This window comes from Copadichromis virginalis, linkage group LG7 (assembly GCF_057382275.1).
Source record: "Copadichromis virginalis isolate Kocher_CV1m ecotype Utaka linkage group LG7, C_Virginalis_male_GT1.1, whole genome shotgun sequence".
NCBI lineage: Eukaryota > Metazoa > Chordata > Actinopteri > Cichliformes > Cichlidae > Copadichromis > Copadichromis virginalis.
The window spans coordinates 17027696-17089559 of NC_140624.1; the positions used below are offsets into that span (position 1 = coordinate 17027696).

The 61864-nt window shown below is 39.7% G+C and overlaps 1 protein-coding gene across 1 annotated transcript; it reads right to left on the minus strand.

Annotated features, from left to right (window-relative positions):
• Positions 1-3241: 3241 nt before the first annotated feature.
• LOC146704813 (G protein-coupled receptor 22-like) lies at positions 3242-13663 on the minus strand. The gene is made up of 3 exons (XM_085462206.1): positions 13258-13663; positions 10980-12145; positions 3242-10164 (listed from the first exon to the last, which is right to left on the minus strand). Exon 3 carries the CDS (start codon positions 10158-10160, stop codon positions 8862-8864), a length of 1299 nt encoding a protein of 432 aa, XP_085318332.1. The 5' UTR covers positions 10161-10164; positions 10980-12145; positions 13258-13663; the 3' UTR covers positions 3242-8861.
• Positions 13664-61864: the final 48201 nt, after the last annotated feature.

The window sequence follows — 61864 nt, forward strand, 5'->3', positions numbered from 1 at the left end:
GGTTTGTAAACAAATGCTAGTTATAGTTAATAAGCAAGAAATTATAGCTCTGCAAGGATGGAGAACACTATAATTTGAGGATGGAAAGGTTTTGTACATCGTCTTTATTTTGCTAACTGAAAACGTTAAAAAATGACATAAGTTCTGAAAACAAAACCTTTTTTTAAATCGCAGAAGTAGTAACAGAGAATTATCAATCTATGTTGTTTCTACTGATGTACCATGATTGATTTAATATATAGATTGTATTGCAGCGTAGTTTGTGAAACAATAAAGTTCAGTGCTGTCTGCTGAACTGTGAATAGCAGACTGTAGCTGATAACTAGCTTTTGAAATACAACGCTGGAAACAGTGACATAACATATTGTATATATATACAAATGTTGAGGGGTATACGCATGTGCATGATCCGATATCGTCGTGTTGGTGCTGCTGCTGATCAATAAAACAGTTTGGTTTAGGTTCAACATTGTGAGTGACCAATCACATTGTAGTGATGTCATAGATTTGCAAAACACGTCACACGACACAGTAAACCACAACACTAACCCCATAACCGTAAACCTAACCCTGACTATAGCCCTGTAACCTTAACCCTAAACACAATCACATCCTAACCCCCCCAACCACAAATGCCCCTTTTTTGAATTTCATCTGCAGTTTTTTTTCCCCAAGTTGCAAAGCTATGACAATGTAATTGGCCAGATGCAATGTTGATCCTGGACAAACAGTATTATGTGTAACAACACAAACGTGATGATATCAGACAGACCATATGGATGTAGTCATTTATAACTTGAAGACAGCCCAAAAAATCCACTCTGTTGGGCTCTTCTGCCTCTCCATCTGGCAAGATGCATGATTAAAAACTGTCAACCAATCATTCGCCTACCTATGATACTGCTTGGTGCATATTTGTTTCAGAAACAGAGACCATTTTAGTTATGTTAACAATACACACAATACACATTTTTGTGATAAATATGGACTAAAAGTGTAAGAAAGCACTTTATTTAGGCAAAGAAAGATATTAGGTATTCCCAGCTCGACAAACACTACACCTGTGTGTAATATCCCACAACCACTGAAATTTTGCAACTCTGTTGCGACACCGGGACACTTGAAATCCAGCAGAATGTAAATTTAAAATTCAGTTGCCAATCATGTCTGCACCGAATGCAAACCGCATCGTGCCAAATTTAAGATGCTGGGCTCTGTTAGTGAGCTTTGTTATGGTGGTCCCATTGATATCATTCCACGAGGGGGGAGGAGACTGGTGTATAATCACCAGACAGCAGTCATCACTGTGAGGAGAACTGGAGGGCAGCAATTTTCTCTCTGCTGTCTACCTTCTCACACACAGTGGTTGACACTCTGTCATTGCCTGATAAACATTTGGACTGATATGTGGCTTTGTGCACACATTATATGGGCATAGCAGCACATGCTGGCATATACACTCATGAATTTAGGGTGCACACAATGCTGAATAGTGAATAGTGGACACACATGTGCACATGCAATTGGTTTCTGCACTGGCTGCACCAGGACAAAAAGAAGTCACAAGTTTTGCGCTGACATGGCTACATGCCCGGTCTGTGTGTGTCTAACAGGTGCAGTTAGACACACACAGACCGGGCATGTAGCCATGTCAGCGCAAAACTTGTGACTTCTTTTTGTCCTTCACAAGTTTGGTTCAGAATGATAAGAATGTTCAAGTCAGCCTTTTTTGTCTATTCAGACTGAAGGATGAGAAAGATTTCACAACATAATGGCAAATCCATGAGTCTTAATAACTATGCTTGATAAATAAGAGTTTCTGTAGTTTCTTACTTAGCATGTATCCAAGTTGCTTATCCATGTTTACCCCTCTGGATTTCTTTGTTCTCTGACATACAGTGGATTTTAGAGATGAGCACTTGTCTCATTAAGTGTCTGCTTTCTGCTGATAACAACAAGGGAATACTGATCTGCACAGCACTGTTTAAAAGGCAGGCAGTGTTTCATGTTTTTTCTGTATCAATGATGCCATTAGGGTCATGTCAGGTGGAGGTTATGTTCCATTGTATCTGTCTGCCTTTAATTCCTGCTTCTTCTTTTCTTTAATATCTCAGCCATAGATTTTCTTGTACAGAGATTATAGGTTTTTATCAGAGTCATATATCTTTCAACTCTATAAAGTGTCCTTCCATCTCACTAAATGTGGCTTGGTGAGAGTAACATTTGGAAAATGACCACAAGCAACGATTTGTCAAAGTGTGCTGGCTGGTGTGCTCAATACACTTTCTTCTTCTCTACAGTAGCAGAATTACAGTTGAGTGTTCGCTGACCTAATGCAATAGAGGCTCCATACGGACAGAGTAATGTGATTTCCCAGGCTTTTATTCTGTGTCTGCTGCTAGATAGAGAGGAGCCCCGAAGAGATGCCATCTGAATTGGGGATGGCTGTTGGAGAGAGGCGGCCATTGAACAAGGGATGGAAGGACATAATGCATGTGATGCAAGCTGCAGCCTGGATGTGGACCGCAGACGAGAAGGACAGAGGAAAAAGACAAGGACTCCCTGGGGTCAAGTGATTATTATAAGGCTCTCAGTGAAGCATCACTGACCCTTTGGTATTAACTGTGCTGCTAAATAAGAAAGTACGGAAATGCTTAAATATCGAGCCTGCGTAGCATTTCCAATGGGAGAAATGTTTCGTCACTCATCAATGCATTAATGCAATCACAGCATTGTAGCCATTCCCCAACTCTCTGTGAATGGCACTCATGGCCACTGATCAGTGGTCTTTGATCAATGATCGTGACAATTTCCTTATTAATGATCAAGGAACTGACCTCACAGTCCATTGCTCATTCAATGGGCTGGTTTCAGTTATTGTGCAAATATGTACTGTTTATACGATTGGGGAAACCTGCAGTCAGCTGAGACTGAAGAAGTCACTTGGATGAGTGATGAAATGTTTCTCCCGATGAAAACGTTACGTCCAGATGAACAGAATCAAACTTTTTGGGAAGCTTATCAGTCCCAAGCTAAATGGAGAATGACTGAGACTGTTTGTTTTTTCTTTGCTTGTTTTATGTTTGGTTTCTTCGATGGACAAAAGATGTTGATCAGATTTTAAAAGATTTTTTTAGGATGTAACTAAAGGCTCCGCACATTTTCAGTATATCTTAGAAACATATGGTCTGGGAAAAATATTCAAAAAGATTTGATTGTTATAGATGAGCCCAAGACAAAATATGTTCCACAATAGTTGTCTTTATTAAGACTGAACTCGTTTCCACTAACAAATGCCTGCAATACGTTAAAACCAAATGAAATTTCATTTTTGCAACAATTACAGAGATAAACACTACAAACTAGTGCACGTAAACAACAAAACAGTTAAAGGGAAAAGAAATTCACAGCCCTGTTAGTAAGCAATGTCCAAAGAAAGATATTCATCGTTTTAATGTTGCCGTTTTGATTTTGTGTTAGGTAAGAAAGGACCTCACAATAATATTTAACTACTTTAAACATAAATAAGACAAAAACAATCTTTTAAAATTGGTTTTGAAACAGTGGAATGTGTGATATATTCATGGTCTATGACAACTATGTTGAAAGCATTGTTTGAGTAGAGAGCGTATCGGTGTAATGTGGTGTTTTACTGCAAGTGTGAAGGGATTAAGATGTATCTGTAGTTTAAATGCTGCTGGTGAGCAACTGCATATAAAATATGGATGTATAGTACTGTGCAAAAGTCTTGAATCACCCCTAATTTCTTTATATTTTGCTCTCAAGGCTCCAGACTTTCTTTCTGTCATGTTAAGAAGTGGTCCTGAGCAATAGTTCTCTAGGCTTTCTGCAGATCAGGTTTTTCTTTGGACATTGCCTGTTTTTTTTTCATTATTTTTCAGTCCTGTCCTTGTACCTGACCATTTTTAAAGCAAATATTATTTTTGTTTGTTAAGCCACTTAACACTGACCTAAAAAAGAAATCCTTAACTCAAGTAACGAACCACTGTGTCCAAAAACACAACAGACAATTTAGCAAAAAACCAAAATATAATTTTAAATTGTAACTTTAGGCACTTTTTAGTAGCAGCCTGTTAAAAAAAACATAATTTGTTCCCATTACTTTAGCTTAATCTGAAAAAAATGACCAGAAATAACATTTTGACAGATATAAAATAGGATTTTTGCACCAACAAAGGGAATTCCAAAAGAACTATTATCTGAAACTTGGCATATCTTGGCATGGGGTGCAGTGTATGCTTAAAATATGTGAGGAAATTGGTCAAGTGAAGGAAAAAAACAAAGTAGCAAACCTAAACAAAACTACAGCAGATGAACAGTATCAGTGAGTCATGTCCTTAAGAAATAGGAAAGAATACAGGAAAGAACTGGCACAGGACCTGAAAAATACATCTGGCCCTTCAGTTTATCAATTTAATGCTTGCCTCAACAGAAATGGTCTCATTTTCAGGGTCACTGTCAAGGAGAGGTCAGAAAAGAGGTATAACAGTGAGTGTCCACAGCCATCAGTAAAACACAGTGAAGGCTCTGTCATGGTTTGGGACCGGCGGCCATATTTAAAACGTATGCTTGTATATGTTGCAATAAATGGTTCTACATATTTCCTATTTTGCTAGCAAAATGGGGAGAAATGAGGAGTGGCTTGAGACTTTTTGGACAGCAGAAGCTGACCTCTAATAAAAATAAATAAATAAAGTAAAACATAATGGGAAATAGAAGAATGTTTTCATTTCGTTCTCTAGTTTCAAGCGTTATTATGTATTTTCTGTAACCTATGACCCTCATTAGAGTCAAAGCGAAGTATGAAGCAGGATATGTTTTTGCGATTGACAAGTCATTATGGTACTAGCGAGCAGTGTGGCTCTTTTATCAGTCTGATCCTCCCCTTATGACAGCTGTCCTCCTGCTTAAGGCTTGACATGGTGTTTCACTAACCAATAGGTGATGCCAGAGTGGCTACATCCATCTTTAATTTTCAACCTATGGTCAGCACTCAAAGTGTTTTGCTATCCCAGTTTAGAAAACACATTTTTCTGAAGGCTTGTGCAATGTGTTTTGTTGCCACAGAGGAAATGAAGCATTAAAACAATTTTATAGCGCAGTATGTGTAATCCAGAAATGGATGAGGACACTGCGGCTCAAAAAGGTCAGTCTGAAAAATGCCAACTATATTGACAAGAGACCCAGGCTTGATTTTACACATTACTCTAGTTCATTTTTCAGTTGCACAGGAGAAGAGCCTTTGCAATGAAGAATATTTTCTCCTCTGTTATAGTCATGGTGTTTGTAACAACATCATATCAATAAAAAAGGTCTTAGTTGGGATAGTTTGGAGCATTTAATAATGCAATATTTTTTCAAAATAAGAGTGGAGATTGATTTGGTTTAATACTGTCATGGTCCTGGGTCGTTGACCCAGCGTTTTGTGTTTTGTGACTATTTCCCTCTGTTCTAGTTATTCTGTGTCCTCCCTCCTTGTGTCCGGTTCGGGTTCTAGATTTCCTGTTTTACTTTGTAGGTCTGTCTCGTTATGCCCATTAAGTTCCAGCTGTGTCCCCTCCTGTGTGCCATTTCCTCATTACCTGGTGTGTGTATTTATAGTTGGTGTCTGCCTGTGCTCCTCGTCGGGTCGTCTGCACTCATCCGTGTATTTCTGCGTATCTCTGCATTCATCTGCGTTCTATGGTGTTCCTGTCTCTGCGTCTCTCTGCCCCGCACCCCTTTTGTATGGTCTCAGGTTTGTCATTTAGTTCTCCCAGTTTAGGTTTCTTCAGTTGTTTTGTCATGCCTCACTGCCTGTTTCTGCCATTGTCACTTTGTAAATAAACACCACTCGTATCATCAGTCACTGCTGCATTTTGGGTCCCCCCTTTCCTCCACACCACACGGCTCACTCCGCCAGCCGTGACAAATACACTGCTAGCCTTTCCATTTTTTTCTATGAAATGGGCTACAGTGTGACAAAATAATAATTTTGTATTATTAGATATTAAGTAGATAGTCAAACTTCCAGACCAACAAAGCAGCTTTCATTTGTGGCGACAGCAAACAATACAGGCCATTAACACTAACCTGTAGTAGACTTTGTGAAGATTTTTGCCACTAGTCAAACTAATGTATAAATAAGATGTCAGCTGGTTAGTGTGGTAGAAAAAGTGTCTTTTTCATATGTCCTCTGCATAAATGTGGAGGTGTTATTCCTGCTTAGAGAAATTTTCAACGGTCTCTGTGAACTGATAAGGACCAAGGCTTGTGACCTGACTTTAAAATAGCTGGTAATGGGAACAAGAAGCTACAAAACACAACAGAAGTCTAACCAAGTAGGCCCTTTAAGGTCAGTATGTATAATAGAAATAATGCAAATAATGGTATTAGCATTGCCATTAAATGATGTACCCAGTACTCACACATTTCTGTGTGTGCAGGAAGTAACATCAAGGGAACTGTTACATTACCCAGCACATCAGGATATGTTGGTGTGTTCACGAGATCTTTTTTTGGCTTGTTTGTTTCTCTCCAGTGTGGCTGCACTTGTGGATCGAAAACAAATTGTGACCTCAGAGTCTAGTTAACATAAATTGTATTGGTCTTTGCGGGGTAATTTTAGGAGGGAATCAATAAAAAAGATTTTTTTTCCAGCAGCACTGATGAAGTTTAGAATAGTACCTGGCATTTGAGCACAGATCTAATTCACGTGTTTTCCAGGAAGATAATCCTGTTGGTTATTGTGTCTCACTGTTGTATGCCCGTATAAATGTATAGACTTATTTCTGATGCCTCACCTTGGAAGTCTGTCTTGTAAAATTCCGACTTGTATACATATTCATGTTAGGTTTATCCTCTGGCTAAATGTGCCATCTTGTAGGTCACTTTCTTTGCCCTGTCAGCTAATCTGTTGCTGGCAGTGTTCCCATCTCCACTCTCAATCACAAATGTGCCCTCAAGGCACCATGACATCCACACTGCTTGTTAACAGCGGGAGCCATAAAGAACCTCGCCTGCATCAATATTCCCATATCACTCCTTTCTGCTGTGCTACAAACCAGACGCCGACAGCTAGAGAGGCATCTGATCGAGGTTGTGTAATCACTCTGGTAGCCAACACAACTGTGCTCTCGGGATTTAAAGGGCTCTTCAGTTTTCTACCATACCTGATGCAGCAACGGCACGCATGTAAAAAGTTCATTACAGAAATGTACCATGGGAACAAATGGAAATGAATTTGTGTGTACCTTCATGTATGCATGGAAATGCCATGTGTGTATCCACATCACAGATAGAGTCTAATTGTTGACCCTGGGATTGAAATGAAGTAGACTGCCACAGTAGCTGAGGGGGGTTTTACATGCTGATGAATATTGTTACTCTGCATCCAGATTTGGTATTAAAGTGCACATCAAATGTATTAAGGTGACAGTATTTTTTTTTCCTGCAGATTTTTACTTCAGAAAGTCTTCTGCAGCTGAATGAATAAATTATTCTGAGTTATTTAGGGCAAATGTGTCAACTAGACAAGTTGAGCCAAAAATACAAAGCTGGCTGCATCATAATCTATCAGCTGAAAAATACAAACACATTTACCGTCCTTTCTCTTTGATAAACAATCAAAGGCATGCACTACTGGTAGTTACACGCAAGCATGGAAGAAGAACTTCATTGTTGTGTATTGTAAACAAAATCTTTTATTTTCCTTCATGATATTTGCAGTGATCCTTTATTACAGTCACGGATTTGCTCATTTGGAAAGCATTGTCGTTTGGCTGTTGTTGTTAAGCACAGACAATTCGATAATACAACAATTTCCCTTCGGTTAAGAAACTTGTGTATTGAAACGTTATCTGTGGATTATTGTGCCATCGAAAATAAACACAATGCTTGCTGATCATTCATTCAGCGTGTTCAGCATGTGCTCGTCACTGTCACAGTCTCCTGTTCTGCCACAACACAATACATCAAATGAAAATAAGGCAACTGTAGAATTTCCATTTGGCTCAAAGAGGTGACTGCTAATGCGAAACAGATTTTTCATAACATCTGTTTTTATGTCAGACGTGATGATGAGAACTGTGGCGTTCTGTTGCGTCTGAGAAATGTGATCTTGGTCTTTGTCGACTATAAAAGCGGTGTTTGTGAGCGGCAATCTCAAAGGTTTTTTTTTACACTTTTAGCTAAAGCAATAAAACATCCACAACTTCCAATACCTATGTTTCCACATTACATTTGACCTGTGTGTGTTTTGGTGTGGCTTCACGCTTATTGTCTCATTTAAGTGTGAGTGCTCTTTCTCGGCAATAAGGTCAGTGGTCACTGGTGATATCAGGGTCTGGTGTCAGAACGAGTTGCACAGTGATGAATGGGAGTAATCTCACAGCTGTTACACAGTCACAGACATTTTACTCGGGGGAGGGGAGAGTACGAGTGAACACAAAATTTATTATAAATATACATTTACATAACAATTTCTATGTCTTTGTCTCTCTCTCTATCTCTCTCTCTCTGTCTATATATATATATATATATATATATATATATATATATATATATATATATATACTTTGTTTACCCTATTCTGTACATGTATTTGTATGTACACAATGTTATTTATGTTGCGACTGATACAAAAAGCCATGCAATATCTACAGTACAGTAGACAGTATATCTATGAAACCTAGTTTTGTTCTCAATAAATAGTAATAAATAATCTAACTCATGTTGTTGTATGTTCTACTGCCCATAACATTTACATTACTGCTTTGGATTAACGTTTTCCCTTTTTCGTCATGACCTGATGTCAGTTTTAGCTGCTTTGACTGTATTTGCTGATAAGATGATAAGTTCCTTCACTCCACATTCTCTGAAGATAGACATTTCAGTTGGGCATCTTTGTCCTCAAACGTCACCTTTTTGTTCCTCTTTGGGTCAATCCAAGAGTTGTGAATAATAGCGTTATTGGGGGTAGGGTCCGCCTCAATTATTGACACCACTCGCTTCTTCATCTTGCTTTTCAAGACTTTCTGGAACTTCTGCCTTGTGAAGGCATAGAGTAGTGGGTGAAAGATAGTTGTCCCATAAGCCATTACCAGGAAGCCTAGTCGCAACTTGACCATCAGGTCACTGAGGCCCACGCTGAGGATTACTGTGTTTAGTACCGTGATGGGCGTCCAGCACAGCAAAAAAGTAGACACGATGAGGAGGGACATTCTGAAAACTCTCTTTTGGCGTTCTCGTCTTTCCCTGTGACGTTTAACTGCCCTGCGCAAGGCAATAATGACGGAGACGGAGGTTCGCATACCCAGCGTGGGATTACGGGTGCCACTGCTCTGCGAGCCGTCCGTGGTCTCTTGCTGTGTTGTCATGGTTGTCATGGACAGACGCTTTTTCCTGCGAGCTTTCTTCTTCTGTGAAGCATGGAAACGCGTACCAATGCGAATGTTGAGCGCTTGCAGGATCTTTGAGTAGGTGATTAGCATGACAATTGCAGTAAAGAAGAAAATAGGAATCTGAGCAAGCAAGTGGTAATAGAGGCCAAGTTCATTGTAGTACTGGTTAGTGGGGACCACGTTCTCCACCAGTGTCTGGTTCTGCTCTGTGTGGCCTTGAGCAAAGAAGCCCACCTCAATAAAGGGTACAAGGAAGCTAACAAAGGATAGCACCCAGATGGTGGCCAGCAGGGCCAGGGCACGACCCATGGTCAGGACTCTGTTGGCTGGTTTGACAGAGATGTCGTAACGATCAAGGGTGATGGCCAGTACATTAGCAGCAGTGGCAACACTAGCGAAGGAAACACAGGCTTCATGGAAGCAACAGACGAGGGCTGTGTCTCCTTCCAGGGAGAGTAGGACCACCACAATGGTGAGAGGGATGCAGCACACGCAAACCAGTACATCCAGCACATGGAGGTTCATAGTGACGATGTTACTGACGGAGCTAATGAGGTTTGACTTCATGCAGTAAAGGGCAAGCACAGTGAGGTTGGAGCTCAGGCCAAGCAGGATTTCTAGCATGAGGAAGCCTGTCAGGGAGACCTGAAAACTAACAGGATATAGGCTGGGGGTCGCCGGACTCATGGTGCCGCTGATGGGCTCAGTGTTGTCGGTGACCGTGACGTTGCTCATGGTGGCTTCTTTTTCAGGGCACATTATCCTGTGTGTAGGGAGTGAAAAAAAAATAAAAAATTTATGAAGTGGAAAAGGAAATGACGGGTTTTTGTTTGTGCATCTCTGGGAAGTTCCATTTAACACTTATGTGATAACTCTTATCAGATGAAGTTATCCAGTAAGAAGGAAGTGTCAGCATTTAAATGAGAAATACCAAGAGCACACACTTAAATAGAGCAATGATTTTCTTTCCTGTTATGCCCTGAAGATTAGATTGTCTCACTACGTGATTGGCATGACTCCTTGGTAACTATACTGTCTCAGTGATCCTATTTCAGGCTGTTGCGTCTACACCGGAGTCATATCACAGACTGAATTCCAATGTTTTCATTTTCAAGATTGCTTGGTATATTGTTGTTTTGTCAAAACCTACTTGTGGCACAGTGTAGTTCTGAGCATCTACTGAATAACACTTTATAACACATTATATGTTCCTTAGTAACTAAACTAATCATTTTTCACAGCATTTTCTCCACTGCAAAATTATGAATTATAGTTTATAACAAGATGACTCTGCCAAACAGGGATGTTTACATTGTCAGACTTCCAGCTATTAGAGATGCACATTAAAATACTGAGTGTCCATTCAGGCTAATCAATGGATCAAAGAAAAAAAGCTGCTGGCATTTGGAAATGTCATAAAATTGTTGTTAGGATGAAGAAAAATTATATCTTACTCTAGGATAAATCATAACAGCTTATTAGTGCATGCATTATTAAACTCATCTAGCCAACCCCAGTCAAATCTGAATATGGTTATTAGATGACATGGAGAACAACAAATGTTTCTGTAATATTTACCCTTGCCTCCAGCACTATCTGAACACCAGAGCGGTGTAATCAGGCCATAGAGTCCATGTTAGATCCACAGAGACGAGCATCGCATCCAAACATCGCTTGTAGAAAAGTGCTTCCGTTCAACTAGAGCCCCCAGCGAGGCTTTTCCTTTTATTGCTAGTCCCTCCCAGAGAGGCCGAAAAACCCCAACTGTCTCACCAAAGATGTCAATGAGTTGTCACTTTTCTCCTTTCTGACCTTGTTGGCAAGAAAGCTAAGCAATTAGCCACCTGTATCCAGTGGATGCTGGGGAACATAGGCTGATGTCTTCTAGGCTGATTTTTTTTTTCTTCTCTCAGATCTCTGGTTTGATTTGGTAATGCTGAGATAACTGATAGATGAGCAGAGCAGGGATCAGATGTCTGAGCCACCTCCTGTTTATAGTCGCATGATATTCCCAGGCAGGAGAGTCACAGCCAACCAAGAAAACAAAGAAACGCAGACTCTCTTTCTCCAGTGCAGTGCTAAAATGTACTGCTCATAACATGAGCCTTTTTGCTTCTTTTGTATACAGTGAGAAAATAGCAGTCAGATATTTGTGTATAAGAAAATAGTTACATCCATATCCATGTCTGGTACTCCAAGAAGCGCAGTTGTCTGTCTGCCATGCAGATATTTCCGGTGCACACCACAGTAATGTCCCACATGTATTTGGGAGAGGTCAGAGTGTCCGGCCAGCATACAGGCCCATGCTTCCCCTGGGAGTACTAATGGAACAGGCCTTCAATCTCTACCTTTCTCATTAGTCTCTGTTCTCTTGGCTCCAGCTGCCATTGACTGAGCACAGATCTCCAGTTTGTCCCACGACATGCTTAAACCTAAATCACCGGAGATGGCATGACTGTAGCGTATGTGTATCCAGTCGCAATGACATATGTGAACACTGTCATTTGTGATTACCAGTATTTAAAGGTACTCAGGAGGGCTGGGGTGGGGTAGGGTGGAGGCTTGAATCTGCAATTCAGGCAAAGGTCATTATCGTGAGGTAGTGGATGTCAGTTCACCAGAGAGAGAAATTGCCTTTTAGATTTGTAAAGAGATCCCAGACAATAATTAGTCTTTAGGAGGCCGGATGTGTAAACGGTAACATCTACATGTCCTTCAGTTCCACACCTTTCATTCACAGTGACCTAAAGAGACAGAGAGAAAAAGAGAGAGGACAGGAAAATGGATAATAACGAGAATAAGATAAGGACAGAGAGGGAGTAGAAGGAGAAGAAAAGGGAAGTGTGGGGGACGAATTAGTGAAAGTAGACATATCCTCAATAGAGAGGCGACAAAGAAATTCTCATTAACAAAGCAGCAAGCCTCTGATGTCTTATCGTGTTCCTGTGCAGAACCTGATGCACTTGGTGAACGAGACAGTAGCACTAATAAAGGGATGCACAAAAGCCACGGAGTATTTTACATCTCATCGTTCTGTTTTGAGATTCAAGATTAACTGCAGCGTTATCTTGTGATTCGTGTTATGCATGTACATATCAATAAAGGAAAATGCTTATTAGGATGCTACTTGTGCAGCAACAGTGTTGGTGACATTGCTGTTGTTGCATTCTCACCAACGGCACAGACTTGCTTAAAGCTTTGGTGGAGTGCGATCCGTTGGGAAACTTGCTACAGAGACATGGATGCCTCCTCGCATGCCCCGATATGTGATCCATATAATCTCTCTGGAAGAACACATCTGTCACTCTTCAAGGTTGCAAAAGTGAGATATGCCTTTACTTGTATACCAGAGTGCCATCATAAATGATCGTTCCTCTGTAGCACGTAAGACATACAGCACAATTTTAAGGTGAACAACCAAGATTTCATGTTTAGTTTCTTATATCACAGAGCATAGGGCATGTGCTTGTTTGTAAGTAGGTGTGTAGCAGTAAGACACAAGTGTGCCCACAGTGGAATACACGTACATTGCAGTGGATAAAATTGAAAAAAGAAGAAAAAGCCTTTTAGACAATTAGCTTCCTTGAATTGCCCATTAAAAACCAGAATTGGTTTTATTTAGCTACTAATTGTTTTAAGCAAAACCAAATGTTTCTCAATTAAAGTCCTCCAAAAACACATCATGACTGAAACTGTTCAGGAAATTATATTTGCGATTTCTAATCCTTCACAATTGTTCTAACAGAGATGTTTGGTCCTTCATTAATCTTTGCTGCCATATACTCTCTGCTCGGCTTAGCGCTGTAGATCAAAGCAATAAGTATAGAGTGCCCCATCACAGCACAGCAAAGCTCACCATGCAGAGTAAACACAGATGCTCCTGAGCTGGTCTGTTCACCACGCTGTCCCCTGTCCTTCCACCTCTGCAACAATTCGGTGCGACTGACAGAAGCTGATGTTTTTCTCTTGCACTTCTCCCAGCAGGAATCCAGGACTGAATAGTGATGAACATACAAGGATCACACAACTGACAGATGTTCTTTCCTTCCTGAGTACCAGACAGAAGAAGTCCAGAAAGATGAGTCTTGACATGGATGTTGGTGGGATTCCCCTTTTTTCCCTCTTTTACCCATTTTACTTTCATCCATCCATGCGCACTGTGAAAACTCCTTTAGCCACCCAACTCTCTGTTGTGATCGCTCCTTCTGTCAGGATAGGAGTGCAAACCATCACACTCCTGGTATCTCTCTGCTCTGCTCCCCTCTTTCTCCCTCACTCCCTCGATCCCTCCCTCTCTCTCTCTCTCTCTCTCTTACTGCGGAGGTTTGCAGTGCTCTCCCCGTCCTGATTGGTCTTCTGTAATAGGCTTAACTCTTTCCTCTCTGGCAAGGGGAGGTATTTCCTTTTGTTCTGATGCTCTCCTCTTTCCCTGTCAGTGATTGTAGCATTCCATGTGAGCCTGTAGTGAACAGCGTGGGATTAAAAAAAAAAAACTACTACACTTATGCACAGGGACTTTAGATGTCACTGCGCTAATCACACATCCTGCTTCAAAAGCAACCGGGCAGACTTTCGAAGCAAAAACAGGGGTAATGCATCCAGGATGATGTATTAATTAGCTCTGTCACAATATAATGAACAAATAATGCGTTTGTAGACCGTGGAAGGAATGATGAGGATGGAGAGCCAGAAGAGAGAACCAATATTTCAGCATTAATTTTTGTGCACAGGTCTAATTTTGCATGTGCAAGTGAGCATGAGAGACAGCAAAGCTGATAGAGAAGAGGTCAATTCTAGGTGGGGGGGGAATGGATAATGCAGGAAAGGTAGAATTCAGAAACAGGAGATAGAGTATTGTGGGCTCTGATTGATAGTTTCAATTAAGTTACTTTGTCAGATCAGTGAGAGGTTGACCACCCTCTGTTTCTTTTTCAAGTCTCATTTGTCAGGTGCAGTTATTGTCAGAGGGCATCCTGGTACCTGACAGCCTGCAGTAAAGAAGATGATGCCAACTGTCATTCTGGCATAGTGACTTGAAAAGAGCAATTAGCCCACACTTAGATTCAAAATTAGACCTTTACAAATGCGTTCAGGAGAAGAAAATCTGGGAATGCGCAACATATCCAACCTTGAAGTCAATGAGTGATGGTGAAAAAAGAAATCTGTGGTGGTCAAAAGCTCACCAAAACTGGGCAGCTGAAGATGAAAAATACACCTAAAATTAATAAAGTGATTGTTTGCAAAAGCTTTAATTTGCAGTTTCAACCTGCCTTATATCAGCAGTCCATGTTTGTGGTTGTGTGCGATGGTGTGGGAAATGTTTTCTTCACTCACTTTAGGCCCCTAAAACCAGTCAATGAATATGTAAATGCTTATCTCGGTATCACTGCTGAATATGTGTCTTAATAGCCCCCTGTTTTCCATCTTCTAATGGCTACTCCTGTCATGTTATTACACTATATCACAATCCAAAAGTTGTGTTAATATAGTTTTGTCAATATAACATTGGAGACAGTAGCCTATTAGGCATGTGCTCTGAAGATCCAGATTCAGAATCTTGGATGTTGTAGAATTGAGACATTTTTAGGATGAATGTGTATCTAACACATCGGCAGAAGTGACATAATGCAATAATTTTAACATGGACTCAGGAACATTTCCAGCATCCAGCGTTGAGAGCTAAAGGAGAAAGAGGGGTTGGTAAGTGCTCAGTAAGTGTAGTAATTGCACGTTATCATCTGCCACCTACTTTGCAAGGCATTTAGAGTTTTTTGTATCAAAGGTCTAAATAAGACTATGAATTACAGCACCCAGTTTCAAATAAATCAGTCACTCTATCAAGTATACATCCATGCATCTTCTTCTCCTTTTATGTCAATATTTCACTAGCTTGAGCACTTCAAAAGTGAGGATTTTCTGATTGCTCAATTTCAAATTTACATTGTTGTTCATCGATTCGGTTTGAAAACCACAAGTGTGAAAAGGTAACTTGTGATGACAGTTTTTTTTTAAATATTTTATGACATTAGATTGGGTAAACTTTTATAGCCAACTATTTGTAAAGAATTATTTTTGCCAATGTAATGCGGTGCCTCTTTCATTTTTATTCTGTTCTTCTGCTAGAGCTGAAAAAGAGTTGTACACCGATGGAAATACGTAATCTGTAGAACTGGTAGTGCCACATAGACCTGGCGTTGTATGGTAACAAACCAGTTGAGATATGGGAAGTCTTTTCTGAGCTAATAAGCTTGCAGCTCAGGCAGTTATGTGTTTCTACTTTTTCTCTAACAGATTCACACGCTGATTAAACACGTTTAGTAGAATTTGTCATTCATTTGATCATTTACAGGATGCATGGCAATCTGTTAGCTTCCATTAGCAAGAAACAAAAATAAACTCTAGTGGATGATTCTGTATCTTCCTCTATGAGTGTTACAGTGCACACTTCTACCAAAATATATGCGGGGCTGACGGACACCGGTTGAAATTAGTTTTTCACATATTGCTGAACTCTAGTTGAAAGTGAGGTGGTGAGCTTTGCAGCGGGTTTAATGGAATCAACTGCTTGACACTGTACCAATGCCAGCTCCTTCAGTGTAAACCAAATTGGAAGTCAAGGGGAAAACAGTTTCACCATCACTATCACTGAATCATGTGTTTTCTCGCAAAACATCCATAGAGTGATAGCTGTGAAAAGGTAGCTGCAAATAAAAATGCATTCTCAAAGCTATCAATAGAAAGGATAAGGTTAGTATTTCATTTCCATGAATATTTCATTGAGCTTTTTCGCTCCATCTCATATACTCTACTGTCTGATATTCACTGCAGTTTTATTATTTAGTCTCTGCGTGCCTGTAGATGTCCACGGATATGCTGTATGCATGTTTTTGTACATATTCAAATGTGTGAATATCTTCGCCTATGCAAGATCCTCCTTGTCACAGAATGTGTGATGTGTCTGTGAATAGGACCCTCTCTGGCCTTAGCCCATCAGATGAAGCAGATGCAGATTTGCCAGACAGGGGCTGTCTTATAACAAGTGTACAATTTGCATGCCAAACATCAGCAGGCAATCATGCATTACAGGGAGGGAGCAATATGGGCCAGAGAAACCTACCGCATTCACTTTTATCTCTGTCTTGCAGCATGCATTGTGCAGGACACAATTTGGTGCCACTGTGATTTGTCCCAGAACGAAACTGCTCTCACCTGATCTATGGAAACTGCCCTTTTAACAAAGCCCGAGGAGCTCCTGCTTTAGCCTCATGCGAACATGTGCGGTCATTTGGAAAAGGAGAAAGGAAAATGATGTCTCCTAAGCTGCTCCTGTATTTGCTTTTCTTGTTGTAGGAAATTCTTCCCAGCTATGGCTTAAATCCCTCATTTGCCTATTCATCGCTAATCAGTCATTGCTTTCGAGAGAAATCAAATGCCAAACTCTTATTTTTACTCTTAGGATCAACGAGGGCTGAATGATGAGCTAGTCTAAATAACCACTGTGTTGTGCAATCAGCACTTAGAGTGAAAAATTAAACTGGCAAAATGAGAGTTGTTAGCTTCACGAAGGTCGATCTTTCATGGAATAATGAGGAGGATTAAATAACTTTGTGAACATAAAAAGCTTGAAAGAGTGGAGTGTCTTGCTGGAGTCATGAAAACCATATGTCCTAAAAATGAGAGATCATGAAGCTGTCAAAAGATTTGGAAGCAATTGAGAACACAGACAAATACTTTCTATGGTATTAAAAGAACAGCTGCAAAAAGCTCATCTTGAGCAGCAAAGTGGCATCAGCAGGAAACTCAAACCAGCATTTTGGGTACTTGTAACCAAAACCCAGACAGAGAAACATTTGCAGTGAATTGCCACTCAGCCCTAACAAGACTACAACATCAGAAAGGAGGTGGTGGACAGATGATCTTGCTGGAATATTGACCAGTGAAATGAAAATATCTCATTAGAATCTCTTCTATGGTGTGAAAAGAAGATATCTTCCAGAATAGTATTATCATCATGCAGGACAACACACCATCCCATGCTGCACAAAAAAGACTTCTTGGTTGCTATGGAAATAAAAAGAGAAAGAAATTCATGGTGTGGCATCATCCCCTGACCTAAACCCTGATGAAAACCTATCTATTTAAGAAGGATGAGGGAAGGTATAAGCATGCCTTGAAGCAGTAGTGGCAGAAACCATACATGGACTTAAAGTTGAAAGGATTAGAGAGCTCGTAAACTGATAACAAAAAAGGGCCTTTGTATGACTCTGTTCTGTTCATGACACAAACACAACACATATCTGTTTGGCATCTGTTACGACCTGCTGAATGGTTTTAAACTTTATTCTGCATTGTAATTTGGTCCAATGTATTTTGTTCTTTTCAAAAATGTGTTAGATTGTAAACAGTTGAGCACAATCTGATAGCGTTATGTTCTTGTTCTGTCACTGTCACTCAGAGAGGAATTTGAAAGATTATCAAACAAGACTTGAATACTCCAAATTTGTTCATGTTAAAAAAAAAATATTGTATTAGATTTTTTTTTTCATATGCTCTAACTTGATTTGTCCAGCCACCTATCCCACACAGTGATATAAGTTTTTGAAAGTTTCCACATGTACTTCTGAGCGTTTTCTCCAGTGAATTATCAGAAAACAGGTAAATTATCCAGGGTAAAAACTATATATTTTTTCTTTTACTCAACATACCGTATTTTTCAGGCTATAAGGTGCACTTAAAAGCCTTTAATTTCCTCAAAAATCGACAGCGCCATATAATCCGGTGCGCCTTATGTATGAATTCTGGTTGTGCTTACTGACCTCAAACCGATTTTATGTGGTACACGGTGCTCAAAAATCTGTCAAAAAATGTTTCAGTATGACTTTGGTAAACTATGAAGCCACACCGCTTGATGGATTGTTGTAGCATTACGGCTGCCGGAGTCAGGAGCCTCGCAGAGTAATCTGGGTCCAAAACTCTGTCTGTTTCAGGTCACAAAGTCAAACAAACACTGCAGCATCACTGAGAGTTAAAAACTGTCTAAATTCTTTAATCCTTAATAAAATGAGTGTGAGGGTGTAACAATTAAGTTTAACATCCAGGCATCCATGAAAACAGAATTTATTAAATTCAATTTAGAAGTTAGCAGGAAGTTAGCTCGCTAGTTTCCACCTAAGCATGATATAGCATGTTCTGACTGAGAGATTTCTGAAAAAATTAAAACGTACAGCTCTGCTATCACTTCCAACATAAACAAAGACAGAAAACTAAACAGCAGTGTCGTTTGTAGGGTTACCGAAGTTGGGCTAGCTGGTATATAATGATGTGCTACGTGATCGCTAGCGATACAGCTATGTTAGCATAACATAAACACAGTAAAGCTGGATGATAAATGCTAACTTTTTTCCACTCAATAAAAGTTAACGCGAGGGTCCCCAATGGTTAGAGACAAATGTAATCGCATGGCAGGGTGCTGTAAACGGACCACACTTCAGTCAGGAGAACAACTGAGATAATCCATCCACAATACAAGGTTAGTCATTAATATACTGCAAAAACATGGGAACAGAGCAACTGCAAGAGAATTCAACATTAATGAATCAATGGTACAGAAGTGGAGGAAGCAAGAAGACTGAGTTGAGTAAAGTTTGACTTATCAGACTGTTTATATGGTAAACGAGCAAAGATACCCAGTGTTGCTGTGGCCTTCAGAGTCTAATGATCTTTGTTGTCTGTGTGTTTCAAACAAGGATTTCCTTCTGTGGTGGGTCTCCGATGGCTAGTGAGCACAGAAATTTGGATTTGTATTAGTAGTTAGTCAGAAAGCCAAAGGCACCGACAACATTCGGGCACTGGCAGTGTCACTTAGTGTTATGTTTTCTAATGTTACTATGTTCTATGTAGAGCAAGCTGCTTAAAAATGTCCCTACAGGGATTAATAAAGTTGTTTGAATTCTTTTTTGTTGTTGTTGTTTTTTGTAATAATACTAACACAATAAAAACAGACACAAAGACGTGTGCAGACCGACTTCAAGCCTCTGGGGCTGAGATGTCCTTTGCACAAAGCATGCTTGAAAAATAATCAATTTGTCCTGATGTGTATTCAAAGCATGGACTATTCAAAAAAAATCCCCCAAACCAGTTACTAAATAGTCAATGACAACAAATTGGTTACTGAAGTCCTTTAACTGCTTGCTCATATAGAGTGGCTGTTTAAGAAAAAAGCCATATTTCCCAAGGGCAGCAGCTTGGCCTGATGAAACGCTGAGATGACAAGCACTGTGTTGCTCTGATGGCCGCCTGCCTGTAGGGAGTAGCCTGAACGTGTGCATCTGCGTGTTTATCTGCAGAATGTGTGTGGTTTGCCTGTACGTGCTTCCCCCAAGATTCAGGCTCTCACTGCACTCGTACCTCCCTGTGAGCGTGTGGGGGTCCCGCATGCATCGCCTTGCGTTCCCACGCCTTGGTCAACTCTCTTTGACATTGCTAACGTAAACAGATGTTATGCTGCAACAGGAAATGGACTTCTGAGGGGCTGATGGAAAAAAAGCTGTTATTCTCAGTGACAGAGAACAGTGACGAGGTCACAGTTCAGCAGAAAAAAAGCAAGGAATGTCTCCCAGGCGTCAGCATTTGCGGAGCCTATTGGGGATTGAAGAAACTCAATGGACAATCGCCAATTTCTTGCTCAAAGTTAAACAGTTGACCTCACCTAGTTACAACTTTATGGTTATAGCCCTACTGACCTGCTGCATCATCAGGACTGCAAATCACAGGCAGAGTACCAAGGTCATATCTAAGCACAGCAGGGAAGGACAGGTGATTGACTATGACAGAGAGAGACACAAAATGACAGAGTGAGAGAGAGAGGAAGACAAAGATTACATAATGGTGGCACCTGTATATTCAACTGTTGAGTAATAGCTGTAAAAAAAAAATTAAATAAAAAAGATTAAATCACAGCTTTTATTGAAGCTCTTCATTTAGCGCCACAGTATAACACAAGCCAGAAAAATAAAACTGTTCAATAACTGGGAAAAGACACGCTTTCACTACCCATAAGATTCAGACTCGTGTTCACCTGTTCGTCATCAATCTCAAGGAGGATGTGAGAACGATTTTCCTTTCACCTTTTCCAAAGGTACACTTGGACCGAGGCCAAAGAGGACTGCTCGGTGGTCAAGCCCCAAGCAAAAAACACCAAGGATGTTGGAATTTACTTTTATCCTTTTCTTCTCTTCTTCTCTCCTTCAACTCTGTCTCTTCAAAATTGTTTTCTCAATTACATTTACTGTAAGTGCCTCATAAATAAAATCTACTGCCTGCAGGGAAGGGTTCCAATATTACACCTTGTAGACACAGGCAGTATAGCACAAGCCTTTTTGCTGTGCTTCTCTCCCTTGAATTTTTTTTTGCTTCTGCCCTTTCTTGTGCCTTTGCATACTTTCCTCTTTCTCACTTTCCTTAGTAGGGCCTAACGATAATTAGACACTGCTAGCTTTTGCCTTGTGCCTAGTCACCGCTTGTCATTGAGGCCACTCTTGTCAGCGGTTCGCCACTAATGGCCTACTCCCTTGGCTCTGTCAGCCAGGATGTGCCCATCTTCTTCACCTGCTACCAATAAGGCCTGCCTCAAGCCACTGTTGCACAAAGACCAGAGCCTTTGTGTCTGCATATGCCACAGCATTTGGGGATCTTCACAGCATCTCGGCTTCATAATCCACATGCCAATTCGAACGCCTCAGCAGGGATGGTATCGTGGCTGCATGTCCGCTCGTCTGGTGAAAGCAAAGAAGCAAGTCAGTGAAGCTGGTGAAGGCTACTATCAATCATATAAAAGTAAGGAATTAAAATTGACCTAACCTCTAATCCATAAGACAAGATGTAAAGGGTCTCAATGTGTGCAAAAAAAAAAAAAGCATGAAGACAGCTCTCACTCCTACTTCTTGACTGTGTGAATGGGATGAAATAGATGTCAATTATATATAATTAGGGTAAAATTCAGCACTAGGCTGCTCATCTTCCGCTGCTTACTGCAAAGACGACGTTAGCTGTGAATTGAGTTCTTTATTTTATTTTGGGATGGATGGATCTCGACCTCTGACGGGTGTGGCGTGGACGATTTATCTTGCACAGAATTACTGCAGTGTCACTGCAGAGTATTTAACCTTTTCAGAGCATCAGTGACACCAGGTGCATTTCAGTCCAGTCTCCCATGTTTCACTGAGATGACTGCTGCTTAGGAGTGTGACAGTCTGCGTGGGTGGCAGCTGTAGGGTATGGGCCCTGTCTGTGTGCATACTGGGCTCCTGCCCTTGATTGTCTGGCACAGGGTCAAGGTAAGAGGGCTGGTCAGTACTGTCTGCACTTCTCACTGCACGTAGTTTAATAACACTCAGATGTGTGTGACTGAAGTGTTTTTGCTCGTAGGTGTCCGGTCTGTTCTTTTAAGGTGCTATTAATTTTGATGCTGTTTTTTTTTCTTCCTATGTTTTGCTATTAGTCATGTTAAAGTAGACTGCCAAAATATTTCTATATACTCAGTACATCATTACATGACATAGTGACTGACTCATCCGCTTGCACTCTAACATGCACATCCTGTTTCGTGCGCTTAATTGTAGTCTGTGATCAAACAGTTTCATCCGGTAGTGTCACAGGAAATTGTGCACTAGTTCATTCAAAAAGTAGGAAGAACCTAGAATATTATTCACACATCTCTGTGGGGTTTATTATTTAGCTATCATTTTCCATTAAGAGATTTTTGCCTCCACTATGAATAAATCTTGCTGTCTGCATGGAGGAAGCTTACTCATCTCAGCAGAATGCAAATTGATCGTACTTTATCCAGGCAGAAATCCAGGGAGGGTGACTTGGGAATTTAATTGAGTGGGTGATGGTGTAAAATAGCGGTGGGTGAAATTACTGTCACTTTAAAAAAACAAAAAAATACAAGAAAACAAAGAATCTATCTATCTATCTATCTATCTATCTATCTATCTATCTATCTATCTATCTATCTATCTATCTATCTATCTATCTATCTATCTATCTATCTATCTATCTATCTATCTATCTCTCTATCTATCTATCTATCTATCTATCTATCTATCTATCTATCTATCTATCTTAGTGATTCTAGGTAAATGGCACTCCAGCAGGGGTCCTTCTTACAGTCACTGTATCTATTGCCCTAGTAATATTATTTTTTGCTCTTTTTATAAACTAGCAAGGTAGGCTGAGCCTGAATATGCAGGTCATATTATTTTAATGGAAAGAAAAAGTAAGTGACATCACTTGCATATAAATACTAGGGTTTATTGTCTTATTACCCTCTCCATTTACAGTTTTTCTCAGTCGCTTTGGTGCGTTCCTCAGAACACCATTAACATTTGCACAGCAGTTAGTGCATTTCCCAAAACAATTAGTGCAAACTGCAAAACCTAGTGGATAGCCTGCAAAAGCACGTCACATGCACAGAATTGATTATCCATACCTCAAAAGCAAGTATCCATGTCAACGAAACAGTCAGTGCCATCAAAATGAAAAGTCTTGACACCATCTTTATGAACAAGATAGTCAAATGGCATTGTCATGTTTCCACTATGACAGTTTATAATTTCAGTGTTTCCCATTGCAAAAACAATTGGTGACACCTGAAAATGCTGACAACAGCACTATGGCCTACCTGTACAGCCATCTGAAATGTGCAGTAAAGTCACTGTAGATGTTATGGGAGTCTTGGGAGTAACTAAGACACTGAATACGTACGTTTCACATTTCCATTGTGTAGAAGTGTTTGTAATCCTACAGAATTGTGCAAAAGAAAAATATGCTACAGTCACTTGTTCACTGTAGAATACATGTAAACATAAAATCACCCATTTGGTAGAGCCTCCTCATGAGTGACAGCTGTAATTCACCTGAGATCAATTGTTCAATTTCGGAGACATTTCCAGGAACAATGATACAGAAAGGTATAGGATTTGCTTGACAGATGGCCAATATTTGGCATGTGATAACTAGTTCAACAATTTTGTGTGTGATGACTTAAGCAATGGATGTATGACTATTAGTTTTATTGGGAATGACTATTCAGCATCCATAGGTATGATTACTTTTGACTGACATGACATAAGCAAATGGAAATGTCAGAAAGCAGCAGGGAAATGTATGGAAGCAACTGATTCATGTCCAAAATCATTTGCAGTTTGTTCAGAGAGAGGAGAAATTGCTACTATGATGTGCACAAATGACTGAGTGTTGTGGAGGTTGAACTAATAGTTATGAGAATTTCAATTCTGATCTGAGAAACGCACCAAAGCGACTGAGAAAAACTGTAAAATGATTTCAGATAGCATTTGAAACAAAATCCAGTTATTGTGGAATGTGTGAGTAACACACACTTACATGTTTCAGATCCATCAAACACATTTTAATAATAGACAATGGTAACCTAAATAAATACGAAATGTAGTGTTTAAATCATGTTTTCATGTATTAAAGGGAAAAAGCTACTATGACCTACCACCCCTGTGTGAAAAATTCATTGTTCACTAAAGCTAGTAACTGGTTGTCTCACACTTGGCATCGAGAACTGCAATCAAGCATTTGCAATAACTGGCAATGAGTCTTTCACATCACTGTGGAGAAATTTTGGCCCACTCTCCTTTGCAGAATTGTTGTAACTCAGTGATAATGGGGGGTTTGAGCATGTTTATTGTCATGCCAAAGCAGCTTAATTGGATTTAAATCCATACTTCATTTTATTTATTTATGTATTTATTTGAGCCATTCAAAAGTGGACTTGCTGGTATGTTTCAGATCATTGTCCTGCTGTATAACCCGAGTCTGGTTGACCTTCAAAGCAAAAACTGATTCCTTCAGTGTTTTTTTTTAGAGAGCAGAATTCATGGTTCCATCATTTACACTGAGCATCCAGGTCCTGAAGCAGCAAAGCAGCCCCAGACCATCACACTACTGCTACCATGTTTGACTGTTGCTATGATGTTCTTTTTATGAAGTGCTGTGTTACTTTTATGCTAGATGTAACCGAAATCAAACTGTCCAAAAGTTCAGATTTTGTTCCAACAGTCCACAGAACATTTATCCAAATGTTTTGGGGATCATTTGATGTGTTTTGGGAAATGTGAGACAAGAAGTGGTTTTGACCTCAGAGCTCTCCCTTTTTGCACAGTTTCTTTCTTATTGTTGAATCATGAACACGACATCAACTGAGCCTAGTGGGGGCTGCAGTTCTTTCGATGTTTTTCTGAGATCTTCTGTGACCTACTGGGTGTTATAATCATGCAGCACCTTCTTAGCGCCCCTAACAGCAACCACCAAACTCCTAGAACCACTCAGGGAATCTACATTTTACCCCTGTGACCAGTGATTGTGTCACTTTTAAATGTGGCAGACAACTCTCAAGCAATGTGCACATGTTGTCACACAAAAAACCCTTAAGCTAACAGTACGGTGATGATAGCTCTAAAACTGATTCTCCGACTGTGTGGATCTAGAGCGAGGTTCTTGGCGGCATCTAAAGTTTGGATGTGATAAGCCAAGAAGGCGCAGGGCTTGCAAACAGGCTGTTTAGTGGGCCCTGTAAAAAGAGCTTCGTATCATTAAACAGACAGATTAGATTTTCGTTCCACTTGACAAATTGATTGAAATTTCTTTTGCTGTTTGGATGAGACTGGATTCTGCTTGGCTCCAGACAAATTTACCAGAAACATTAGCAAAAACAAACATCTAACAACTGATTCGAAGTGTCTTTTTACATTACCTTGTGCCCAGATCGATTTACTCTAGACTTAAGAATATGTACGACAATGAATAAGAAGCTGAACTGATTCAAAAAGAAACGATAAGCTGTCTTTATGGAAGGAGTGGCAGAGTGAGTAATCGATGGTGCCCCGCAACAGGAAAGATCTCAAAAAGGAAATACATGCCACAGTGCCAAACGTGGCAAACAGATGGCAAGCAACAGGGCCCTGTCAGTCCAGTGCAAGGTTGGGCATGTGGAAGAAAATGCAAGGAAAAAATGGTCAGGATGGATGATGTCAGGCCATCTGTCTACATTAAAACAAGGTGTCATTTTTTAAGAGGGTGGATACATTCGCTCCCACTCTTTCCTCAGATCTAGTCTTTAAAGCACAGCACTCAAACAACTGTGCTTCTGCCTCCTCTGTCTTTGACTTTTTATGCAATCAAATCCCACAGTGTCAGTTGCATAATCGTATTTGTTTTAACGTTTCTAAATTCACGAATACTGTATTGTAGCACTGATGTTTTCTCACACTCTTTTTCAATGCATCCTTTCTGTGCCCTCCCTTAGATCTGTCTGTCTATCTCTGTCTGTCTCCGCTTCACTTTTGTGCTGCATCTGTACTGCACTGTGGTCAATGATGCGGTGTTGATTAGGGATGTAACAGTTCCTACAATTTTCTCTTCAGTGTGTTTTAAGCAGTGAGAGTTACATATTATTGCATTTTAGAAACCTATCATTTAAAAGGAGTAATAATTTTTTAAAGACATGATCATCTGGTTTTATTAAAAACTGATGACGCTTAAGTAGAGGTCTTTTTTTAATATGCAAAACATCACATACCACACATAAAACATTACATGTCATTTATCTTATGCATAATCATAGTCATCTGCACACTATCCAGCCAGCGTCTTGCACTGAATTATTAAATAAATAAATTACATTGTATGGTATTATGCAATGAGTACTTTGAGTACTCAGATTACCTTTTTGTTGTAATGAGTAACGCAGCACTTTGTAGTTTAACAATTTGGTAATTAGGTAAGTTTTAAAATAAGTTGCTTTTCCCTGTTCGCTTTTATTGCGATCACTGATGCATTTGCAACATTCCTTGTCACGTGGCTGCCTGCCAGATTTTCTCTTCACTGTTGTTGTGGTCAGAAAATTCTCAATAACTTCATTGTTGTGATATAAATAGAAAACATGTTTAGAAAATGTAGCAATGACCCAGTTATTTACAGTAATATGCATACATATCTGCATTATTGGCACAATATTAATATATACGTTTTTAATATCAGGGTAAATAAATATCAACAAATACACGGTTTGATGATCTATATAATTAGAATTGCTTAAACTGAAATTTGGAATATTCTTCTTGGGTACAGCGTTCACTATTCAGTGTTTACTATTTCCTTTTCATTTGATACATGTAATGATATAGTTCCATTACAGGTGATTAAACTTGTGTACTGGAGCCTGTACTGACTGGCATGGAAATATGAAAACATACGGACACCACACTGCACATTTAAGACAATAATCTACACCAATACTCCACAAGAACTTAGAGTATGTGTCTAAATGTATCTAAATTTTATAAATTTGCATTCACAGCCTGACTTTTAGCTCTGTCAGACACATCTTTCATCAGTTAACTACAAAAAAAATATTATCCAATCACCTTATTGCTGGTGTCCTGCCAAACAGCAGGTAAAACATTACTCTAATGGCAGAGATCATTTCGAAAACAATGCCCAAAACTAAGCTGAGTTACAAAGTGCTAATAATATAACTACTACTAGCTTGTTTTAGCCTGCTAGCTATGCAAGGTGACTGTCACGTGGTAGCTAGCAGAGAGAGACACACCAGGCTGCTCTGCTGGATAATTTAACTAAATGTTAAATTTCAAAGAAAACAAAGGAAATAGTGTGAAGCTAGTAGCATTTATGTTACAGATAAGCAGTATTTAGTTATTAACACTAAAGTTAATAGGGTGACCATATTTTGATTTCCAAAAAAGAGGACACTTGGCCCAGTCATGAAGAATTTTAATAATACTGTTTGTTTAAAGAAAATGTTAACATATTTAAAAGATGCCTTCTCTGTGCGGTTAGTAAATGGTGAAATAAAAAATGTCATATAGGCTTTTACAAATATACAAGTGCAAAAAAAATAACTTAAAAACCTCTGGAATTAAAAAATGTAGCAGAAATAATGCCTCATCTGTATAAGAAAAATTACCAGTGAGGTATTGTGCAATGGTTTCTGCTGTTTCATTTGTACAAAATTAACCTCTATTAATTTTGTTTGCACGCCACCATTCTTACAGTCAAAGTATGATTGGGAATATTTTTTCTGTCCCATGGTTACTTAAGTCTGAGAAATGCCCCAGTACTGGATTTCATTAGCTTCAAGAGTGAAAATAACTTCAGTCTTGGTGCGGGCACTGCTGAACTTTTTAGCTGTGTTAAAGTCTGGAAATGCTTTTTTTTTTGCAACACACTAGTGCAATCCTTGGATCTGTTGCTATTGTGATGCTTCATAGTATGAAATGCCAGTGCACCTTCTGCTGCAGATACAATAGCATCCTCGTTTTTCCAAGGTGTAACAAAGAACTGTCAACTTACTAGATGAATTTTCGCCTCGCGCAGCCTTTTTATGTTTTACTGTGTCCATGTAAGCAACAAGATCTCTGGCACCTTTGTTAGACAAACAAACGTATGTGCCAGCTCCGCACACAGTGCACTACGCCTCCCATTTATTCCGACCGGGATGGTACGAGGGAAATTTCTTTTGCAGTTTGTCTGAAAAGATGCACTTTGGCATCTTTTCAGCCTGCCGCTCCGCGCTCTGTCCCGTCTGTGAGCGGGGAACAACCACTTACAACACAGCAGTTGATGACGTTGCACATATGGGTCCTCTGTAGGCCTATAGGAAAACCCGGATATTTTCATCCATCTTGAAAATCCCCCGGGACGCCCTGGACAGAACGTCAAAAGGGTACATGTCCGGGGAAAAGAGGACGGTTGGTCACCCTAGTTCCCTTTTTTCTCCATCTTTTTTACCCCACAAATGAAAAGTCCTCCAAACTGGCATCAGTCATAGGGTTTCAAATCATTAACACCACTGGCAATGGGAATGAGTTAAGAGGATCTCCCCTAGGAAGGTTACTGCAAACTTTGCACATTGCCACAGTTGGTAGGTTAAAGTCTATTAGCCCTCTTGGCCCCTCACAGGCCTGGGGAGCCAAGTAGATGCCCACCTTGCCTGCTGGGAAATGACACCTGTTACAGTAAGTCTTTATTGCTAACGAGATTTGGTTCAGGTATCAAAGAAATACATGTGAGGCCAGTTCAGCACGGCAACAGTTGTAGTGAGGCTGCTGCCCACAGCTCAGAAACAACAGTGGTTGCCTTTTAGTTTGGCTAACTGTCCAGGGAACATTAACAGGCTTGTTGTGGTGGAGCACACAGCTCAGCTTACTATGTATTGAGATGGAATTACAATCACAGATAAACTTACAATATGCTGTACATGCTGCAGAACATAAGGAGGGGGGGTTCAATATAGCATAGCATCACAATATTTTGTATAATGACAAATATTTACATTATATAAATTGCAAATTCAGTTTTATTTATGTTGCACCAGGAGGTCATCTGCACCTGGTCTGTTTTTAGTGAGTTCACAGAGGTGATTTCAGCATGTTAGACAAAGTTTGTAAAAAGATCAGATCAAACATACAAATTTTCTTTTTTTATGGAAATGACACATGGGGTTTTCAAGGAGTTTCGGAAAAAAGTAAAATACTTTTAAGGACACGCAAAATGCAACGGATGTTTAATTTTTGTAATCCAAGAGTGCTTTAACAAGTTACTTTACTCAAAAGATAATGCTGTAATGTAATGATTACTCTTTACTGGCATAAATCTTGTAGAAGAAACACTTTGAAGCACAAAAGCCAAAAGTTCGCTGTTACAGTAAGATAGTGGTTGTGCTATTCAGTCCGTTTCGCTTGCTGGCACTCAGCTTCCACTATTTAAAACCATATTTTTTTCATCACTGTGAGCTCCACATTATGGCCTGACAATTGACCCATACAATGTGAGATGAGAAATCTGCAGGTTCTGCCCAGGCAGGAAGGCACATTAAAGTGTGCGGTGAGAGTTAAAGCACAAGAATAATAAAAATCCCATTTCCCCAGTTTTATAATACAAACCCTATTAGCACGAGAGGGCTGGTGACAGTTTTCTAAGATTAGCATTTTGGAGGCAAGTGTGTTTTACATAAATAGACTACTCTGACAGTCCTCTAAATTCTGAGGGATACTGAACCTAGGAAGTCGAACATGTTGTACCAAACAGTTTGGAACAAATACACAAAGCCTTAGACACGTAATGCTCATGTATTCTAATGACATTCATAGATAAGAGGCTTTGTGCAGAAGGAAGTACTGAAATTCACACACGAAGGGGGACATTCTTGCAGTTACCAAGTGGAAAGGAGTTTGTCCGCCTACACACTCAGAAGACCAGGAGATGTGTGTTTGGGCCTGGTTTAGAGGCTGCTGGCTTGCTTTACTGTAGCAGGTGGTGAAGATTTTTCATTTACAAGAAAACACTAAGTGTAGGCAGCAAAGAGGAGGTGCTGTCATCTATGCCTGCATCGAACAAAGCTGTTATAAACTACTTTGTGGCAGCATGAATGATCACTTTGCATGGATGCCACTTATTCTGGCCTCTGTAATATTTCAAAGTTTACTCAGAATAAATCAGAATATTGATTAACCTCAGTTAAGTCTTTCAGACTGTCCTTTTTAGTTAGTATCTAGTGTCAAAACTAGCATATTTAACCGATACAGCAAGCACTTTCTGCATGAACACAGCTGAGTTTCAGAGAGTAGCGCTGCTACCATTCAGGAACAGCAGCGCTCTGGCGACACGTGCTTTCAGCAAAATGAATGCAGAAGTGATGTGCTATATCAATGCCCCACAAAGTTTGAGTCTTTTTCCTGAACATCTGTTCTAGCTCAGAGTTTTCAGCAGGGATCAGTGGATATGGGAGCTTTTCAGTTTCTAATGAAGTTGTTATTTGGTGTTATTTTTAATTACATTAATTTGGTCTCTCTTTAATTTGTTCCTCAATTTCATGATGAAGACTAGAATTCTAGTTTTGTGGTTAGAAAGGTTCTGGTATGCTATGGAAAAATGCTGCTGCGCTTTTCAGTGATTTTTAACTATTATATATAATAGTTGACGTGGATGACTGGGGATGCAATTGCATTGCATTCCTGCCAGAGACTAACAAAATCCAGCAATCGTAAATGAGTCACCCAGCCAGCAGTAACTGAAACAGTTCATTCCAGTCAATTTTCATCAAGCAAAGAATATAATTTAGCCTACGATAATAACGTAACAACACAAAACTTACTCCATGATACACAGAACACTTTCTATTTTACCAAAAAACATGTAACCACACTTCAATAGAAGGCTTCAACATGCTTCCAAATAATGCCTGGTAGCCTTTTTAATTAAAGAAAAAGAAAATCAAGAAAACACTTAGCTGGCAGCCGACAATGTTTGATGAACTACTCAAGTAAGACTCTAAAATTAGTTCCCTTTTTCTGTTTAATGAATAGAGGATCGATTTTGAGTTTACCAACGGATAGAGGAATTGAACAGTATAACAAGAGTTGTAATTGGATTGAGCTTCCCAAATATTTCCAGCCCTACAATCAAGAACATGCTTTGTCCAGGGATGAATATGTCCTCGTTAATCTAAGTATTCTTGCTTAGGAACAATTTGACCTATTTTTTTTTTGTTTTTTTTATCACCCCGAGGCTAGTTTATCACTGTTCAATAATGTCTGTCTGTATGAGAGAGATATGTGGATCAGTGTTATTTGGGCCAGTATAAGGTCATCTATTTAGGACTTTTGATTTGATCTCTTTGATGGCAGACAGAGAATACCATGCACGTGTGCCAAAAAAAAAAAAAAAAAGAGGGACTGACAGACACTGAAAGCCATATTGTCATGCAAGACATGAAATGTAGATAAAAATATATAGACTCAGTTTTGGCTCTTGTCATCGTGACCCAGAAAAGTCATGGAGAGCTCAGGGGGGCATTGCCCTGATTTACGTGTCTTTCACATGCAGGACTGATGGAAGGATGAAGTGTGACTAAAAATCAAGGACAGATTATCCCTGCCTTTGTCAGGCAACTGCAGGATCCCACACTAAAGGAGTTCAGCAAATAATAGAGATTATGCAGTGAAGCACTGGTTACCATGATTGGGATTAAGGTGGAGCTTCTAGGGATTCGTAGTTGTTGAGGTGTCCTTCACTGGGTCCCTGACAGACTGCATGGTAGATGTTGTGTAGGTATCTTAAAGTTTGTTTGTTTTTTTACTGTTCCATATAATTCAGCAGCATTACCATGTACATATATAAATACATTGATCCTTGCAAATGTGTTTCATGCAAATAAGGCGGCACTAAAAAAAGATGACACAGACTTCTTTTATGTGCAGCAATGGTTTGTATATACACTGAACTGAACATTGATGCTGAGTAATGTTTGATGATGGCCCAAGCTTGTTCAGTTCCCCGAATGTGATGCGCCTCGGTGGCTCTGGTCATTATACTCAGAACGAGCATCCTTTAGAAGCACTTTTAATGACAGGCGTGCTGCAATAAACTGCTGCGGTTAGACATTAAATGATGAAATTATGTTCACGTGGAGTTGTTATCACCATTGCTTTTCTTACTAAATAATATTATTTACTTGCTAATATGAGTTCTGCATAGCCTTGTTGATAGACAGAGACATACTGATTACATTACCGTCTCACTGTTGTTGTAGCGCCACACTTGTTCGGGGATGAAGAATGAGGAATCTATTCACACGTGGCTGAACGCTGGAACCTCGTTTCCCTCATTCACCTTCTTGTTTACACTGTGAAAAAGATAAACTATACATTGATATACATTTAAACCTAAAATACTTTCACATTTTTCTTGAAGCACTCTTATAAGATAACACATGATTTCTTGCTATTTCTGGAGCCTCTACATCCTACTCCAGGCAGTCATTCACCTCACACATTGCAAACAATGACAGATCCTTGCGTTTTGCAGGTCTCTCCCCCTCTCACGCTACAACCCCCGCCCCCTCCCAACATCTTATACCCCCACTCCCACCACTTCCCCTTGGGCAATAAGAGCCGAGATGGAAGGAAAGATGGATGATGTTATTTTGAACTGTGACATGTCTCCATGCAAGTCATTCCATTATTATTCATAAATAATTGGCCAGCACCGTCTGTAGAAGCTATTTATAGAGCTGATTGCTGTTTTGATAAGGAGTGCAAACTCTTAGAGCGTGCTCTTGTTTATACAGCAGAAGGTTCAGTTTTCATAAAACTCTTGACTTCTTGCTGATTTTCGTTTGCCCACAAACACCGGTCAGATATTACAGCCGGAGTAAATGTGTAAGGTATTGATTCTAACTCTGTCAACTCACCTCTTCATGCTGAAGTCTTGCGAACAGTTTTAGACGCTTAGAGGCATTTAATTCTCTTTTACCGGCAGCTAGAGATATTAACTCCATCCCTCTTCTAAAGATCTATCTTCCACTTAAATTGAAAATCAATAGAGACTGATGATGCCGGTCAGTTATGCTGTATTAAATAGTGCCACAAATCTTGCTCAGACAAATAGCTTGCACACACATGAACCGCTACTCATTTGTTCACTCGGACTGCAAGATTACAAAATTAGTTGCATCAGTGGACGTACGCATATCTGGAGGTACTGGTATAACTAGACATGCGTGTGCCCTTGAATGATGATCTTAACAAAGAAAACCAAGAAGAGAAGATCTACATGTAAGCAGTGAGGAAAAAATGAGAAACTAATCTGTTTGGGAACAAAGGAGTGGATTATTTAACCTTCATTAGGATAAGCCCAGAGCCTTATGATGGATATTACACTTGAGCATTAGGATAGATGAAAAAGCCTTGCCCAGACAAGTTATGCACACATGATAAGTGCAGACTTAATAAATGTCTGTTTAAAAAGATGGATTCTAAAACAGTAATTGCAAATGAAAAAGAGCCGTGATTTTTTTTTCTTTGTTTTTTGGCATTTTTTGAGAAAGCACTTGGAGTTAATGCTCCTTCCACATGTGTGCGGAATTAAGAAGAATCAAGTGCAGCTAGCGATGGAAGGATTTCACATTCATCAACTATCCCATTTTAGAAAATCAGGATTTTCAGGGATAACACGTTAAACTAAAAAACCAAATACAACAACATTACGTGTTTGGCTTGAGCTTATCTACCTGAGAATAAGGAATTTGATTTGAAACACAAGTCGGAGCATTGCACGTGCTGTAGCAAAGCAGACCCCGATGCAGCGCCTCATAAAGCGCTCCATCTGCACCGCAGCGTGACAGCATGAGAACATGGCTGGAATGCAGGATGACAAGGCTGTGTGGTAGAAACAGTTGACTGTCATTAGTATGCAGCACAGACCCATCTTGTCTAGCTGGACCTTTGCAGAAACTCTCTCCCCCTGAACAGGAGATAAATTGTCTGTAGTGAATTGAGCAGCTGAGGCAAATCTGTGCTCTTTTCTACACAAGAAACGATTTCTCTTGTTTGGAGCCGCTCCACATACAGCAATCACAATGGACCAACTACAGAAGTTGTATGAAGAAAAGGGTCAAAGTTTAACTTCCCTTTAATGCTGCCATGAGAAAGAGAAGCTGGGAGACAGATAGGGAACCTTATTAAGACCTGCTCTCCAGAGGCTTAGTTCTCAACTCCTGAGTGAGTTTTATCTGAGAATCCCTTCAAGCATGACCACAGTAATGAACCTATTAGCCATGAAATTGACTTTTCTGATAAATAGGGAACAGATGAGAGTTTAGAGGACCAATTCCGCATTACAACCCTTTTGTTTGCAATTCGTAATTACATTTTGGCTTTAGTCTCTTTTTTTTTTTAGACAAATTGATTTGCATTTGTGCACATGAGTTTTTTGCCATCCCTTTTTGCTTTAGGCATTTCCTGTTTAGTTGCCACTGCATGTCATGGTCCTGCGTTTTGGAGGCACTGTTTTGATTTTTATATCCTTGGTTTCATTTTTGTCATTTGCATTTACCCCTTTGTGTGTTTCACTTTAATCTAGCTTCTCCTGTGTGGTTTTTTTTCTTACATTGTGTTGTCAAGTCTTCGTCTCTGTTTCAGGTGTTCCCATTTTATTTTGACAGTCGTTGCATTTAGTTTTACTTCCCTTGTCTTGTTGTCCTTGATTAGTTTCCGCTTACGTTACTGTTCCCTGTGTTATCTTGTGTATGTTTTGTCTGAGTCTCCTCTTGTCGCACCATCCACATTGCTATTTCCCTTGCTCTGCTTTCTCTGAGCTTCCTATTCTGGATGTTTGAATTATTTGTTATCTTTTGGATTTTGGACATGTTAAATATTATAAAATAGCATTTTTGAAGTAACAAGGTAAGCCTGTTAGCCTAAAACCCAGTGTCATGGTTGTGAAAGCAGGACCCAAATGCAGGACTTCCTGTGCAGAGAACAGTGCATTTATTTAGAGTGAATAAAATGACAACAAGCACAAAGATCCTCTGTGAGTGTTTCTCTTTTTGTGCGCTCGCTCCCTGCTTCCATGCTGTGACTTCTCCAGTGTTCGTGGTGAACTTCTTTTCCCTTCGGTGTCTTAGTACAAAGTGCTCCCTTTCCTCCGCTTGTTTCCGCAACACTCTGGAAAATAAACACAAGCTGCCGTTAACGCACGTAATCCACTCCACTAGAACACTATCACACACTAGCTGGGGACTGACTGTTTTCTCACAACGATCCAACGTCGACTGAAGCTCAGCTCCGCTCTTAAGTAGCTCTTCAGATGAGGCTGATCAGCAACAGGTGAGTGTCATTAACTTTCAGGTGTGTCTGGCTCAAGGGCAGGAAACTCTGCGGGCCCGACGTCTCCGGAAAACCGCTGTACACACACACACCAACTCACACAAGTGGAAACGACAGGTCACCCAGCGGGCACTACGGACCATGACAGAGGGTATCTCAGCATAGTTTATAATGTGTTCTTAGAAAAAACTGAGGAAATTGGACAAGTGCAGGACAAAAGAAAAAGTGTCAGGCCTAAAATCAGGTTCGCAGGTTTTATGGAGTAATGAATCCAAATGTAAAATTCTTAGGTTGAAACTGATGTATGGAGGAAGTTTGGTGAAAAGCACAACACTAAGTTTCTGCAGCCATGTATGAAACACGGCAGCGGCTCAGCCATGCTTTGCAGCAGGATTTCAGCAACTTTGGGGATCTTGTCAAAACTGATGTAATTATTAACACAGAAAAGATGTGGAAAGCAGCTTTGCAATAGCTGGATAGAAAAACACACAGTGGTTTGACCTCACCAGAGCCTGGATCGAAAATTACTGAAACAGTGTGGGTTCACAGAGACACATGACAGAGAGCATCCAACATCTAAAGAAGAGCTTTGAATGACCTTCAAAAAGCCTGGAGAACTATTCCTGAAGACAAGAAAGCTGCCTAAGAGAATTCAGGCTGTGTTGAATATTAAAGGTGGTCATATCCGATACTGACTTTCAAGCTCTTTAATTGTGCAGTTTCTGTTCCTGCTTTAATAGCATGTAAGGAATGCATAACTACATTTGGTACAAGGACGTTACACGTGGAGGTTGTTGGTACTGGCACTGCTTGACTGAATTAGAACGTATCCACTGGGAATAACTCCAATAAAGAGACAACTGTTTAATCTTTTCCTCCAGTTAATTTGAGCAAGACATCATTTTAACGAGAGTAATGTTTCTCAGAGCCACATATTTATTAGTTGTAGTTCCACAGATGTTATTCCTGTCACAGATACCAAAATAACATTTGAAGTTAAACATAACATATAGTGAAGTAGTAGTAGTACACATTCAGCAGCAAAGAGAGCTTCCTGAGGTATGTTGCCCTTCAGTTCTGTTTTCCTTTTGCCTCCTCCTCATTTCTCCACGCTCCATCTTACATTTGATTTAACCCATCAAATAAACACAGCTGACCATCAAAATGAAATGATTTATGACCACCCTTACAATTGTCCATGGGGTAATCTGTAGTGCTATTTGGCTATTGAGTTTCCAGGCAATCAGCCACACACATAAACAAATTTGCCAGTGCAGATGAATATATCACTGATAAGCTCAAGCAAAATGCATCCCAAATAAAACTGGCAATTCCAAGTGGCTCATTGTCATATGCTCTCCAATTATCACAGACTTTTCTGGGATTTTGGTGACAGTCATGTACAGACAGTCTGCCTTTGTCCTCGGGGGGAAGAGGAACTGAATAAATAAAATCTGAAGAAAGCAAAAAATATTTCCTTAAATGGAGTTTATGCAAAATAAATATTATACCTTCATCTTGGCATGGCAGTTTCCTACCCCGGGGTTTTTAAGCATGATGCTGTTCAGGGTTCCATCAGCCTTCATATTTTTTCTTAATACCAGTACTTAGACTGCTAAATTTATTATAATATGTTGTCATATTATTGTTTATAAAAGTGAGACTTTGTGCTTTTTATTTTGGGTATCATTTTTATAAATTAAAGACCGAGTAATGTAGTGTAACAGGCTGCCTGAAGGAGAGATTTGAACGAGTGCTGATCAACAGGGCTAAGAGTCTGACATGTATCAACTCATAAACAGGTGTCAGTCAACATGAGATAAAGTCTGAAAGGTTTTGGATAAAAATACAAATACTAATAACATGACATTCAATCTAGTATTATGTCAAAATCAGCTTGACAAACACAGCTGTCTGTAGATTCTTAGAGTGCCTCTCATACTTGCAGTATTTTGACCACATTCTTGTCATCACTGTGGAGAAGCAGTCAGGGTTGTTTTTTTTTCTGAAGCAGGTGTTTTGGGGATTTCACTGGAAAGGAGCAGAATACCAATGAACTTAAACTGTTGCTGGTGTGAAAAGACCATCAGACCATCTCAATATATCCCATTGTGGTGAGTGTCAGACCCTTGTTGATTGATTGTAGTTCTGCTTTGCACCCCTCTGCTCAGAGCTCAACTTTGCAATGACAGAAAGGACACACAGATGAATAATGCATGCCTTTATCAACCCATCTTGCAGGCGCAATGCAAGGAGAGAAAGCGATGGATAGATAGTGGGACAGATGGACATGGAAAGTGAAAGAAAGACATGAAATTATGAGTCACGCCATCTCGCATAAAGTGTCAAACATGACATGGGAAATAAATAATTAAAACCACTATCTTTCATTTAGATAGCTTCACTAATTTCAGATAACTCTTTTCAGTAATTTAATATATGGCTTTGAGATGGCTTGTTCGCTCAATACATAGTCTAATTAAAGGTCAGTTTCTTTGAGGTCTCACTGTTGCTCTCTAAATTTACTAATTATAGGCCTGAACTATGCCATTTGCTCTGCTAGACAGAAGACTAAATTACTCAGCACCTGCCACAAAGCAATATTACTTATTAGAACAAACTCATCGGTGACTTGAAATATACGGTAATCCAGATGGAGGACAGATGCTTTACTCTGCACAAGAACATTTACCCATATACTGACTAGAAAACCAAAAATACACACTGGAGCACAAGCCTGTTTCCTTCTGCTGCACATTAATAGACAATAGGAAGATTCAGAGATATTGATATCATTATCATTTCCTTGTGTAAAACTTAGGTTGACTACATTCCTTTATTTCACCGGTGTTATTTGTTTAAAGTATGGAAAAACTCAACAAAGGCATCATATTCGGGGGTTTTTTTAAATATGGATAAATAGAAAATCTCCCTCTCACTCCCTGGGGGTTGGTATGTGTGTCATCAACTCTGGACAGTGAGCTCTGATGTTGCTCTTTCAGGTTAAATGCTCCTATTATCACTGGGACAGCTTAGGACTTTGCCTTTCACATCTGGTCCAGTTGTTCCCTCAGCCACTGATGTTGGTAATGGTGCTGTCTGCTAGGATTGCCACATCTATCACAACTGCAGCTTTTCCACTACTATGGTTGGTTGGCCAGCAGCTGTTTGTCTGTGTGGGATTCGACGTCCCACAGGACTTTACCCTGTTGTTGTCAACCCCCTTTGGTGGCATCTCCCATTAGGAGTTGGGGACTTCTATGTGGCATACACACACACACACACACACACACACACACACACACATGTCCATCTGTCCTACTATCTATCCATCGCCTTCTCTCCTAGCATTGTGCTATATATCGATCAGGACTGTCCGGCCTTCAGTTAGCCATTCCGGGTGTCTCTCATCAATTAGCAGCTGGTTCATTTGTGCTGCCAAATGCTCATGGAGAGTAGTCAGCTTCTTCAGCCAGTTGGCATCAATCATGTCAGGGCCTGGCGTTGTCCAACTTTCATACTGGAGACTCTTTGTTGACGTTTGATGTCTGTCACTGTGATAGTCACTGGATCTTGTTCAGTGAGGTTGCTGTGATCTACTCTTAGATCCATTAGCCACTGAGCATTGCTGTTATAGGTTTCATCCTTCTCCCAGAAGCTCTTGTAGTATTGCTACGTCTCCAAGGCCTCAGGTATGGGCAGCTGGTTGTACTGCCCAGGCACGCCTTTGTTCATCGCATAGTCTCCTTGTTCATGGAGGATACCACTCCTTGTGGCTGTTCAGCTTGTAGCCAAGATTCTCCGTGATCACTGCAAAGAAGAATCACAAAAACTGGCCAAGCTTGTAACATCATACTCAAAAAGACATGAGGTTGTAATTGTTGCCAAAGGTGCTTGAACAAAGTATTGAGCAAAGACTGTGAATACTTATGTGCATGTTATAGTTTTGTTTTTTATTTTTTATAAAGTAAGAATTTCAACCAAGCTTTTTTCACTTTGTCATCATGGGGTTTCTATTGTGTGTAGAATTCTGAGGTGAAAAATGAACTGAATCCATTTTGGAATAAGGCTGTAAAACGACAAAATGTGGAGTGAGGGAAGCACTGTGAATACTTTCATGCACTGAACAAAATAATCACAAAATATTAGGCACCAAAAAGCATTAAACCACTCGATAGCATATAGTGCTTCTAAGTGGGGTATTTTTACATTCACTGGCCTGATGAATTAATCATCATAACACTATCGTCATGCTCATCTTCACCCTCGCAAATGACCATCAACATTATGTAGCAGAAAATGGTATTAAAAAGACTGTGTTTTCCTCTCTATTTGTGCTGCCATGTACACATTTAAAGAGCTCTGAGCCCCCCTTTCCGTCCCACCTATTTTACTCTTAAGGTGTCTGGAAGTTCTCTGTCCTTTCCTAGCATGTGAGCTCACATACAGAATGGGGTTTAACAGGGACTGAGAAGAATGAGTGTGTAGTATAGGACCTGATGGAAGTGAGAAAGGGTGACTTGTTGGAGCTGCACATTATGCTAATCTATGAAAAGCCTTGCTCCTGCTCCTCACCTGAAACAAGTACTATCTTTACTGAAGCCAAAAGCTCTTTCAGTCCAAACATTTTACATCTTTCACCAAATAACGTTCCATTGATCTTTTTCATGTCTTTTGTCCAAACAAATGGTTTTATGTGCCACTATGACTACAAATGCATTTTGGAGTTTGAGAGAGTTCCAGTAGTTCTTCATGTCCATCATTTATAAGTCCTAAATGGTTGACAAAAGCATATGATCACCAGTTGTCACATGATACATCTGCAAATGTTGTAATTTTTTAATGACGTATTCTCAGTTCTGAAAGTGAATGTTATCCTTCCGTAGTCCAGGACCTAACCAGTGTTACACAATGATTATCAAAGCTGCCAGCAGATCATTTTAGTTCCATTCTGTTTTTGTTGGCTTTGCTGTATAGTTCATATGGTCCTCCATGAGGATTTGCCTAATTAATACCCCATACTCTGTCGTCAGAAAAACTGCACAATCAAGGGAATCAATGGAGCATTGCCACAGATTCAGGAATCTTTCCACTTTTGTACCGAAGCATCACAGATGCACCGTCACATGAGGGTGTTTAAGAGAAAGGCCTTTTTCAAGATAACATCCAAAAGAATTCTAATTTGAATATGCTTCCTTCAGTTCTTATATAATCTAGCACAGCAAGCGCAGTAAAAACTTTTAATGTAGTTCCCTCTCTTTTCATTTTGGACGAAATGTGCAGTTGTGTGTGGGAGCATGCCACGACTGGAGTGGTGAATCTTTATCATGTCCGTACCTGCCAGTCTATTTTATACTCAAAGCTCTTATCTGACCTCCGGCACAGAGCTCGCTCATAAGCTGCACAGAAAACCCTGCAGTCATTGGCTGTTTTGGGTTTTGGTTACTCTGGCAGATATGACAGCATCAATTATTTTCCACAATACAAAAAAAAGGACACATGCATCCAAAGTGTTTACATACTTTAAAAAATTGTCACATGTTGGGTTTTTTTTATATCTATTGTACCTGAGCTTGAAATGCATTTTTAACGTGTTTCATGCCCACGGTGTTTTTCTGTGTATTTGCTTTTTGTGTGTTTTTTCCTGGACTCAGAGACAGACTTTTTTCTTTTTTTGCAAATGGCATAGAGCTCGTGTTGTTCATTTTAAAGCACTTTCCTAACCAGCCAGCCTCGTGCTCCCTTCATTCCCACCATCCTCTGCCACCTGCAAATTCGTACCATTTTCATTTCCATGCTTTTAATGCTGGTCTCAAGCGGTCTGCTTCCACATACCACTGTGCTAGCATCACTGCTACTAGCAGTGCTTTTAGTACTTGTTATGCTGCTACTATTTATATCATGCTGTTTGGCCATTGTGAAGCCAAAATGTGAAAAATAAAACAAAGTTTGTTTCAATTATTTACTTATTTTTGCAGTGATAAGACCTTTGTACACTTGGTACACTGGCAAACATCTTGATCTCACCTGGAGTGCTTTTTTTTTTATCACTGTTTAAGTCACTACATGCTAACCCCTCACTGGCTCCTGTTTTATCCACAGTCAGTCAAACGTATCCATCTCAGGCTATCACACAATACTCCATCACGTCTTTTATTGCCAAGAAGACCTACAGAGCTACATTTAGGTCAACTAAAGCTACGGCTTTTGTTTGGTGTCCTCGCTGTTTAAGTGTTGCATTTCTTTTCAGATAAATCACCCACAAAGCATTCCCACAGCACCACACCACCTCCTCCATGCTTCACAATGGGAATCGCACATGCACATCTATTTCTCAGTATTCACAAATACTTGAACCAAAACCAATCAGACCTAATCACATATTTTCTTTGGTCTAATGCCCATTCTTTGTTTCTTAATGCAAGCACTTCTCTGCTTCTTATCAGTCTCCCCCAGGAATTCAACCATGAAGGTCAGATTGATGCAGGCTTCTGTAAATAGTTGATATTTAGATGTGTGTATAGCAGTGATGTGGGCATCAGTCTGAGGTGCTATTTTGCCATACTGATTTCTGGATTTCTCACTGTTAATAAAATTATCCTCCCCGTCATTTGTAACTGTTTTCTGGAGTTGGTCTGATAAGAGCCACTTTCATCAGAACCTTTGATTGGTTTTAGACTGTACTCAAGGGAACTCCGAGTTATTGAAGTTTTACACATTGACTGAAAATGTCTTAATTGACGTTGTTTCTGCATCTCATTATATGGATGACTGCAAGAGTCAAAGGGTTGTTTGTTTCACACTGACACTTCTGATGTCTCAGACACATTAAAAAGTCGTAAAATTGCATTGCACCACATAACTTTGGACAAGGCCCATTTGTTAATTAAAAACCATTTCAAATTACAGTCCCATGTGTGTGTTTGGAATGTCTCTAATGGCAAGAAGAAAATCAGTGGCCACTTTTGTTTCTTTAGTTCTGTATTACAGAAAACCCCTTAAATAAGAAGGTGTGTCCAGTGCGTTGCAGTACATCTATATCTGCTTTCAGTATAAACTTTTTGTGAGGGTTTTTGGTTTAGTATGGTGAGCTAAACAATTAATTTCCACCTGAAACATTTTGACAGTGCATCAGTTGTGACTAGTGTAGCATGCTAGCAGGTAAAATTTTGAAAGCATGTTAAAAGCACGACAAAAGCATGTTAACTCACACTGCACATTTTTAACAGTCTTTTTAAAGACAGATTTTGTGACTTCTATGCTCGCACTGTGCAAACCAATCAATGGACAACCATGTGAAGCACTCGCTGGATATAATCACAGAAGCCCAGGTCTTTTCTGTCCTGTGACCAGTGTTGGGTAAGTTACTTTAAAATAGTAACTTAGTTACATTACTAGTTACTTCTCTCAAAAGTAACTCAGTTACTTCAAGTTACTCGTTACTTTCAAAGTAACTAGTTACTAGGGAAAGTAACTTTGGTTTTACTCAGAATTCTCTTGTTAATGTGTTGCTTCCATAACTTTGCCAGTCTTCTAGCTTGCTTACTTGCCACAAGTGCACTGTGCCACCTACCAATAGAAAGGAAAAGATAATGTGCATATTTCCACGAGAGAAATCCCACGCCTGGACCGTCATTGACTGCTGCCATGATTCTAGCCTACGTCACAGCATCATGTGCACCTTTTACATCCAACACAAAAACTGCAGTCGTGGTGCTTTCGATTGTACTCAGAACTCAGAAATTCTGCCTTCTGAATAGGAAGATGTAGGCAACACCAGACTGCAGGTGAGCTGCATACAGGGCTGGACTGGGACAGAAAATTGGCCCGGGCATTTTGACTAGAGACTGGCCCACCATTATAGGAAAAATCTTAAAGCCTTTGAATGAAAACAAACACTGTTGTGACAGTGATGTACACTGTTCTGATGCTATGCATCAATCTATCAATCGTTTGTTGTAAGATTCAGATAATTATTTTTTAAAAGCTAGACATTTTAAATGAGAATAAGAAAGAAAAGTATTTCTTTGTGCCCCCCCTCTCCCTGTTAATGCCCTACCTGGCCCCCTGGCAACACTTTGCTAGATCTGCACCTGCACAGTTACCAGCTGTCAGCTACCTAAAAAAGGATCCTGGTGTTATTTGTCTCTCAGAAACAGTTCATAACTTCCCTTCAACTCATTCATGTCACCTAAAAGGTAAACCTGTTTCTCCATCACAGCTCTGATGATTCAGTAAGGACATCTCCTGGTTTCATCTTCATGTTTCCCTCTCACCAGATAACCAAACCGATATCATGACCAGCAGCTTTACAGCTGTGGCTCCAGCAAACATCAGCTGATACTAGAAATTAATATTAAATAAATTCTAACAACAGCTGATCGAGCTTAAATGTGCTGCTGTTGTTTAGCGCGACATCCGCTGGTTTCCTCTTTCGGCGCAAAGTGGGCGATAAACAAACAAGAGAGCCGATCAGCTGATCATTGATCAGTTTTCATGATTGAAGTAGAAACGGGAGAGGGAGGGGGGAGAATGAAAGAAGAAGAGGCAGCTGTGCAGCAAAGACACAGAATAACTCCAGCTTTGTGCCTTTTCCATTGTAGCTGAATTATGGGACAAACCGTTCCTTTTCACCTCAATAAGAAACGCGTAATATTTTCTCTGAATACCAGACGGGACGGTTGGCAACTCTAATAACTTATGAACAAAATAAAGTGCAACTTCATTAACTTCATAGCATCACCCAGCTGTATAGAAACTCCGTCATGCTAGCTAGCACGCAGTACAGGAAAAAGTCAGAATAACGAAAATAAACTCCAACTAAACTTGGTTCATATCTGACCCAGAGAGACTGCAGGTCATAACTTCTTACCTGAAGTTCAGTTCACACTTGGACCGGTGGCCGCCTCGGGTCTCTTTTCCTTCTGCGTCCCCTTTCCTTCATCCACCTGCTGCCCTCCACCACTTGCTAATGTTACTGACTCTGTGGAAGCTCCGCGATAGCCACCACACGAAGTAACGAGTAACGACCCTATCTAAATCCCAGTAACGAGTAACGCGTTCCTGATTTTGGCATAATAACTAGTTACCGTGCTCGTTACCACAATAATAACGTAGTTACTGTAACGCGTTACTTAATAACGCGTTAGTCCCAACACTGCCTGTGACATTTCCAATAAAGTCTTTTCAGCCACAACAGCTCGGTTCTCATCACTGACCGAAAAAGAGAAGGGCAATTTTTCTGCGGTTTCATACTTTAATGGTTCATTTCATTCTGAATATACTGCACTTGTCTTAATGGATTTTTTTATTTATTTTAGACTTGAGAGTAAATGGGTAGGAGTCCTTGCTTATTGTTATTTGTTTTGTTTTTTTAATCTTGTTATTCTTATTCATTTTTATACCAAAACCATCTTTTAACTCACTTCTATAGGAACTCTCTGCTCATTTGTATTCCAGCCTTAAAGAAGAAAAGAAGGGAGGGGTGCGTGGGGAGTGGTTAATGCATAAAAAATTAACCTTTTAGTTTAAATCCAGTTCTTTTTCAGGTTCCTCACAGACAAAAGGGAACGTGGGTGAGTGTGTGAGTGAGTGTCCAAAACATTTGCACAGCCATGGGTGGATGGAAAACATTCAAGCTATGATCAGCTCTTAATCCATCACCACTCTGGTTGTATTTTTGCTCTTTTGCACAGTTTCACAGAAGGTTTAAAAAGTACTTACATATTTAAGAACAGAGAGATAAATGTAAGATGTACTTCTGCATGTATATAAAAATGAAGACGTGTTGGTATTTCAATCGAAAACTGCAGGAGGCATCACAAACCACAATCTTAATGTATGTAGTGCATGTTCATAAATACCATAGGATATACAGACAGCCCACCCACTCACATATGCGGTAGCTGTAAATTGGTGGGAATCCAACGGCAGAGCCAGATTAACTCTCCTTGTAATACAGAACCTCATTATAAGATGAAAAATGAACTCAAAGCTAGAAAACCATACATTGGAATCTACTGTTGAATTCCTGCATTTCTGTTGAGCTTTCGGAGTGTTTTACAGTATTTATCTTTCATAATGCGCCGATAAATTGAACTCAGAGTTTGATTATATCCCCAACCTTTTACAGTTATGACCAGTTTTTAAATGTTACGTGAACCTCTTGGTAAGAATTTCAATTTGTGACTTGAACATTTTTCATTTTGCTAAAACTTTCAAAATATATATGATTATACAGTATATACAAGGCACTGGAAGATTGTGAATGTCTTTTAAATCATTTCTACAGTTTAACCTTTTCTGATTTGAGATTATTTAGACTCATTTTTAGAGTTTATATGTTTTAAGAAAAGAAAACAGTTTGCAAATGCAGGATGTATTTTTCTCTAGTCGCAACATACTTTACCAGCATTATATTGAACTATAAATCCTTCTGTAGAGCCTAGATGTACTGTAAACATGCATTTAGCAGAAAAATAATGAAAATATCAAAAGACAATGACTTTTCATCCAGCAATTGTTGCCAGTTGCAGAGAAATATTTGAATATGACCCAGTTTTAGGAGATTACTTGCGTTTTGCTGACGTCAGTGTCTAAAACGCTGGAGGCCTGAGAGCTTCTGCATGAAAGAAAGACGTCTTAAAATTTTAGGAACCCTATGCAGGAAGGAGGGCTGCGGGAAAACCTTGTTTGAAGTTTCACACCGGCTCAACCTCAAGAGCATAATAAATTTAGAACTACTAATTTCACTAGACTCTAAGCCTTAGTGTTGCATTTAAAAATCTCTGCGTCTCTGATAGAGAATTGTTAGGTTGCTGTGTTACTTGGAGTCTGCATCCTGCAACTGACTGCTTCATTGCTTACCTGGAGTTTTGTATGAGGTGTGTAAAAACAAAACAATCGGGCCCATCAACATGCTCAAAACCATTTTATACTAATAAAACCTTGTTAACCTTCTAAATAAGCTGTCAGGACCTTTAAGAAACACAGCCAGCTCACTCCGTTATTAAACTGCGCTGTTATTTGTCCTGTTTTGTGCATAATTCTCATTGTCCAGATTTGGCTCAGAGATAACTGCAGATAACAGATTCCAGAAGTGAGTTTTGTGTTTGTAGGAAGATGTGGGTGGGCACCTCTATCAGAGTCCATGTAGATAGGAGTGCAAAGCTAAATAAGTAAAGCACTCTCTCAGAAATGCTAATCTGTTTAGTAGGCTCACTGTTAGATTTCCTGTAGCATAGTATACAATTAAAGTGATTGTATTGATTCTACATTTCCACTGCTGATAAAAAAAACTAAGATAAGTCATTACTGCAGTCATGGCATATCCTCTTCTGATTTTAATAATGTGCTTTTTCAGCCTCTATTACATTCTCTCAAAACTGCCTCCTGTCCTTGTGAAGCATGATGCTGCTTGATGGATTTCATGGCGTTTTCTTGGCCTTGTGCATTGAATCCTCCCCCTTCTGCATTCCCCTGTGGCAGCAATTATCCCTCAGTTTGTCAGAGGCTAATGGCTTTCTAACCGAGTCTCCGCAGGTAGTTTACCTGTTTGTGGAGGTTAAACGGAAACAATGCGGGCAGGACAAAGATCTCCCCCCCCCCTCTTCATCATTTTATGGCAAACAGCAGGAAACAGTGTCCTCAATATATAAGTGTCATCCTTCCTGTCTCTCAGATTGTCACCCAACTGCTCTTCATCCAGTTTGCTGCAGTATCGTGCTGTTCAGCTTTGACTTGTACTTGACTCCTTTAGTCTCCAGTAAACCTCAAAATTCAACCTTATACCAAATGTATGCCTATGTTAACACATTTAAAATTTACAGTACGCTTTCACATCAAAAAGTTAATTGACAGTATGACATTTTTTTTATTTGTTTTACAGGTTTTTTGATAAATTGGAAAATTTCACCTTGCAAAACTATTCCAGTGCACCACCATGCATCCTTCTTCTCATTCCTCCGCACCACATATATCTTTGCACCCTGCATTTTACCTAGCCCCTACTCAGCTTCAATCTTCTTTCCAATATCCCTCTCCTATGGTACATTTTCCATTTTCTATTATCATTCTCACACAGGGCTGTCTCTTTTCTTTAGATCCACAGTTGCCCATCTGTGTGCCTTTTTTCAAAAGCTTTTCTTTTTCTGCCTGGACTGAAGGACACCATCAACATCTCTAATATCACTTGCTGTATTTTTAAAAAATGATTCTTACATTCCTGTTCCCCAATTATTTGCTAGCTATGGGACAAACCTAAAATAAAAGTATCATCTCTCTCACCTTCATCCAAATGAGCACCTCTTCGTATTGATTGAGTACTAAGTGCATTAGTGCCTAAACATGGACTCTCGCTCCCAGCCTGGTAAAGCAATAAAAGGCTATTGATCATCCTGCTCATCTGACATCTGCCTTTTTTGTATGTGTGTGTGTGTTTGTGTGTGAGAGAGAGAGTTTCAGGTCATGCATTGCTGATGGAAGTGTTTGTTACATGTTTTTTTACAGAATTTTTTTTTACAGATTATTTTTTTCTTGCATAGTAGAGACGTGTAGCAATGTAATGGGAAGCTAATCATTTAGCTATGCACAGGTATAAGCCATTATGACAGAAAGAATAGCTTACAGCTGCTGTCCACCTAATTGCACCTGTTGACCTTTCCGAGGCAGTTTGGTGCAAAAACAGGATTGCATTCACAAAAACAGTCCCGTGTAATTATTGTACACTGGGCAAATGAATTTGTCAGAGTAGGTTTGTGGGATTTCGGTATGGATTTTTTTGCTTTGGGCACAACATCTACATACTACTGTCTGAACTAATTGTTAGTGAATGAAATCTCAATCATGCATCCCTCTATTTTCTTCCACTTTTCTGAAGTTGGGTTGCAGTGACAACAGCCTTAAGCAAGGTTTTCTCTCACCATACGGTTCTTGTTAGTGGATCCTGAGGTAATCCCAGTCCAGAAGAGATATAGCTCTACACCAGGTTCTGGGTACACCCCAGGATACCCAGGACCTGGGTATCCCGAAAGAATCTCTGAATGGATCCACCCAGGAGGCATCCTTGAAGATGCCCAACCCATCTCAGCTGGCTGATCCCAGCCACCCTACAGGGGAATTTCATTTCAGTCACTTGTATTCGCAACTTTAATATTTCAGTTATTACCCAGATCTCATGATCATAGTTGAAGCTTGAGACATAGATTGGTGAATCGAAAATTTTGGTTTTTAGCTCAGCTCTCTCATCACCGTGACAGTTCGATTCCTGCATTACTGCCTGTACCACACCAACTGACACTTGAATGCTTCATTCCGGCATGGACGGCATGAAAAAGTAAGGTTAATGTTAATGTGCATCATGGGACTGTAATTGTGATAATAGATACTATTTTGCTAAAAGTGTCAGCAATTACATGGAGGGGAATTTCTGAGTGCGAATAAATCAGACATCACTTACATTAACAATCATTGCCGAGCTATCTCAAAAGTAAATTAGGTACATATTTACCCAGCAGCCAACTATGATGATCACAAGCTTCATAACTATATTTCTATTAGGATATATTTGTCAGAAAGCCCAGTCTGTGTTGTGCTGCATGTAATTTATGAATTTACTTTCATATATAACATATCTATATATTGTAAGTACTGGATTCATTGTCAGTCTTACATAACTGATTATCAAGTTCATATTAAAAAGTGAAAACATTTTTTACTGCAGTCAGCTTACATTCCCATTCCCACTTCATCATTAGCTCATGTGGGAATCATCATTAGGTATGCCAGATAAAAGGAAAAAGTATGTGGAGAGAAGTGGGAAAATAAGTCAGTATGTTGTTATAGGATAATCGTTGCTATATGCATGAAAATTATAGTCTATGTTTGTTGAGGGGGGATGATAATGGAAAACTCCAGACCTCAAACTTAGATTTGGTCCCTCCAAAGCTGACTCCATGCCTTCCCACATGTTCATATTTCATAATAAATGATTTAATATCATGAAAGGTTTCTCTGGGTGTTTTTGTAACCTGTGATGCATCACTCAGTTTCCTTGACCATAGAACAAGGTGTTACCTCTGGGTAGTGAATAAGAAGGCAACGTGCAATCATAGAATTTCGTAACCTGACCGTAAATATCAGTTGCTGTACATTTAATTTAACTTTGATCAATCTTCCCTTCAAGGAAACCCCGTAGCTCACTTTCGCTCGTACAGTAAAGCACAAACTTGTTTAAATAGCAAAGATTCTGTGTTCAACTCAGCTAACATTCATGTGTAGGGTCATCACTGATGACAGTTCCCAGTGTCCAAGTCCAAAGGCTGTGCATCAGGTGAGAAGCAGAATCAGGAGCATTTTATCAACATGTGCAGCTGACACAAGATCAAATGCAAATACTGTGCAATGACATCATGGGTATGCTAATCAGCACTGTTAAGCTGTGTGTCATGGGTTAAACATGCCTGTGACATTTGAGCGCCTCATAGAAAATACAGAGATATGCAATATACAGTTCATTGTCATTCAACCTAAAAATACCACAATCTAAGTTTTGGTCCATCTGCATCAGAAAAAGCTGAACAGCTGTGTTACTATTAAGCAGTGCAACTTCTTAACTTCTGCAAGTTTTCAAATATTTAATCTTCATACAGTTACAGTTGATGTGATCTAAAGTGTGCAATGTTTTGTCATTTTAACCAGAAATGTTTAAGATGTAAAGCTTTGATCGTGCTCCTTTTTTGTGTTCTCATCCTAGCCGGATTCAAAGACAATTATTTATTACACATACAAAATATTCCACTTTTACATTTTTCTGTAGTTGCAGGGTTCCAAGATGGATGTATGGCTCAAATTTTTATGCTAAATGCTAAACACAGCACAATTCCCATACCACCAATGTATCAGTATCAGATCAGAGCATCAGAATGAGGAGAATAAAACACAGTAAGCCCAGCGAAGCCTGGAGTAGCATTTGTTTGACCCTATCAATCCTAAAAAAAAAGGTTTGATCCATGCCAACAACAATCCTTTAGAATAGCTTGGGGCAATAATTCATGGTGCATCATACTTCTTATATTGCTCAGCATGTCCTAAATTATTCTGTACAAATTTCAAGGCATAGAACAAAGTGTTATTTGGGTTCACTTGTGTTCCTGTCCCGTGTTTCTGCTTCTGTGTTGTACACAGTGTCCTCTTGGTGTCACTTCAGAGTTAGGACAGCTGGCACAGGACTATTTGTTTCCCTCTGTAACGTCTTTTAATTATGAATAAAATTAGATCTCACAGGGCCGTAGCTTATATGCAGATCCAATTCACACCAGTTTGTCCTTTGGGCTACTGGTACCCTTTTTGCTACATTGTGCAATATGACGAGCCTGCTCCCCTCTATGAAGAAAGAATTAGCATATCTGAAAAACCCATTGCCTGCACAGGTCTTTGACCATTATGTGCATTTGATAATTTTGTTTCTCTCGAAGTGGCTTTTGAAATAGAATTCACAGATACAACTGTACGCTTCTGTATCTCTTTCCCACTCATTTTGCTCAGAGCAGTGGAGCAGAAAATGGGAGTGTGGTGCATGGGATTGTGTTTATGTGCGTATGTGTGTGTGGAAGGGGGGGGTGTACGTACTTGTGCATATTTGGAGTGGGTGTCGTTTAAAAGATGTGAGATTATGTGCATGTGAATTATCTGGTATTTTCTTATGTGGTTCAGGGACATCAGCTCATTTATCAGCGAACAGCCTAATTACATTAATTCAAAAGCCGCGTGGTTTTCAGGTTAAGTGACATTTAAATTTTGCAGTCTGTTTTCGAAAGGTCTTTTTAACCATGTTGCACACGATGGAGAAGGGTGTGTGTGCATGTGTGTGTTCTTGTGCGCGTGCGTTTTTGTGAGGGAGCGAAGCAAAAAGACAGAGGGGGTGTGTGCATAGAGAGGTGAGAGAGAAGGAGGAGGGATGTGAATCCATGATTAATGCAGTATTGCCCTTGTATGTTTCAGAGGAGAGAGGACGGAGGTAAGCCTAACAGCATTAGCATTCTGCTGTACTCCTGGAGTAGTCTGCTGTGCCACTGTACAGATGCTCCATTGCCTTTCCGATTACTTGATATGTGCTTCACAGACACACTTTAGTCTGGATGCGCACTAAACAGACATTTTCCAAAATCAGTTTTAGGCCTATAGTGTACTCATAGATCGCTTTATTCTTTAATACAGTTTTTTATGGTGTGTCCATTCATCTGGTCTCAGCTGTCATCTCTCTTCATAGCTCTCATTCTAATGCTATTATTGAATACATAAACAATAGAGTTTGCTACCTACTGTAATTGGGGAATTGCTTTAATGGTACTGGGAAAGTGAAATATTATTGCCTTCAAGTGACAATGTTCGCCAAGGGCCTGGCTTCAAACTGACTTCAAAACTCATCACATATTTAAATCCCGCCACGCTGCCAAAAACCTTTGGGGTGTTATTTGGAGTAGTGACAGCAGGCACTTCAGGGTTACTGGTATGCAGAGCAAGCCGTTCCTGCACATGGAAGAGCTACTAGCCTGACGGTGCAACTTTTGACATTTCTGGTTCTGTGCTGCATTATAATGTGAAATATGAGCACCAACCTAGCAGAAAACTCCGTCACCAAGTTAACTTTGGTTCTGTACATGCCTGAGCAGGACCAATTCTGTCCAAACTACAGACACAGGCGTCCCAATTTAACATTTTTCTTCTCACGTGTGACACAGATCTGAATGTGAGCAGCAAAAAGCACAAGAGCATTATTTTTCTAGTTTAAGTTGGGTCAGCTTTTGTTAAAACCTCAATGAAACAACTCAGAATGCTTACATTGAGGATGAACCCATGCTTGGAACAATCATTCATCAGCACACAATATATGAAGTATTTAAAGTTTTAAGTGTTTCTGCAGCATTATTTGTTCTCAGGAGCAAAACCATGGTATACAAATTGACTGCTGATCATTTTCAAGACCAAACAATCTTCTGTTAGGAGTGTTTTCCAACCTTTAACATATACGTAGTTTGAAAATGACAAATTATTTCTGTTTCTGTTGCTTGTGTTACTCACTTATGGCAACAGTACCTCAACAGTGTTGAGGTAGTTTTTCAGAAAATGTAATTCATTATGCATTACTCATTAATTTCCTTAAAAGTAATGCAATTCATTATTTTTATTCACTGTACAGAGTACTTTGTTATACTACTCAAGGTCAAGGTCAAGGTCAAGGTAACTTTATTTATACCCAAAGGCAAGGTAAATTTGCTTTACAGAAAAATGACAGCATTACCTTACTGTGGTCGTGAAGCGTACTGTCACGTAATTAAGGTCTAACGATATGAAACTAAGGCTACCATCCAACACACACACACTTTCTTTTCCTTTTTGTATGAACACAGAAATCAAAAACGTAAAGCAAAGTTGAAAACGTGCAGCTTCAGCATCACTCTGGGGTTATTGCTAGCTTTGTGTTAGCATACTTCTGTCCAGATGCTTGCTTGCTAGCTAGAGTGGTGCTAGCATAAAAATGTGGTTTTTATGCACACATTACAACACAGGAAGTAGGGCTGATTGTAGCACTAAGGAAGAAAAGAACATGTTTTTTGGAGTTTTTTCTTTCTATCTGCCTGTCGTGCTGATAACTGCAAAACCTTTGCAATATGAGTAATGACCTTATTGTAACTCTAATGTAATTACTAACTTATTTAGTACGGTAATTTACAGTAATAAAAAGTGCATTTTCTTCTATCTGACAAATGTAATGTGATTGCAGAAGCATGTTATTTTGGAATGCATTACACAAAACCTCATGACAACAGTAAAAATCAGATGATGGAAAAGGCATTTTTTCATGACAATGCAAGAATTTGCTGTGAAACCATGCGTCTTGGTATGTTGTTTTTACTTTGACATATACTAACCACCAAAACATTGCTACAGTGAGCACCACCCCATCACCCCAGCCCTTTCACACTGAAGAAATTACTTGAGGAATGCAACAAAGCAGACCCCAAACAATTAGCCAGATCCAACCCCAGACCTACTCAGCAAAGAACTCAAACAATCTATTGTCACCTTTGTGATCTGGACATCAAAGGACACCCTCGGAGCTCCTGCATCCATGACCGAGAACTTTAACAGGTAACAAAGGCAGTGATGAGCAGTCAGGTTTGTAGTGTTGTAGCCTTGCACATGCCTATGAGAGGCTGAAGTCTCCTGCTGTATAAAAAGCTACATCAACGTAGAGTCAGCCTCAAAAGATGCACAATAATGAGATATGGATATTGTGGGGGAAAATAGACAGCTCTTGACATTTAATTGCGATGGAAAATTGATCTTTGCATTTACTCAGTCAGTACCTCTCAATGGATCAAACCTAGTATTTCATTAACATCCAGAGGTAAACCATATGTTCACACTGGTCGTGTAGAATTAAGTAATGCTTGGAAGTTAATCACAGGTCTAGGTACTAAAATGGTCAAAATCTCATAGTTCTTATATTTTGCGGTATAAAAATTGTCATCTCGTGTTATTGTGGCTGAAAGAGGCTTGTTTCAGAAACAACGTGAGCATCTCTTTGTGATGTAGGAACTGCTTGATTTTTGTGCCGGCAGTGGAGGAGCTGTTTAAGAATGTCTTTTTGATCCATAGAGCCGAGATCATCACAGCTGCCATTGTACCAATCGATTCCTGCATTTACCCTCCAGTGCTTGTCGTTGTCCTCGTGTTTCTTCTCCGCTGGGTTAAGGAAATGTTTGCACACATGGCTTGTTCGGGTACTTATTTCTGCTCCTGCCTCAGGTCACATATTGAGCTGAACCTGGCAGTAATGTTTGTTATATTGTCGGTCAGACATTAACTCTGCATTGTCTCCTTGTTACATGCTGTGCCAGAATGATTTTTTTAGCACTTTGACCTAACTATCATTCTTAAAGGACAATCAGTGTGGTATGGTTATTTTGTCTATACTCATCCTTAAGTTTGAATATCACCACAGATCAGTTTCATATTGTTAACTAATGGAGTCTTGGTTAATCAACCAGCTGATATGCCAAATGTATGTTATCACTGATAATGTGTATACACTCATCAGCCACTTCATTATATCATGCTAGTTCTGGGTTGCTTTCCAAGCAATCCTCGGAGATATATTGACATGATAGAATCACAGAGTTGCTGCCAATTTGCTGGCTCCACATTCATGATGTGAATCTCCTGTTTCACCACATCCCAAATGTCCTATATTGGATTGAGATCTGGTGACTGTGAAAGCCATTTGGAGTACATTTGAGAACTCATTGTTCTGCTCAAGAAACCAGCTTGAGATGATTTGAGTTTTGTGACATGGTGTGTTACCCTGCTGAGAGCAGCCATAAAAAGATGGGTACATTGTGGTCATAAAGGCACGGACATGGTCGGCAAATGTACTTAGGTAGGCCGGGACTTTTTAAACAAGGTTTTCGCTAATGGGCCCAAAATGAGCCAAGAAAATATCGCCGACACAATTACACCACCAGCAGCAGCCTGAATTGCTGATACAAGGCAGCATGGAGCCATGTTTTCATTTTGTTTATATTATTCTCACCATATTCTCACCCCACCATATCAATGCTACTATAGAAATGAAGAGTCATCAGACCAGGCAACATTTTCACAATCTTATATTGTCCAGTAAGCATGACAGAACTGGAGCCTCAGTTAGGTTATTAGAAAGGAGTGGCCAGTGTGGTCTTCTGCTGCTGTAGCCCATCTGTTTCAAGGTTGGCATGTTGTGTATTTAGAGATGGTATTTACCATACTTGAGTTATAACAAGTGGTTATTTGAGTTGCTCTTGCCTTCCTATCAGCTCGACGCAGTCTCCTTCAAGCGCCGGCATCAACAAGTCATTTTCACTCGGAGAACTGCAGCTCACTGGATATTTTCTCCTTTTCCAGAACATTCTCTGTAAAATCTAGAGATGGTTGTGTGCATAGTCATCCTAATCTAAGGAGCTTGGAAAGAAAAGCGTCTGGACTTCTTTAAGTTGCTTGAAGACGTTTCACCTCTCATCCGAGAAGCTTCTTCAGTTCTAGGGTCAAATGGTGGAGAGTCCCAGATTTATGCTTTGTGGGCGTAACCCACCGAGAGGGACAAAGGACCTCCTAATGATCCTCTACCTAATCACATGAGCATTTTCACACCTTGGCTCATGTGATTAGGTAGAGCTTAAATCTGGGACCCTAGAACTGAAGAAGCTTCTCGGATGAGAGATGAAACGTCTTCAAGCAACTTAAAGAAGTCCAGACGCTTTTCTTTCCAAGCTCCTTAGACTACAATGACCTGGATGACTGAGAACCTTCACAGACATAGTCATCCTAAGTTCATTGAAAATGTTGGGCAGTATCATTATTTGAGTTAATTAGTCAATAAACCAGTTAATTTGTGATTACCTATGAAGCAACAAAGTCACTATGTAACTATTATAGGGATAGTATATCTGAAATTATTTTAATAATGAAATGCATACAGATTAGATGAAGTTTAACTTTGTTTGATGGGTGTAAATGTAACCTTAGTATTGTAAAACCTGTTACTTCATTCATTTCAGCAGTTCTGAAACTTTTCTGGCACCATCATAGACTCACATGAGAAACTGGAAAAACCTCAAACTCTACACCTTAAAGGTCTTTTATCAATCTTTAGAAAGGAAAAAAAAGGATCCAGGTTCAATTTTGCTTAAATAATGAAGGTCAACATTTTCACAAGATTCAGTAAAGTCCTGCTTATTAACTTCTGTACACTTCTTATTTTTCACCTGGTTGTCCACACCCTAACCAGAAGGGTTTCGGCATCCTACCATGGGGGGCAAACAGTTTGAGAACCACTGATCCGATCCAACACTGCTGAATAACAGCTGAAGGAACCAGTTTATATCTTCAGATGTTGCAGACAATAGGCACGTAACTGGTGCACCTGATGTCTCGGTAATTTCAGAAATTGTCTGAACTTATGTCATCGGATGGGATTTTCTCATTCATGCTTTCAGGAATCATAAAATCTTCCCATTCTTTGCTATCGATGTCTCTGCAGAGGGTACAAATGTCAGCCTCAGAGGTAACTTTTGTTCACCAAATTCACAAATGTGATACGCATATTTTTAACCTTATTCACATCAGTTACACAGTTTTAATAGTGTTTTTTCTTTACGTGCTGTGAACTAAAAAATGACTTTCATCAGTTAAAATGTAAAAAATCTGCTATTTAAACAGCAAAACCTTATCCACGGATAACCTCAAGTATCACGTCTTCCTTGTATACATAGTATTTCAGTGTAGTTCATTATGCAGGCATATTGTGTTCAGCCACATTTAAATCAGAATCTGTTTTCAGTTAACAACCCACATTCATCTGTTCACATCTTCTACCTTTGATACTATCATCCATATTTATCTGGCATATTTTAGATGTGCATAACACAGTGGTTTGGATGTGCACTGTGGGACTTGTGAACGTTGTTAGCCAAAACAGCTTGCATATGTTAAACTATAGGTAATTTCCATAAGTTATCATTGATTACCATGTAATTGTTAACGTCTTTTAGAAGCATAGTTATTAGTTAAAAATCTTGCTGAATGCTAAATCCATTTTATGTCACTTACAATACTTAAACACTTCTGTTCAAACAATATATAAGTTTTAAAATTTAAGTGAAGTTTGTCTCTAGCTCAGAAGTAGCAAAAGTGTTATTTTTCACAAAAAAAACAAAGCCTTCAGCTCCTGCCTAGTCATGTGTTGGACTGGCTGTCTGAACAGTCGTTGCAGTGGCATCTTTTTCTTTTCTTTCTTTCTGTTTTTCCCTTTTTTTTTTACTGCCCTCTGCTTCACTGCATTGTGGAAACGGATGACAGCACCGATACAAACAATGCTATACAGTTACACACCACAGATTCAAGTTTAGAAAACGTTTTCTTCCCCTTTTCACGTTCCGCCTTTAAATATCTTTTGCTGCAGCTTCACCATTTATTGAAACAGACGTAACCTTTGCTTTCCCTCATTGCATATGGTTCCCCTGTGCTTTTGGTGCATCCTAAAATACCTCTAAAAATTGTTTCATGTGTTACTGAAGTAGGGAAAGCAGGCAACCTTTGGGCATCCAAATATGGGTCATGAAATAATTTGAGTCCTGTGGATGTGAGGATATCTTTGTGTTGGAGTTAAAAAATATCAGCAAGCTGAAATGTCATGGGGGTCGTGTCTATTAGTGAATAGATTTTTTTAGGGGGATCAGGACCTGTTGCTGTTTCTAGGAGTGACTTTCATGACTCTTAGCTTTCCCCAGCACCTGGGCCCCAGAGCTGGGTTTCTGTGTTTGATGTAGCTTAATTACTTTAACTGTGCTGTAGAAGTCAAGGTCTCCACCTGTCTCCGGTGCCTGAAGTATAGTTCATTTTGCATCTTTAGCTATCCTTTAAAATTTTAAATGCTCTGCTGAGAAGGTGATTGGCTGCAGACTCCCATCTCTGCAGGACCTGTACACCTCCAGGACACTGGGGCGTGCAGCTCGGATCACAGCTGACCCTTCACATCCTGGACACAGTCTGTTTGACCTGCTCCCCTCAGGCAGGAGGCTCCGGTCCATTCGCACCAGAACCTCTCGCCACAAGAACAGTTTCTTCCCCTCTGCTGTTGGACACATGAACAGTAACCGTATGACTGTTCCCACCACTAACACATGACCCTACGCTGTGTTCACTGCATCATTCCATGTTTGGCACTGATCACCACCTGCACTCATGTATATATCATGTATATATCTATCTATCTACTTAGCACTTTTAATTCTTATTCTTATTTTTATTTTCATGTCTATTTTAGCGTAATTTATGACAGTATGTTTGCACTGAAGCACCGCAGCAATTTCCTAATGTTGTAAACCTGCTCAACATTTGGCAATAAAACCCTTTCTGATTCTGAAATTGACGTCAATTCACTCCTGCTTGGCTTGAATGATAGTCAAGTAGCATCCTTCCTGCCACTTTCATATACATAACTTTTATTTTACAGGAAATTTTCCTCTTTATTTATCCTGCTGTATCTCAAAACATTTTATTCTGAAAGCAGCGTAACAACAACAAACCAAAACATATGATAAAAAAAAAGTATTTTCAGCAACAAGACGAACAAGGAGTGTGTAACAGATGGTTTGACCTTAACAGAGACTTGATCTAAATATCCTCAAGTCAGTCTGATATTACAGAGACAGATAGAGACAGAAATACTGAAACAGACAAAATCTGCAGAAGTGCGGCAAATTTTCTAAAATGCTCACGCAGATAAATTGTCTGGTATTTGCATTTCAGCATGGACGTCCCTGCCAACTATGTGTATGGACACTTGTTCAGGAACCATTAATACTATTTTTCCATAAGCAGGCACATCTTTTACCCAAAATCACCACCTTTTCCAAGTAGTTCCCCCAAACTGTGGCCTCCTAAATATGGACAAAGTTACAGCTTAAACATTTGTCATCCATCCTGCCTTTGTATACAAAGTCCTGCTTCAAACAGGACTGTTTAGTGTCCAGTAGCCGTGGTTAATACGTCAAGGCACTGACACATTGCATGTCTGTCACTTAGCACTTGATACCCTTAAATGTGACTGTATTGAAGATCTTCTTTGCATTGTTTTTGAAGGGGTACTGATTTAACATCAGCGCTGCTAATGCTGTATTTATACAGGGTTTTTCTTTGTTAAAAATAATGCAGTCTGTATACCTCTGTCCACCCAAATCGTACACAGTGAGTCATGGCAACATATTTCAGGCTAATGTACAAAGAGCAGGTATGTAATTTCAAATATTGCAGCTTTGAATAACTGAAATGCTGTCAGAACCACCTAAAGCATTGCTTTGGACATCATTCTTTGTTACTGCACCTTATGCTCTAAATTATTTTCTGTGCTGTCAAAGTGTTTAATGATAATATGCTGCAGATGATTCATTATCACTGTGGTTTAGAACAGAGTATATAAAATGAGGCTGATATTGCTCAATTCATCTTAACCCATGCATACGCTGTATATGACCGCAGACTGTGTTAAACTGCAGCCACAATCACTAATATAAATTCTCAGCTGTTGAATATTTCCCCTGAGATGTGTATGCAAAGCCAAATAAGGTACTCTCTCCTCTGTTGATAATTAGAGACGTTCACCTAATCAGGGTTGTGAGACCACCTACAGTAATGTTAATATATTAAAGTCCCCGATCTTCCCGGTGAGATCTTATTCCTCTGCAGTTCACTGTGTTAGACTTTTAAGACCCAGATCTTCTCAGCGGTAGCTTCTCCAACCCTTATTTTTCAAACATTGTACTATTCTCCTGCTGTGCCCCAGGTTTGAGGCTGTTGTCGTCATTAATTCTGGACACAGCGCAGTGTTGCTGTGACCCATTATAACCCACATCTCCATCTTGGTTCTGTGGTGATGCATTGCTCTATAATTCTCATTAATAATCCCAACTGCAAATAGCATGGTGGTGGGATGAGGCATGGCAAATGCACTACAAAAGGCAAGAAAGCAGTGTTTAGATAAAGCAAAGCAGAAGTAGCTGATGGCAATACTGAATGGAGTATTAAACCACCTGTGTAGGTTAATTACTGTGATGATCCATTAAAGTAGCTATGTCCACTGATGCTCCTGGGAAATGTAGTACTAAACTAACTGGTCATGGTTGTGTATTATTAACTTTCAAGGAGCTAAGACAGACCTGAGGGAGGTTTGTGATATCACAAATATAAGGCAGGCCTGTTTCCCTCCCACAGCCTTCGCTGTAGCTGAAATGATAAATATTTTTAAGGAAACAATCTGTTTGTGCTTCCTCAAGTTTTCAGTGTTCAAAATGTAAATTTTACCATTTAAAACATGTCTGAGGAGATCAGTCATCACGTAAAGCTATTATGTTTTCTAGTGGTGAGGAAAAATGTCAAATAATTAATCGATGGGAGATAAACAACATGTAATTTGTGATAGCTGCGAGTCTGTAGCGTTAGTGCAATAATTTATAGTAAACAAAACTGCTGCAATGTCAGGAGAATCTGGGTGTAGTACACAACAGGCAGAAAGATTCAAGGGTTAAGCACAGTTGCTGCCTGGGTAGGACATGCAGGACACGTGACATGCTAGATGTGATTTCTCTGGAATATTACCTGCACTCTACTCACACAGACTTTTTCCTCTGCAGGTTAAAGGCTGTTTAATGTCTCATGTTGGACATTTCAGGTCTCGCATCAACCTCCATCAGATAATGTCTACAAAAGTTGTACAAAAAGGGTGCAGTGCATGTGGAAGAACAAAAAACTGTTAATGAATCATTTACTCTGTCGGTTCACAGAAATTTACATTATTGCGGTGCACTTTTAGAGCTTTCAGCAATACATCGCATGGATTTTCTTAACAACTTGTTGACAGTTTTCTAGTGTCTTTCAGGATGATTTGTAATATTTTACAAAGATGCATATTTGCTGCAAAAAAGCAATGTTTGTGGATCTTTACTGCTAGCGAGCGTTTTTGTAAATTCAATAAGGAAGATCTGATCTCTTCTCTGCCTGCTTTCCTGGGTGGTCTGCTGCTTTTCTGTTCTTTACATGACTACAGCTTTCCCACGCTGTCAATCTCAATACTGACATCATTACTTTAGACTCTCCACCTCCTCCCCATCTCCACCTCAGACACCTCAAGCCTCAGTCTTCATCTTCTCCACCACCAGCAGCTAGACTCTGTGGTGTCCTGTCCTAAATCCTATCACCACTGGGATTCTCTTCTGCCGTGATGGTTCATCGGAGTCTGATCGCTAAATACATAAATTTCACTACCTCAATAAATCACGTTCAATTCTTTGGAGTCTGAAGGCACTACAAGCTCCATCGCCAAAAGTCACGCCATGTGTGTTGTTAATTTGTGTTATTTTTAGACTACACATGCACAGATAATGGCCTGCATTGTCAAAAATTTCATGTAGCCAGTGAGCTGATATTTCTAGTGATTGTTGTTAGCACATACTGTACAGTACAGTGCTTTAGGCTGCTGCTGGATTTCTGATATTCTTCATATCATAATTAGATCTAAACAGCTGAGATGGTCTTATCAAACACGCAGAGCTTGTTCGGTAGTCTTGTTAGTAAATGGAACTGAGGCAAAAAATTGGACTCAGACATGAAGGACATACTCTATTCACTGCACCATTCAACATTGTGCAAAAGTCTTATAGTCTAAATTTTCCTGGGAAAAGGCTTACAAAGCAATTTACGTGCAGCATTTTATTCAAACAAGCAAGCATGGAAATGCTGTATAAAAGACTAAAACAAAGCTTGTACAATTATAACGAGCTTGAAAGTCAATATTTGGTATGACCACCGCTATTCTCCAGCACAGTATGAGCACTCTTTACTTTACTGTGTTTCTCTAAGTAGCCCTAAGCTCTCTAAGCTCTTCTTTGGATGCTGCCTGCCTTTTTGTTGCATTTGCTGTCCAAATGATCCCACACTGCTTCCAAAATTTTGAGTTCTTGGCTGTGGGGAGGCCAGTCCATGACTGATAGGGTCCCATCGTGTGTTTGCGATCGTTGTTATTCTGAAAATAAAGCCGTTGCCAGTTAGATGTTTTCCTGATGGTATTGCATGGTGGATCAAAATCTAACAGCAATGTTCTCAGTTCATAATCCCATCAGTTTTGACAACATCCCCGCCACATTATTGACT

Excerpts from the sequence above, each read along its gene's own strand:
- LOC146704813 (XM_085462206.1), bottom strand. The coding sequence starts at position 10,160 with ATGTGCCCTGAAAAAGAAGCCACCATGAGCAACGTCACGGTCACCGAC.